The sequence below is a fragment of the Lampetra planeri genome, chromosome 41 (assembly GCF_965212315.1).
Source record: "Lampetra planeri chromosome 41, kcLamPlan1.2.h2, whole genome shotgun sequence".
NCBI classification, from domain to species: Eukaryota; Metazoa; Chordata; class Hyperoartia; order Petromyzontiformes; family Petromyzontidae; genus Lampetra; species Lampetra planeri.
The window spans coordinates 10,037,651-10,109,739 of NC_136147.1; the positions used below are offsets into that span (position 1 = coordinate 10,037,651).

Here is a 72,089-nt window from a genome sequence, read left to right on the forward strand (position 1 = left end):
GGAAAGACGGGAAAAAAAACGGCCATCACTTCTCAAATACCAAACCACGTTATTTTTCTGTAAACAATAACGGCAGCAGCAGTGTAAACAAGTGAACGCGAGCTGTCCGGAACGCACGCTTCGTGAAAATATCGGACGCAGGCAGGCCTCGAGATTTTTAGAAGCTCTACTTTCAAGCAAGGTCCCTTCCCACAGCTGCTACGAAGCGGCCACCTGCACAAGTCACCTACAAGCGTTCCAGATGGCCGCTCGTAAACACAAACACGCTCCACTCGTCTTTTTGGGGGGCCACGGCGATGACTTGAGGATTTTCCACACCCCAATTTATTTGGCGCCAGTTACAAGTTCCAGTGACCCCCCTCCCCACCCCCGCATGCCCCATTTTTGTCGCTGGGTCACCCCCGCTGACCCTAGCAAGGTCAATTGTAGTGCGAACGACTGCCAGAGTTTTTGTGTCCCCCAAGTGCGGCGAAGGTGGACGTTTCTTCGACAAAACAGGAAAGTGAAATGGGCAGACCATCCCCTTGTCCACAGCGGTTGCTCACAATCCCGGACAGTCTAAACAGTTTAACCGGGACAGAGGGGGAAGGATTTTTGGCATCCGCTGGGTGGCTTAGCGGTGGGCGTACTTCGCCACCGGGGACGGTAGCAGTGGCGCCGCCGGTTCCCGCATCCACACAGCGTGGTGAGGGATTAACGTTCCCAAAGTGCGCCGTCTGCCGTAAAGTGTGCAAGAGAGACCCTGTGACATCGTCCGCAAATTGTTGATCATTGTGTGCCGCAGCCCGATAACCGCGCTTTAAAAATTATCTACGAATATAGCATCAGGGAAAAGAGTGAGTTGGGTTTCTCAGGTCTCGCTTGCAAGAGGTCGCATCTCAAGGGGTTCTTGCCCAACTCCTCTGTATGGTTGGCATGCAGTACACAGAAGCACTGGGTTTCCAAAAACAATGATTCTCTACGGGAAGTTTAAACCTCGAGCGTGTTTTCTTCATACTGTCCCTTTGCGGGTTTTCCTAGTCTGACGGTTAGTGCTCAGATAGTGTACATTCAACGACTCACTCCACTGATTAGGCAAATAAAGCATTGAATTTTTGTTTTTCGCTGCTTAACACGATCACATTTACGTTCAACAGGTCAAACGGAATTACACGAATCACGCTGAGATGAAGAGCTAACACGCACAACGCTGCTCACAAACCACGCCACCTAATGTTTCACCGACGGACTATCACGTCTGTTAAAACAAAAAACCATGTACAAAAATGATTATGTTAGACATGCTTATTCGACAGCCAAAAGAGAAAATGAAAACAAAATCAAGCCACACACGTGTCACAGTGCAAGCAGCAAATAGGACGGTTGACGGGACGTGTTGGGGAACGCCCGAAGCAAGGCCTAGACAGTCAGGCTCCAGCCGGGCCGAACAATACAGGGGGCGGCACTAGGCCGCATCCTTGCTTGCCTAGAAGGAACCTGCTCGCGCTACAAGCAGGGGCGGTGGTGCTGACCGGTGCGAGCCGCTATAATCTACGCGGACGCTGCCACGAGACTTCGCCAGCCCCAAAACTAAACAGTTACGGTTCGAGAGCGGCCAAAGAAAATCACACGCGGATAACGGCGACAAAAAAATAAACAACGCAAAAGGAAAACGGTGAAAGATCGATCGCTAACCCACCGCACGCAACCTGGAAACTCCGAACCAAAACGTGGCGGCACCGCAGCCGCTGGTGAAGCCACTCCATTCCGGAAATCGGCGTTTTGGGAGCGGCAGCGGCGAGAGCGACGGGAGCGGTGGGAGTTGTGGTTGCGGTGGCCGGAGAAAGGGCCGTGCAGCTCGCCGGGGGCAGCTTCACTGCTGGGGCGGCGGGGGTGGCGGCGCCTGGCTGCTGCTGCTCGAGGTGTTGGGCGATGGCGGCGGAGTCGGGCGCTTGAAGCGGTCGGGGCTGCTCCCGCGTTTCGGAGACGGGCGCTGCGGTCCATCGAGTCACGAGGTCAAAGGGAGGGGGCGGATGGGTTCACAGGGGTCGAGGGTTATTGGTGGAAGGGTACAAAGAGGTGAGAGGGTAATGATCAGTGAACTGGCACTCATTAGTTGATACGATACTGAACGAGCTGTGATGAGAACTATTATTAATCTATTATTAATCATCATTATTGGCCATGATAAATCCACTGCTGGATGAAGGCCTCTCCGAGCCATCGCCATCTTTCAAGGTTTTGTGATGCAACATTTTGTTTGGCACCTGAACGAGCCAATTTCATCGCTCAATCTCTTTACAATAGCTGTAACAATGCTATTCCTCTTTCCAAGATACAGTCTCAATTTCAGGAGGGACCTCCCCTGGAATGCTTAGATAGCTCCTTTTCGAATAGCTTTTTGCGTGTGGGAGGAGTACCCTGAGCAACTCCACGCACAGGACTCACTCGGGTTCACAAACCTTTCCTGACCACCTCACAGCTTGGAGCGTATGGGAGTTTCGCAATTCTTGTGTTGCATCGCAAGCACGCACCACCACCAGGAGTTAAGGAGATGGTTTTCAAACAATGTGTTCGGGTTACGCAAAACATTTATAAACAAGTGTGTATATTATTGGGCATTTCTACACATTCACAACATCCTGGTAATATGTGCGTGATGTCAATTTAAAGATAATTATTTATAGATTCATGAGGTGTGGCTCTTGGGAGAGTAAGATCGATGGTTTTACGTGCAGACAAAACGGAATGCATCATCGCCACCACGTGGATGAAAAGTGAGGTCCGTCCGAGTACGTCTGACACCACCACCACGGTATTCTGTAAGACTTTCTCCTCCCTTATTAAGGATGAATGATGAACTGTCGCGTCTAAATCACAGCACTAATTGGGTGATGTATCACGTCCAAGGAAAAATACACCACCACTACAATGCAATTTTTTAATAGAGCATCCAAATGTACTTCTATTTTTGCTTTAGCCAATATGGTCAGGAGCTAAAGGCCAATGATGGCTTCAGGAGAGACTGTGTAGTTTTGCTATTCCTCCTCCTCCTTTAGTCCACAGTTTGTGTTGCATGGTCACAATCACAACAACTTGTCTTTAATTTTATATTCATGAAGGAGATGTACCGCAGATGCGGTGTAGAAAGTGGGCAGAGGAAAAAACCTCTGGGAGCCAATAGCACAGATGGCTGGGGGCAAGGAGCTCCACATCATGGGAGCAGAAGGCGCAACTTCATTGAATGAATGCTGACCCACATCCTTAAAGTGTCTGACACGTACATTGAACAACGTGCAACCGCCCTTGCTATAATGCACGTGCGTTTGTCTTTGTGCGTGTGGGAAGCGGTGGTTGGCATACTGCGCCTCTAACCCAGCAACCCGAGTTCGATTTCCGCTCACGGCCAAAGAATATTTGTGATGAATATTTGACTGGACCCGGGCACCCCCGAGGTCAACTCTGTCACTGTTGCGATGTGTAAACATCAGCACTCGGGAGACAATGCGCGGTGCTGGCCTTCATAGGTGCTCATTAGCAGGCACTTGGCCCAGCAGTCTGTGGAGGCTATATGGGGGGGTCTCTGTCTTGCTCTGTACATGCGCGATCGTGTGTGTGTGTTTACATACAGGCATGCCCTGGCCCGTTGGGCCGTGCAGGCCGGGTGGGAGGTGGTGGGCGGGCGGCGTGGAGCGGCTGAGCGTGGAGGGTGGAGTGAAGCCGGCCGGGTGGCTGCACAGCGAGATGCCTGCTCCACACGGCACCAGCACACAGACGCATACAGACACACACAGGTACGTACCGACACGTACAGACAGGCACACACAAGAGACACACACAGGCACGTACAGACACACACAGGTACGTACCGACACACACAAGCGACACACACAGGCACATACCGACACACACAGAGGCACGTACAAACACGTACACACAGGCACAAGCATGCACAGAGAAATAGTAGTTGTTATTGGGCAGTTCCATAAAACTTTCAAAAACATCCCAATGGCACGTACGTTTTTGCGAGAGTTTTAGAAACTGTTTAGCCAGAGGCAGCAGGTCATGAACACAACCTTGGGTGTGTCTCTACTTGTTTCGGCATTATTAAAGTCATAGATGCGTCAATGGGTTATATATTGGTGCTTGACATTTTGAAAGTGCTGTGTATAAAACAACAGGGATATTTCACGGCACATTGTCAACCTACTTCTGAATAAGGGCTTCCTTCCCACAATGCGGTGTCTGTTACGAGGATCACTTGCCCATGCTTCACCATGCTGGTCAGTGCAGGTTGGTGGAGGGGGCACCCAAGACCAGTTCAGATACCACTCACCACTGATGTTAGCCATGGCCGGGAATCAAACCCAAAGCCTCCGGATTTATAGCTCGGTGCACTAACCGCTGCATCACCGCTCCATTCCATGTCGTATACAGTCACGGGACGGTGTTTGACCCTTCCACCGCACATGTGAGCTGAAATGGTGTCAATGTGTACGCTTGAAATAATTTAATTGGTGACAAACAGCACTGGTTACACGAAACACAGTTGGTATTCCAATAATACTTTGCCAATTAGTTTGTTTGACGTTCATAAAACTATCTGCAAAAAGGAGAATGCATGTGAGAGGACACCCGCCGAGGAGATGGAGCAAGGAGATCAGCTCCTGTGCAGAGGCCTTCATCCATCAGTGGTTTGGCCATGTCTGATGATAATAAAACTAAACCGAGCTATGCAGCTCTTTTGCAGAAGCCACCTGGCCACAAATGAGAGGTCAACAAAGTTGCTCATCACATGGGAATTTATAGCGGCCAAATACTCTTAAAGAGTGTTTTTTCATGTGGAGGGGAAAACCGGAGGACCTGGACAAAAATCTACTTGACCACGGGGAGAACATGCAAACTACAAATAGACAGCAGGCATCAGGGTCGGGATCGAACCCACGACCTCCTGTATACCAGGCAAGGGAGTTATCATCTTACAGTTGCCGGGAACCACGGTGCGAGCGACTTCTGAGCGCGCGTTGACACACCGGGTGTGCGTTATCTATCGGTACGCCGCAGACGAAAGGGGGGCACCGAGCGAGCACGCGGGGACGAGCGCTTCTCACCGGGAGAGATGGGCCGGCTGTGGCTGGGCGACGACGCATAGGGCACAGGGCTGCTCACGGTGCGGGGGCGGATGCCCTGCGAGGCCAGCTCGTTGAAGTGTCTGTCAGACGTGGTCACGCGAGCACCGCCACCACCGCATTAAGCGGTAGTTAGTGGCAGCCGCGTAACGAACAAACGAGCAAGCGAGCAGGTGGCATCTCTCGGCAATGGCTTTGCCACTACTTCCCCAGTGCAGTGCCAGTTACGGGTCCCTGTGCGTGTGTGTGTCACATGTGGTGATGGCCACCCACCACTTTGTGTGCCATGCAGGCCTTTATAGGTGCTGCTCACTAACAGCACTTGCCTCAACAGTGTGTTGTGTCACTTGGCCAACACGTGGATCGCAATCCACGGGTGGATGATCGCTAAATATGTTTGTTAAACCCGGGACAGAATGAACACTGACATAAGCAGACAACAATTTTCGTCATGGCTGATGGCAACAAAAAAATCCCCAACGAAAACTTTACACATTCAAACAATGATAACTTCTATTTTTCGATTTAAAGCTTTCGTGACTGCAGGAATACATCTTCTTGGTTCTTTCGGTAAAGTCACGTAGAAGGGAAGTAATAAAATAATAAAAATAAAAACATAATAAAACAATTCTCACGACGTTTCGGCCACAACGCAAGCAGCCGTCCTCAGGCGAAGAATGAGAACATTATCAAGCTAGGAGCTTATATAGGTGTTGCGAGGAGGAGCGCCTTAACAAAAGAATGTGCATATGAAGAGGAATTTAGCATACCAATGGACAATGCGTAGGAGGTGGGCGGAGGGGTTTCAAAGTCCCATTATGCCCATGCCATTATGCAGGATCAACAGCACCACGGGGGGGCGCAAGGAACAGCGTTAATAAAGGAAAGGAATGTTAGTGATATGTAGCTGCATTTACCAAACAACCACGTAGAAAACCCAAGTAAAAACTACATAAAAAAAAACTAAAATATAAACTGAAACTTACTATACTCTACAATAAGCTGAGTTACTAACAACAAATAATAAATTACAATTCTACGTCGTAAGAAGTATATAATATACTTCCATCTAAACTTTATTCTCTTAGCATATACAGTACTATATACTGCCATAGATAAACCCAACATTAAATTATATACTGTATTCCTGTAAACCACCCTATACTTTATACATTTTAATATAACACTATGTATTATTCAACTCACCCTAATGTGTATCGAAATGGTTTATTACGTCCTTCCAATGATTGCTAAGCCTGAATCCATCTTCTCGGTTAAAATTGTCTCTGTGTTTGTATATGTGAATCGCCTCATGAACGAATCTCTCATGATAGCCAGATGGCTTGCAGAGAACCTCCGTCTTGGAGAAGTCAATGTCATGTGAGCCCACTGAGTTGTAACAGTGGTCTGCCACGGCTGAGGTGTTTGTCCTACCGTGTTTTAGATCAGCTTTATGTTCACGAATGCGGTCTGAGACGTGTCGTTTGGTTTCCCCAATGTAACTGCTACCACAGAGGCAACTTAGTTTGTAGACGCCAGGGTACTGTATGTCTGGAATCACATCTTTTACAGATGGTACCAGATCACGGATTTTATGTACTGTGTTGAATCGGACCTGGATCTTGTGTTTAATCAGGATTTTGGAGATCTTTTTTGTGACCCCAGCAATGTAGGGTAAGGTGATTGTCTTGAAAGGCTCCTCAACAGGATCTTTCTTGATGGTTGGAGTGATGGCTTTGCGGATTGTGTAGTCGGAGTAACCATTAGCCTTAAGAGCTTGGCGTACGTGTTTGAGTTCACTGGAAATGTGTTCATGGTCGGAGATGCATTGGGCTCTATGATATAGAGTCTTGATGAGGGAATTCTTCTGGGATGGATGGTGGTGGGAATCCGGTTTTAGATAAGCATCCGTGTGGGTGGCTTTCCTGTAGACAGAGTGGCTCATTGAACCATCAGGTCTCCTTTTGATTAGGACATCCAAAAAGGGTAGCTTGCCATCATTTTCGACTTCCATGGTGAATCTGATGGCTGGGTGTATGGAATTGATGTGGTCGAGAAATTGGTCTAGAGCAGGCCGGCCATGTGGCCAGATGACAAAAGTGTCGTCTACGTACCTCTTCCATAAGGTCGGGCGTAGAGTGGCAGTCTGGATGGCGTCCGTCTCAAATTTCTCCATGAAGATGTTGGCTACAACCGGAGATAGGGGGGAGCCCATTGGGGTGCCCTCAATTTGCTTGTAGAAGGTTCCATTCCAGGTGAAGTATGTATTGGTTAAGCAGTGTCTCACCAGGGGGGGTACCCCAGCATTTAGTCCTTGATGAACCAAGTCTTCAATGATTGCGATGGTGTCAGGCACAGGCACCTTGGTGAACAAGGAAACCACATCAAAACTGACAAGCAGGTCGTCTGGGGACAGGGCAATCCCCTTGATTGTCGATACCAGGTCAGTAGAGTTTAGTACTGCAGGTGGTTTTTCCAGTGAAAGGCCGTAAGATTTCGGACAAAAAACGAGCCAGTTTGTAAGTGGGGGAGTTGATAGTAGAGACAATGGGACGAAGAGGTGTATCTTCTTTATGTATCTTTGGCAAGCCGTACAATCTTGGTGGCCTGGCTGCAGAAGGTTTCAACGAGAACTGTTTGGTCTGATCAATTAATGCGGTTGAAGCAGAAATGATGTTGTTGGTTTTGGAGACGAGGCTGTTGGTGGGGTCTCTTTTTATTTTTGTATAGCTGCCATCGTTGAGTAGTTCTTGAATTTTGTTGTTGTATTCTATTTTGTCCATGATGACAGTGGCATTGCCTTTGTCGGCTGAGAGGATGACAATGTCATCCCTCTTTTTTAATTGAGCTAATTCAAAACGCTCATCTTTGCTGATGTTGCTAGCTGGCATCTTAGCGTTTTTGAGGGTTACAGAGATTTCAGATCTTGCTACGTCTGCAGCGATGTGACTCAAGCCCTTGAGAGCTACATCTACTCGAGCAATTATATCATTAACTGGTATGTGTCTAGGTGTGACTGCAAAGTTTAGTCCTTTAGCTAAAACGGATTTCAAACCTTCAGAAATAGGACTGTTACTGCGATTAATTACGACTTTGTTAACATCTAGCTTTTCAATGTGTGGGTCCGGTTTCTTGTTTGAGAGGCGGTTGAATTTGGAAATCAAGTTGTCCTTACATTTAGTCGACATAGCGGCAGCTGAAGAGGCAGTCATTTTTTCCACGTGTTCCCAATCCGATGTGGACATTGTTGCACTCAAAGATAAGTGTGATTTGTAGAGTGTCTTGTCTAACTGATCTAGTTCGGTGCGCGTAAGTCTGATTTTCTCTGAGATAAGAGCTAAGCTAGTTCTAGACAGAATTCGTTTCGCATTAGAAGAAGTTACAGCAGCAGATGTTAGTGTAAATGCGTTTGGTATTACCTTAGAGTCGCGGCATCTCTTCAGAAAGGTGAGAGACTCGATTAGCTGAGCCTTCTTATCCCGGAGCTTGTTGAAGGATCTCAAAGTTATGTGGAAACCCTCCCCGTAGAGGCGGTTAAATTTCGATTTAAAGCTTTCGTGACTGCAGGGATCCATCTTCTTGGTTCTTTCGGTAAAGTCACGTAGAAGGGAAGTAATAAAATAATAAAAATAAAAACATAATAAAATAAAACAATTCTCACGACGTTTCGGCCACAACGCAAGCAGCCGTCCTCAGGCGAAGAATGAGAACATTATCAAGCTAGGAGCTTATACAGGTGTTGCGAGGAGGAGCGCCTTAACAAAAGAATGTGCATATGAAGAGGAATTTAGCATACCAATGGACAATGCGTAGGAGGTGGGCGGAGGGGTTTCAAAGTCCCATTATGCCCATGCATTATGCAGGATCAACAGCACCACGGGGGGGCGCAAGGAACAGCGTTAATTATTTTATTACTTCCCTTCTACGTGACTTTACCGAAAGAACCAAGAAGATGGATCCCTGCAGTCACGAAAGCTTTAAATCGAAATTTAACCGCCTCTACGGGGAGGGTTTCCACATAACTTTGAGATCCTTCAACAAGCTCCGGGATAAGAAGGCTCAGCTAATCGAGTCTCTCACCTTTCTGAAGAGATGCCGCGACTCTAAGGTAATACCAAACGCATTTACACTAACATCTGCTGCTGTAACTTCTTCTAATGCGAAACGAATTCTGTCTAGAACTAGCTTAGCTCTTATCTCAGAGAAAATCAGACTTACGCGCACCGAACTAGATCAGTTAGACAAGACACTCTACAAATCACACTTATCTTTGAGTGCAACAATGTCCACATCGGATTGGGAACACGTGGAAAAAATGACTGCCTCTTCAGCTGCCGCTATGTCGACTAAATGTAAGGACAACTTGATTTCCAAATTCAACCGCCTCTCAAACAAGAAACCGGACCCACACATTGAAAAGCTAGATGTTAACAAAGTCGTAATTAATCGCAGTAACAGTCCTATTTCTGAAGGTTTGAAATCCGTTTTAGCTAAAGGACTAAACTTTGCAGTCACACCTAGACACATACCAGTTAATGATATAATTGCTCGAGTAGATGTAGCTCTCAAGGGCTTGAGTCACATCGCTGCAGACGTAGCAAGATCTGAAATCTCTGTAACCCTCAAAAACGCTAAGATGCCAGCTAGCAACATCAGCAAAGATGAGCGTTTTGAATTAGCTCAATTAAAAAAGAGGGATGACATTGTCATCCTCTCAGCCGACAAAGGCAATGCCACTGTCATCATGGACAAAATAGAATACAACAACAAAATTCAAGAACTACTCAACGATGGCAGCTATACAAAAATAAAAAGAGACCCCACCAACAGCCTCGTCTCCAAAACCAACAACATCATTTCTGCTTCAACCGCATTAATTGATCAGACCAAACAGTTCTCGTTGAAACCTTCTGCAGCCAGGCCACCAAGATTGTACGGCTTGCCAAAGATACATAAAGATACACCTCTTCGTCCCATTGTCTCTACTATCAACTCCCCCACTTACAAATTGGCTCGTTTTTTGTCCGAAATCCTACGGCCTTTCACTGGAAAAACCACCTCTGCAGTACTAAACTCTACTGACCTGGTATCGACAATCAAGGGGATTGCCCTGTCCCCAGACGACCTGCTTGTCAGTTTTGATGTGGTTTCCTTGTTCACCAAGGTGCCTGTGCCTGACACCATCGCAATCATTGAAGACTTGGTTCATCAAGGACTAAATGCTGGGGTACCCCCCCTGGTGAGACACTGCTTAACCAATACATACTTCACCTGGAATGGAACCTTCTACAAGCAAATTGAGGGCACCCCAATGGGCTCCCCCCTATCTCCGGTTGTAGCCAACATCTTCATGGAGAAATTTGAGACGGACGCCATCCAGACTGCCACTCTACGCCCGACCTTATGGAAGAGGTACGTAGACGACACTTTTGTCATCTGGCCACATGGCCGGCCTGCTCTAGACCAATTTCTCGACCACATCAATTCCATACACCCAGCCATCAGATTCACCATGGAAGTCGAAAATGATGGCAAGCTACCCTTTTTGGATGTCCTAATCAAAAGGAGACCTGATGGTTCAATGAGCCACTCTGTCTACAGGAAAGCCACCCACACGGATGCTTATCTAAAACCGGATTCCCACCACCATCCATCCCAGAAGAATTCCCTCATCAAGACTCTATATCATAGAGCCCAATGCATCTCCGACCATGAACACATTTCCAGTGAACTCAAACACGTACGCCAAGCTCTTAAGGCTAATGGTTACTCCGACTACACAATCCGCAAAGCCATCACTCCAACCATCAAGAAAGATCCTGTTGAGGAGCCTTTCAAGACCATCACCTTACCCTACATTGCTGGGGTCACAAAAAATATCTCCAAAATCCTGATTAAACACAAGATCCAGGTCCGATTCAACACAGTACATAAAATCCGTGATCTGGTACCATCTGTAAAAGATGTGATTCCAGACATACAGTACCCTGGCGTCTACAAACTAAGTTGCCTCTGTGGTAGCAGTTACATTGGGGAAACCAAACGACACGTCTCAGACCGCATTCGTGAACATAAAGCTGATCTAAAACACGGTAGGACAAACACCTCAGCCGTGGCAGACCACTGTTACAACTCAGTGGGCTCACATAACATTGACTTCTCCAAGACGGAGGTTCTCTGCAAGCCATCTGGCTATCATGAGAGATTCGTTCATGAGGCGATTCACATATACAAACACAGAGACAATTTTAACCGAGAAGATGGATTCAGGCTTAGCAATCATTGGAAGGACGTAATAAACCATTTCGATACACATTAGGGTGAGTTGAATAATACATAGTGTTATATTAAAATGTATAAAGTATAGGGTGGTTTACAGGAATACAGTATATAATTTAATGTTGGGTTTATCTATGGCAGTATATAGTACTGTATATGCTAAGAGAATAAAGTTTAGATGGAAGTATATTATATACTTCTTACGACGTAGAATTGTAATTTATTATTTGTTGTTAGTAACTCAGCTTATTGTAGAGTATAGTAAGTTTCAGTTTATATTTTAGTTTTTTTTTATGTAGTTTTTACTTTGGTTTTCTACGTGGTTGTTTGGTAAATGCAGCTACATATCACTAACATTCCTTTCCTTTATTAACGCTGTTCCTTGCGCCCCCCCGTGGTGCTGTTGATCCTGCATAATGCATGGGCATAATGGGACTTTGAAACCCCTCCGCCCACCTCCTACGCATTGTCCATTGGTATGCTAAATTCCTCTTCATATGCACATTCTTTTGTTAAGGCGCTCCTCCTCGCAACACCTATATAAGCTCCTAGCTTGATAATGTTCTCATTCTTCGCCTGAGGACGGCTGCTTGCGTTGTGGCCGAAACGTCGTGAGAATTGTTTTATTATGTTTTTATTTTTATTATTTTATTACTTCCCTTCTACGTGACTTTACCGAAAGAACCAAGAAAATGATAACTTCTACCAATAGATGGCACTAGTAATTTGTCCGCAGTATATTACAGGGTTACATCCGGGTAAATGTTGGTGCTCACTTCTTGGAGGATGGTGGAGCCCGTTGAAAGCCATTAGAATAGATTTTGGTTCTTTCGGTAAAGTCACGTAAATAGAAAAACAAAAAAGACTGCTTGTGTTGCGACTGAAACGTCGTGGGTTTTTTGCTTCTATTATTTTCTATTTATTATTACTATTTTATTTGTATTATTTTCATTTTATAAAAAAAACATTTTTTAGATTTTTTTGTTTTTCTATTTACGTGACTTTACCGAAAGAACCAAGAATACCATTAGAATATATTACAGTGCTCGGTGTAATTGGTGTATTGGCCACCACTGCTCAACTGCATTCAAGCCAGGGCTCACCAGACCAGCCTCATTGCTCAATCCACTGCTGTAGGAAGGTCTCCCTGAGCCATGTGGATCGTAAGGAGTTGTTTGACTATACATTGCCATGCTAATCAGTGTGGGTTGGTGATGATGGGGAGCATAGATGTGAAAGCATATAGCAGCAGTAGAATAATGGATGTGGCTACACTGACACGTAGCCCCACAGTAACCTGCATTACCTCATGCAGCTGCACAAAACCATTTAAATACTCAACAGCCTAAACCACAGCTTAGCTTCTGAGGTCTGATGTAATGGGGCACACATTCCAGGTGATGTGTGCGATGATTCATGATGGAGGGCGGAGCAAAGCCAGCCGGGTAACTGCATGGCGAGATGCCTGCTCTACATCGCACGAGCGCGGCACGTGCTGGGCACGAGCACGGCACGAGCGTGAACGAACGCGGAACGAGCGCGGAACACGCGCGGCACACGCGCGGCACACGCGCACATGGAGACATTTTATCTGTTGTTGGGCAAGGCAAAAAGTTAGCGAACCTCACACGAACAACACATTTGGGGGTGTATCAATTTGAAGGTGATGATTTAGAGTTGAAAACTGTTTAGCAGGGGTGGTGGCTCATCACACGACGCTCGCCCCCCTGCACCTCTCGTCGTCCATCTCCAGGCTGGACTCGCTCTCGGAGAGCTGGCGGCAGAGCGCCTCGCGCCGTTCCATCTCGCGCTGCAGCTTGCGCTGGAGACGCAGGTTTTCCTCTCGCATGTGGCGCTCTTCCTCCAGGTACTGCGCCATCTTCTCCGAGTCTGCATGCCGACGTACACACGGACGTACACGGGAACACGCACGTATGCACATGATGCACGCACACGTACGCACGTACTAAACAAAGGCAAAGATCCCCCGTATAACCTTAACAGACTGTTGGGGTAAGTGCTGTTAGCGAGCAGCTATGAAGGCCATCACGGTACGCGAGGGGTGGGTGGCCAGCACCACGCCCGGCGATGTTTACACACTGCACCAGGTACTCAATTGAGGCTCAATCATCACTGGTGTTGGCCGTGAGCAGGAAATGAACTCGGGGCCACGGGGTTCGGAGCGCTTAACCTCAAATATCTTTTTTGTCACTGGCATAGCGTGCCTGGCATCGTGTGGCTGGCATAGTGTGACTGGGATAGAATTGTAGTGACATCAGGGATGTCACTGTATGGTGCCGGCCCAGAAGGGCCGTGGCGTGCGATGCATTTCCATCGCGTACACCCCGTGGTGGGTGTAGTACCAGCCCTAGCGGGGCTTGGTGAGCGCTGGGATAGCGCAGGCACGACGCATAGCGTGCAGTGCGGTCTCCCACAAGGGAAAGCGGGAGAGTGTCAGCCCAAGGACAGGGTTGCCTCGGGCCATGGCACTCTGGTTGACCCTGCAAACATGTGATCCGGAGTGTCCACAGAGAAGCCCCCAGGTGGGGGGACTAGGGGGTGATCACGTGTCCGGGGAGAGCTCTCGAGAGGGATCGAGGGGGAGCTAGAAGGCTCAAGAAGGCGGACGGGGCCAGGGGCGGAGCGGTCCCAACCCGTGGGGGGATATAAGGCGGGTCCCTGAGAAGGACCTGGGTCGCTGCATTCTACAAGCTGGAAGTTCTACGTCTCAAGCTGGAAGCTCTACGTCCTACAAGGCATCAACACGTGGTCGCGGACCCGAGTGAGGGCCCCACCCTTCGTAGCAGTAACTCCTCTGTATAGGGTAGTTAGCTGGGTGGTCACCACCCTAGGCTGTATCTGGCGAAGGGGCAGTTGCCCCTTTGTGTTACAAATAAAAGTGTTGCCTCTAAAAGGAACAACGTCTGCGACTCAGTTGGACTCACTACAGAATGACTGGCATATTGCGTAGCTTACACACCATGACTGGCATATTAGCGTGGTTGGCATGGGCCCTGGAATGAAATGGGCAACCGCCCCCCGCCCCCCCCCCCCCCATCTGCCCACTTTGTGACCTGGCGCTTGGGCCCCTCCGGCCCATAGGCCCCGGTGCGATTGCACCGCCTGCACACTCAGCAGTTATGCACCATTTACTACGCTCCATGCGTCATTATATCTCGTGCGCGATAAGGTTTAAGGTGTCAACCAGACACCCAGAGATCGATATAAACTAAATGATTAAACTAAATTATTTTTAATTTTTCAAGATAAGGCCCACTGAGCTATATAGATTCTTTTTCAGAAATAACCTGGCCGCAAATGATAGCTCAAGGAAGTGGTTTAGCTTGTGGGAATTTATAGCAGCCAAATAATCTAAATGCATGTTTCTAAATGTGGAGCGAAAAAGCAGAGGACCTGGAGATTATGCAAACTCCAAATAAACACGCATCGTCAGGTTTGGGATAAAACCCCCGACCGGCTGCATATCAGGTGAGGGAGTCACCATCTCACCACCAATAACGTTACGAATAAACACACAAATGAGTACAATGCGGTTAAAGGGACGTGAGGTGACAGTAAACTAACTGCCACAAGCTGCATGGCGCGGAGAGGGGACTCTCAACCAGCAGTGGACTGACAAGAGGGCTGGGCGGGAAAACGTCTACCGTGGTGTTGTATCACTGGTCTGAACGTTTGGCGTCGGTGGTACGTACGTTGCACCTGGTTGGCCCTCAGCTGTTTCTTGAGGCGGTCCACCTCGTGCCGCAGGAAGCGGATGTGGCGCATCAGGTTCTCGGGGGTCTCCGACGTCTCCATGGAGACCTCCTGCGGGGACGGCGGAGCTGACACGGGCTGCTCCAGCTTCTCCTGCAGGATCCTGGGGGATTGCAGCGGGAGTCGCTAGCATCGCCACGAACATCGCCGCCGCGAGCATCGTCACGGCGAGCGCCGCGAGCATCGCCACGGCGAGCCCCGTCGCTCGCAGTGAGCGCCGTCACTCGCTGCGAGCGCTGCCACTGGGTTGTGAGCATTAACGAACGTAGGATTTATGACGAAGGTTAATGGAGTACAATGAAAAAAAGACCAATTTTTTTTTACAAACAAGGATCTTAACTTTAACGGAATCGCAGTCCCACATCGCGATGATCCATCGCATCGCTGGGTACGGTGACTCGCTGGACGATGTGATAACGACGACGCTGACCGCGTGACCACTCACCGCTTCTCAGCCTCCAAGCGATCCATGCGCTTCCACAGCCGGTTCACCAGGGCCTCCTGCTCCTGCTCCAACGTGTTCTCCAGATCGATCTTCTCGCGCCGCAACTTTTCCAGCCACACACGCACAGAGAGAGCAAACGCCGTCAAACCAACATGGCGGGGGGGGGGGGGCGCCTTGTGTGGTGTCTGCCGCAGAACTATTTAACTATTTTTATTTTACCAGGTAGAATCTTTATTTATCGTGGATAAATCCGATGAGCTATACCAGGAAGTGAGCTCGTTCCAAAAGTGAGGGGCGGCAACACGAGATGATTTTTCACCGTAGTCAAAATCTCACTCTGGGTGCATTCAGGAGACAAAGCCAGGAGCTGCCAAGGCAAAGCGATGAGGGCTGCAGTAAAAAGGCGCTCACGGAGGTGTTCACCAATCTTTTCCATTCGTAAATTAAGCCGGTGAACACTGCGTGCACCATGGTTGGTAACCACAGAAAGATGCTGCTGTATAAATGGGGCAGAGTCTCTGGTAGCGGGGGGGGGGGGGGGATGGAGAGGGTAGGGGGGATACAGGCGGGGAGTGGGGGGGTACCTGCTCCAGGGTCTGCTGCTTGGTGAGTGTCTCGCTCTCCAGCTTGCGGATCTTCTTCATCAGCTTGTTGATCTGGAACTCCTGCTCCTGCTCCAGGGTCTGCTCCAGTTCGGCCTTCTCCTGCCTCAACTGCGAGTGTGCAGCATGTTCACACACACATACAACAGGCAAAGATCCCCCGTATTGTCTTTGACAGACTATTAGGGCAAGTCCTGTTGGCGAGCACCCATTATGGCCGGCACGGCACACTGACAGGGTGGTGTGACACGTGCATATACACAGTGAAACATGGATACACACAGAGTAACACGTGCATATACACAGTGACATGTGGATACACACAGAGTAACACGTGCATATAGAGAGTGACAAATGGGCACACAGAGGGACGCATGCACCCATCGAGCTTTAGCTCCAGCGAAAAACGTCCGGCTCGCTCGAACCAATGCTGGCGAACCCCCAGATGCTTAAGGGCCAGGACCCTCCCTGTTAGATACGGGTGCTAGTTTGACGCGAACTCCTTGGTAAATTGCAAGCCGTGTCTCCACGGCGACGGAACGCAGCCGAGCGAAGGGGCGCCCCACCACACCTGCATGAGTTTGCGCGAGAGCTCGTTGGTCAGGAACTCCTCCTCCTGCTCGTAGTTCATGGCCAGCGTCTCCTTCTCCTTCTTGAGCGCTTGGATCTTCTTGAAGAGCGTATTGCTGATGAACTCCTCCTCCTGCTCGGCACGTGCTTGCTGCGGACACAGGAGGAGGAGGGGAGACAAACGGGAATGGGAGACTCAGAAAAACGGTGGTGATGGCCAGTGGGTGCCATCTCATTCACGGGGATATATCATCCGAAGGTTCCAGCAGAAGTAACAAGTAAACCCGTAAAAAGAAAGTTTTTCACTATAAATCCTTTATATGCGTGGCGGCTAGAGTCGTCTCGTCATCTGGCTTGAGATGGCTGCCACCTATGCGTCAGATGATTGTCTGCCACCATTAAGCAATTGGTAATTAAATATTTAATTTGTTTTCCCTAAACAGTGTAAAATTTTGGATTTTTTTTCCACGAAAATTTATTGTCACACACAACGAGTCTGTGTGGAAAATGTCAGCTCGATTGGATCACGGGAAGTGGGTTAAAAAACGAGCGAAAGATTTGCACAGTCCTAAGCAAGCAAGCAAACTTAATATAAAGGATTTACAAATATATTCGCCTGTGGAGGACGCGGGGATCGATCCCGCGACCTTTGGCATGGGAAGCGAGGGCGCTACCAACTGCGCTACTCCGCCACGGCCTGTGGAGGGGTTACGCTCTGGGCTCTTACACTCTGACGTTCAGCCAAAGAATGCGTTCTATTTGAATATATGTAAAATAAAATTTTTTTTGCCTAAAAAGTGTAAAATTTTGGGAATTTTTTTTCACGAACAATAATTGTCTGGCACAACGAGTCTGTGTAGAAAATGTCAGCTCGATTGGATCACGGGAAGTGGGTTAAAAAACGACCGAAAGATTTGCACGGTCCTAAGCAAGCAAGCAAGCACGCACGCGAACTTAATATAAAGGATTTCAAAACAAAACAACAGGGTCATGTGTTTCAGAATATTTATACCGAAGGAATCCGATGAGCTGTAAAGCTCTTTTTTAAAGCCGTCCAGTATGGGCGAATCATAACGTTACAACAACGAACAATACAAAAAAATATACAAATAATACTTAACTACTTTTACCTTACCAGGTAAAGCCCACTTTTTATCAATCAATCAAGTCTTTATTTCTATAGCACTATTTCGTGCAAAAGATGCAATTCAAAGTGCTGTACAGATAAAAGAAAACATTGTTAAAAGACTAAATCGCAAAAACAAAAGCAATTTCCGTACAAAACTAAATTGCATTATAATAAATTGCTATCGAAGGCATATGAAAAAAGTAACACTATAAAACAGGGGTCGGGAACCTTTTTGACTGGGAGAGCCATAAAAGCCAAATATTTCTAAATATATTTCATTGAGAGCCATATAGTATTTTTTAACATATAATAAATTAAATATGTCTTACTTTTAATGCGACTTCTGGTGCTGCATGGTTTTGCTGATGGCCTTGTAGTATGGTTCATACGTGGTGAGGTTGAGCTTCATGCAGGCGTTGAGGCTTCCATTAGTTAAACGTGAGCGTAGGTTGGTCTTAATGTTCCTCATATGCGAGAATGACTGCTCACATGCATATGTAGAGCCAAACATGGTCAATACGGCAATACTCACATGCTGCATTGTGTGGTATGTCACAGGAAGCTCGTTCCAAGTTTTAAGAATCAGCTGGTCTTCAGGTTGAAGATTTTTTATTTCTGTCCACTTGTGTTCCCTCGCCAGCTCTGCTCGCTGTCGCGCAAGACTTTCCAACTCTCGATTAAGTGACTTGAACTTACTCATCCACATGTCTGATGCCTTCAGGTCAGCAACTTCCAGCTCAAAATCTCAGATAGAGACCCCGGGGATGCATGTCAGGTCGACTTTGTCCACTGCACACTCATGTGGATGAGTGATGAACTTGAAAAGACCAGTGCGCGCACGAAATTCTCCAAAACGTGCTTTGAATGACTGCAGGAGATTGGACGTAAAGCCAGCTAGCTGCTGGAGATCCAGATTTTGAGTGGAGTCACTTGCTAAGCATGCATCTATAATTTGTCACAGTCTTTCAAAGTGCAGAAGACGACCTGTTTCAATGTCCCTGAGAAAGACTTCCAGCTTGCTTTCAAATGCAAACACTGCTTGTTGAAGGGATGATATTGTATTTCCAATACCTTGCATTTTCACATTGAGCTGGTTCAGATGGCCAATTATGTCCACGAGATAGTGAAACTGCAGGAGCCAGTCAGTGTTGTCTAGTTCAGGATGCTTGACGCCTTTCATTTCAAGAAAAGTCCGGATTTCACTCAGGCAAGCTGCAAAACGGCTGAGCACCTTCCCCCTTGACAACCAACGCACGTTGCTGTGTAAAAGCAGACAGGGATAATGATTCCCAACTTCTTCTAACAGAGCTTTAAACTGGCGATCATTTAAAGCTCGGGCAACAATAAAGTTGACCACTCGAATGACCAGCGACATCACCTCACCAAGCTCCTGGCCACACGTCTGAGCGCAAAGCGCATCCTGGTGCAGGATGCAATGAAAACTTAGGATGGCTCTCTTTTCATGTTCACGGAGAAGCGCTACAAATCCTTTGTTCTTCCCCAACATACAGGGTGCACCATCAGTACAGACAGAAATAAGTGTATCCATCGGTAGTTTTTTTTCTTTAGCAAACTCCATGAAAGACGTGAATAAATCCTCTCCTCTTGTTGTCCCTTTCATTGGCAAAACAGCCAAGCTTTCCTCACGCAGTGTGTCACCTGCAGCATACCTGGCAATTATACTGAACTGAGATAGATGGCTAACATCTGTTGACTCATCTAACGCGAGAGAAAAGTATGTCCCGGCGTTTATGTCCTTTATTTGTTTCCTCGACTTGATTTGCCATCATGATGCTACGATCGTGAACAGTTCTTGCTGACAGAGGCATGTCTTTTATTCGTTTGATTATCTTGTCTTTATTTGGGAAGTCATCAAACAGTTCATTGGCCACATCAAGCATGAATGTTTTGGCATACTCGCCATCTGTGAATGGCTTTCCATTCCTTACTATTGCCAAAGCACCTGCAAAGCTAGCGGAATTCCCGTCACCTTGCTTGGTCCACACACGTAGTTGCTGCTGACTCGTCTGCACTCTCCGCTGTAGCTCTTCGCATGTCTTTTTCCTGCTGTCCCCCGCTGGATATTTCGATGCAAATGAAGCATGGTGTGTATCGAAGTGCCGCTTTATATTTGACCGTTTCATCGATGCAATTTTATCATTGCATATTAGACATACCGCAGATCCTGCTCTCTCCACAAATGCAAATTCTTCTGTCCACGCAGCCTGGCTATCTGATCAAATGGATTTCTTCACCTTTACAATGACCCGTGACATGCTCGCGAGCCATTGGTTCCCGACCCGACCCACGGGTCACGGGACCCGTGAAATTTATCTTCAAAACTAATTTCTGTTTACTTTAAAATGACACAGTATTATTAAGCAATATCACAAGTATTTTAAAATCAGTTCCAAACTGATTTTTTTTTATTTATGAATTTTATTATTATTTTTTTCAACTCAAAATTGTCTGGGAGCCATATGCCGTCACCGGAAGAGCCATATATGGCTCGCGAGCCATAGGTTCCCGACCACTGCTATAAAAGTTTAAAAAGGTAAGTTTTTAGATTTAACTCAAAATTGCTTACTGATTGGCATCTACAGCATTAGCAGTGTCTGTCCCCAACGAATTAACATCAGCTTTGTCAATCCACTGCTGGACTAAGGCCTCTCCACGCCGAGCCTGGGATGGGGGTTGTTTGAGCATACTTCACCACGCTGGTCAGCGAGGGTCGGTGAAGGGGACGTTACAATCCGGTTCAGCTATCGCTCGCCACCAATGTCAGTTGTGGCTGGGAATTGAACTCGGATTGCATGAACCACTACGCCACCGCTCTGCCCCGGTGTGCAGCAGAAGTTATTCCAATTAATCGAGCCGTAATTTGTTCCCACGAAAGCCTCACCGAGCCCCAAGGATGATTGTTCAGAGGTGGACAGATGACTCTTGAGCTTAAACCAGGCTCCCAAGGTTAGCGAGTTAATGGTCTCGGCTACCTTAGAAATGATTGCACATTAATACATATTAAATGTAGTTTTTGGTTAATTTTGGAATACTTCTAGCTCTCAGGACTACAAGATACGTATTGCCGTGCGCATAAAACAGTCATAGCATGGAGATGTTTTTGTGTTGACGAGACATCAACAACAAGAGAAATATAACGGAGGAAGATTAAAATAATTCGTACTTAGTGTGGATGGAAACCAGGGTGCACGGAAAAAGCCCACACACACAATGGAGGAATGCACTAAAACTCTTAACAAGGCAGAAGATAAATCTATTTTTATTAATGTATTACCGGACAGACTTGACCATTCGCGAAATCTGCCACCAACAAATATCTGCGGAAACGATCAGCAAGATAATCCGCTGGGCTCAGATTAATACCGGTATGAACATGCCTTTGTAAACCAACAGCCAACCTGCCAGAGATCTATTTTTAAAGCGGCTTGCGCCGCGAGTCAGCGCACAATGCGCGCGGGTATCGATTCTGCACGCCGCCCGCTATCCCTTGTTAAGTAGATTTCAATGAAAAATCATCAGCCCGCTGCAGAGACGCGGTCTACAACCGTCAAACGGCCCCGAGGTCATTCCAGGCGAAGAGATGCCGCCCCCCCCCTTCTGCCGCTTCAGGGCTTCACAACACCTGCCTCTTACAAGGACTCCAGCAACTGCCGCAAGAATAATGAGTTGAGTTGGTGCTTCAGGTTGCCAGGTTTTGTGACCATACAATAATGGCTTGCCTTGGCAACAGGCTTAACGGTTGTTATCATGACCCCGACGACACTGGGTCACACAGATAATTCCATATAAATCACGGATGTAACGTTTCAGGGACTCTTTTGGCAGCGGTGAGCAAACACAGGCCGAAAATACAAATCTCTATCACCATTGGTAGTGATATGTTTCGGGCAACAGGCCTTGTGCAGAGCTGATATAGAGGAATTACGGATTTTTATTACACCATTTATATAGCCACTGGCTCGGGATGTAATGATGCAACAATCATTTATGATTTTATGCAAACAACATGCAAATGATAATCTCATGAAGCATTCTAATGGAGTGAACAAAACTAACTGTACAAATGAGACAGGACAAACAAGGAACATACACAAAAGACAAAAATAATTAATTATTGAATCCAAACCAGGACAATGATTTGTGAATCGCTGGGGACGAAGGGGAGCCTTTCTTAATAGCACATCAATGAGCTTCTTTACAGCACATCAATGTGCGATGAAGAAGACCCACTGACCGCAAGATCTGACCATGGACGGATCCAGTGCTCGCTGAGCTGCACGGGCTTCCGGTTGCCAAACGAATACTTTATAAGGTCGCACTCATGACACAAAGTGCTTGCAACAAATTAACAAACAATACCTTGCTGATCTCGTCAAGGAGCATAAACTGTCACGCGAGCCCCGGTCATCCTCGCAGCGGCTTTTGGCTAGCCATCAAAAATGATGGTCACTGGATCGGGCGCTTTCAGATGCACTTCTGTGGCCACCTGGAATTATGTTCCTTCCAAACTTAGGAAGCCACTGAGCCATGCATTTTTAAATCGAGATTGACAACTCATTTCTTTAGAACTGCTTTTTGTATATAGTTTGTCGTCCTTCCCCCACACCTCCAAATAGTGCGGTTGGCTACGTACAGTGCGAAAGAAGTTCAACATACACACATACATCATTCGATGTCTGATGCCGTATCAACCCGGCCATGCCGAAACTGATCCCAGAATCCGGTGCCTGGTCTCACTCCCTGATCCGTGCTGCAATTTCCGAGGTGCTCGCGAGAAACATTCCACCGTGCGACCTCAAGTTTAACTTCCCAGTGGCATTAAACGCACAGGCAGAGTTAACTTAGATAAATATGACTTCAACCGCAGGCTATGTTAACCTTTGTTAAAAAGTAACCTTCCTAGTGATCAACCTCATCCCCCTTTGCGAGGAGCAGTGGGTGATGGGAACCGACCTGCACAAACTCCGTGGCTCTTGCAGACAAAAACGTGGACCCTGGCATCGTCGGCCCAGGCCTAGCGCACTCGTGTTCTCTTTTTCCTTTTCCGCCCACACTCCCAATATTATGCTCATCAGAATCAGAATATTTATTGAGGCTGGAGGAATCCGATGAGCTACAGAGCTCTTTTTTCACAGATGTCCAGTATGGGCGGGTCAGAACGTTACAACGACAACCAATACAAAAACATGATGAGAGTACAAAGTATAGAAAAGTATATATCCTGACTTGGCTATCAGTGTCACGTCCAAAGAAGCCATTCATATTTCTCCCACAGCAGTGCGACCCTTTGTGTTGGAGAACGGCCCGTGGAGGCGGCTAGCACAGAGCCACCTCTGAGACCTCTGGTCCCAATCGCTCTGTACAAGAGAGCGAGGTACATAGCATGCCAGTCACACTGATATAGTTTTAGTTCTCAGTTGGAATTTATCCGAATTAAGCTCAGACCAGATTTACTGTGTTGGGGTTTTTTTGTGCATTTGGTGACTGGACGCTTGCTTAACGGCCACGCTGGTTTAAAGAGCAAAACCCTGGACCAGTTTTGATCTTGGGGGTCTTATCAGCATGTTCAACAAATATTGGACTGACAAAAAATATCCGTGAAGGGGTGGGAGTTTGTATTACATGATATTTGCACATGATCCTCCATCACGGTGCACACTGTGCAAATACTAATTATGATGGTCAAGTGCTGCAGGCATTTAAGCGCTGTGTAGAAATTAAAAGCTGGAAATCCTTATCATGCGGCCATCCGTAGGAAGATCTTCCAATAAAAAACATCGATAGTGAATTAGCAACCGCTTTAAATAACCCAGAATAGGGCAGCTTCCAAAAATTATCGATGTAAAAATGCAGGTTACAAATAACGAATCAATAACTCTAGTAAGAATCAATTTTCATATAGTCGCGTCAATCATGTAAATACATCACATGATGCTGCGCAATCCGTGACACATGGAGGCGCATAGATTAAGATGTTTTAAGCCAATTAATAACAAGTGTTTATACATGTGGGAGGAACCCAGAGCACCCAGAGAAAACCCACACGTGCGAGGGGGCAACAATCTATCAAATAGAGATGGGACAGATTGAGATTAGTCTGCACTTGATCCACCAACCTCGCCTCCAGCGCCGAATTACAGGCATGTGCCACGCACCAAGTTCACTGGCTGTGCTACCGAGGAATATCCATGTGTCCTGCTAACAATGCCTCCCAGCTGTGTGGGGAGGAACACTCTTCAAAATGTTTGGTGTTCATGCGCTCTCTCTAGCCTTAACTCACCCCAACTTATTTCACGTTAAAGACAAGACAAAGATCCCCCCCATGGCCTCAATAGACTTTTGGGGCAAGTGCTGTTAACGAGCACCTATGAAGGCCAGCATGGCACACCAGGGGGTGGGTGGCCAGTACCATGCCCGATTGCAGTCGCTGCAGTGGCAATATTTACAAAGCGCAACAGTTAGTCATTTGAAGGTAAGTCGACCTAGGCGAGGCCCAGGACCGGTTCAGATAATCGTCACTGGTGTTGGTGGCCTTGGGTGGGAATTGAACTCGGGTCACCGGGTTCGTTGCGCAGCGTGCTGACAGCTACACTTCCGCACAATGTCATACACGCACCAAACACGTTTCCTCACTAATCATTTGGAAGTTGCTAAAGTTCCACAAATCCATCAGCGGCACTCTCGATTTTTTACACTGAGATTTTGCCAGCGGTTGATTATTTTTCACGAGTACATTGCCAGTTTTAATTCAGCACCGGTGTAAATATGTCGACACGAGTTATTACCGCCGGGGCTCCACCAGAATTTACGACATTTATGATGAGTCGGCAGCGAGCCAGACGGCTGGCTCCGCTCGCACGAGCAGAGAAAAGATCAGGGCGAGATGAGCTCGCAATGACCCACTCCACTACACGCCGCTCACCACAGCCACCGCTGGCACAACGACAGAGAAAAAAACGGGCACATGCTCGTTCCGACATGCATCGTAAAGCCGGCACGGGGGCATCCAATCACGGGCCGGGATAAATCCAGTGTGTAAATCGGACAGACAGTCGTGCCTGTCTGTTGGTTTTACACACTGGCACGGCTGCAACTTGCCCGAATCCCGGTCCGGCTATTCACTTTGCACGCGCAGCTCCGAGCGCGATAACGTTTGTGCGAAGCGCGACGAGGGCTTCCGCACTGTCAATTTTTTTACTCTGAGAGGAGTCTTACCGGTGGTTAATTTAGGGCAGGGAAATGCTGTCACGTGGGGAAGGGGGAGGGAGGGTGGGGCATGTGATGGATCTCTGTGCTCTAATTGAGTTGAATAATTTTCGATGGAAACTGATCCACCGAGCCGGGTCTTCTTCTACGTACCGAAAACGGGGAGCGTCGGCTGAGCCCTGTCGAGCGAAACCACTTGTGTGGGCGAGCGAGGCCCAGTGTCGATGATGAGTCAGATTCGTGGCACGCTTGAAAATGCATGGAGCGGGCAGGCGGCAGACCGTGGCGAGCATTTGTTTAAAACCTATAAACATTTCTGCGCAACACATGGTGGCCACGGACAGATTTTGCGCTTCACAAGGGAGAGTCACGCGCCGAGCTGCTTGCTCCTTGCTGGGAGGCAGGCTGCGGGTGGGATGGACGTCTGTGCGAGGTGCTGACCACTCTGCCAGGCCACCCTCTCTCAGTCGGGCCATAATAACACCTGGGGTCTCGCCCCGTGACCTCCTGTGGTTTCGTGGAACACCAGCGGTTGTTGTCTTTGTGCGTGGTGCACAATGTGCAGGGAGGAGGGGAACCAGGTGGAAGCAGGTTGACAAGGCCCCAGGCACCAACATCGAACCACAACGTGTGGGTGTTCACATGTGATAGAACTAGAGCTTTGGAGTGTGTGAAAAAACCCAACAAGTTGTGACCTTAGCAAGAGGCAAAGGGCAGCGAAACGTCTGCAGACAAATGTTTATATTATGCTGACCTACTCAGGGCGAGTATATGAACACAGCCAAGCAGGCAATGGAGTCCATAGCCATTCATTAACGCATAATTGGCTTACCGGTTAGTGTGCCAACATTCATACCGCTAGATAAATCGTAATCATTATCTCATCTGTATGAAAGCAGGCAAGCAAGCGTACACTGGAGCCATCTTACGGAGCGAGAACTGTGAGCTCGAGGCATAACCGTCCGAAGGCCAGGGTAACGGTGATGACTGAGTCACATTGAGATGTGATGACGATGATAATCAGGGGTAGGGCCCAGTTCTGCTCTTTCCTTTTGCTCACTTCAACCTCTTTTCTCTTCTGCCTCCTCTCAGTTATCCGAGATGTTAACTACCTCGCCTGGTATACATCTGACGCCTGCTGTTTTCCCCCCCTCCACATTTAGAAACATGCGTTTAGAGTATTTGGCTGCTAGAAACTTCCACGTGATAATCCACGCCATTGGGTTATCATTTGTGGCCAGGTCGCTTCTGAAAAAACGCTCAAAAGCTTAGTGGGCCTTACCCAGTAAAATACAAATATAAAATAGTAAATAGGATCTCACTTATCCATCTCCCCACTTTTCCTTCCACTCCTCCAATCTCTCCACTCTTCCTACCTCTCCCTTCCATGTCTCGACTCTCCCCCTTTCTGAACATCCTCACCTCCCTTCTCTCCCATCCCACGTCTCCATTGTCTCTCTCACACCCCCCCGTTATCACCACCACCATCACCACCACCATCATCACCTTACCATCACCACCACCATCACCACCACCACCTTACCATCACCACCACCACCTTACCATCACCACCACCACCTTACCATCACCACCACCACCATCATTACCACCACCATCATCATCACCTTACCATCACCACCACCATCACCTTACCATCACCACCACCACCTTACCATCACCACCACCATCATCATCTTCCCTTCCTCCGTCATGCTTCTATCATCTCCACCTCATCCCCTCCCACCCCGGTCCCCACCATCTCCCGTCGTCTCCTGCCGCCACCGCCGCCACCACCACCGCCGCCACCCGTGCCCGCGACTCACGATGGTCACGCTGGCCCTGCGCAGCTCCTTGTTCTCCTCCTGCAGCGCCTTGCACTTGAGCTTGTACGTCTCCAGCTCAATCTTCAGCACCTTGTTCTCCTGCTGCAGGGACGCGATGCGGTTGCCGAGCTCCTCGAGGCGCTGGAGGAGGGCGCCCTTCCCTCCTCCTCCTCCACCACCTCCTACACCACCTCCGCCGCCGCCTGCTCCTCCTCCTCCACCTCCTCCGACTCCTCCAACGCCGCCGCCACCGCCGCCGTCCGTGTCGCTCTCGCTCGCGCTGTCCGCCATGTCGTCTCCGAGCCGCCGCGTGACGTCACCTCCGGATCGATCCGACCAACGCCGCAGACTTAGCCGCGTTGTGCGAACAATCCCGTGAATCGATTCTTCCGGGGGGGTGGGCGCCACCGTCGAGGCTGCGTTGACGGGGGCGAGAATCGATCCGCTGTGCGATTTTAGGTGTCGAAGTGCCAGGAATCGGTGCCCGCGATTCGCGCGGGAGAGGGCGCGTGCCTTGTGACGCGAATAACGAAGCGTTGGGTGTCGAGACGATCGATTTTTTTTTATCGATTTGATTTAGGCGATTACTGCTGGACGATCGGTGATCGAGCGACACAGCGATTATCGATTGAAAGCAATCGATTAATCCATCACCGTGTGTCAATTACGTAACGATGTGTCAATCACAGTCATACTGCGTCAATAATCACAATGTATCTATAATCAATGGTGTGTATGAATAATCACACTGTATCTATAATCAATGGTGTGTATGAATAATCACAATGTATCTATAGTCAATGGTGTGTATGAATAATCACAATGTATCTATAATCAATGGTGTGTATGAATAATCACACTATAATAAATGGTGTGTATGAATAATCACAATGTATCTATAATCAATGGTGTGTATGAATAATCACAATGTATCTATAATCAATGGTGTGTGTGAATAATCACACTGCCAATAATCACACCGTGTGTCAATCATAATTGCGTCAAACACACCATGGGTGTCAATAATCACAATGTATCGATAATAAATTATGTACTCTCTGGTTCTTTCGGTAAAGTCACGTAGGCAGAACAATAATAAATACAACCCACGACGTTTCGCTCGCAACACAAGCGGCCGCCTCCCGTGCCGAACCCCTACAGACAAACTCACCTGAAGACGGCCGCTTGTGTTGCGACCGAAACGTCGTGTTTTCTTTAATTTTGTCTACCCACGTGACTTTACCGAAAGAACCAAAGAGTATGGATTCCTGCAGTCACGAAAGCTTCAAATCAATAAATTGTGTGTGTACAATCACGGTGAATAATCACACCGTGTGTCAATAATCACTATCAATTGTGTGTATAATCACACTGCCAATAAATGGCAATAATCACACCGTGTGTCAATCACACCGCGTGTGTGTCAAAAATCTCTGTCCGTCTGCTACAGAAGACGTGTAAGTAATGTCAACGGGACCTCCGTCTCTGCTTTATTTACCTGGTCACAGCCTATGATACGATCATAAGCCTCTTTAATCTGTTATTTTGCTTACCTTTATTTAATTTGAACTCCTATTGCCTTGTTGTATTGTTCGTTGTTGTAACCTGACCCGCCCCTCCTGGACGTCTGTAAAACAAGCTTTATAGCTCATCAGATTCCTCCAGTATATATATAAATATTATTATTCAGTAGGCCAGGGCTGTTCTTCGTGTTTTTGGGATTCCTGACTCTGCTCACAACCATTAAGGACCTTCGTGGTGGTGGGCAGGCCCGGGTAAAAAGCTACGTGGCCGGGAATCCCCGTTCACCTTGGGGTGCGACAGGGATGACCTCTGGCTCCCTATTATTTAACGTCTTTTTCGACCACGTAGTTCGTAAAGCTTCCCATGGCTGTACCAGAGGAACTGGTATCTGCTACATATACAATTGGACGCTGATCGATACACGAGTTCGATTAAGAGATTGCTACCTATTGGTCAACGATATTATGCACCGTATGCTGATCATCTGGTGACTGCTGATCTTTGAGGAGTTGGAGTTTCTGCTGCTGAACCTGGAGCGTGCCACGAAGAGGGAAGTAGGGCCTTACTATAATTCCCACCAAAACTAATCGCCTGCCTGGGAAATATTGCGTCATAAAAAAAATTCCACCCCATCACTGATGGGGCAGTTGTGTAGAGAGTGGATAAGTTTCCGTACCAGGGTAGGGTGCTTATGACTAGCTCTGGTTTGTCGCGTGGCATCGTTTGATCAGCAGCGTAACGCTGTGTAGCAGCTACCTGGCCTGTCGCTCCACATGAAACTTCGGGTCTTTTTCTGCCACATTTATGACCTCCATTATCTACGCTTGCGCAACGTGGAATAATGACAGTGTGTGTGTCAATAATCACTATCAATAATCGCAGTCTCAATAATCACACCCTGTATCAATCATTACAATGTGTCAACTACACCCTATGTTTGTGTGCCAATAATAACACTGTGTGTGTGGCCTTAAAGTGAAATACATCACAGGTGACGTTTCGGGCCTCGGCTCTTCTTCACAACATGTGTGTTGGAATGATCAACAAATCGATAGCCAAAGCTAAAGTCGAGTTCAATTAACGCATACACTGGGTTTCATGACGGCTTCGCCTGTTACTGAAGGAATTGTAATACAGGTGGGTACCTAAATGCGATCGATTGAGATTGTATTTTATTTGCATTGATGGGAATATTTCACCCCGCATAATCCATTGGGTTGGTACAGTCCTATGTGCTCGGGTGGGTCTGGTGGCGGAAGGCTTGGGGAGGCCCTCATCCGGCAGTGGATTGATCATGCCTGATTTATGGCGATGATGGGATGAACTACCCAGTTAGTTTGAACTGTGGTTGGAATAAAGTGTTCACATCATATTTGTCCCGTACTTCATAAATAAGCAGACAGACACCTCCACAGATCTGTCCCTCCAAATAACAACTGAAGAATAACAGTAATATTCTGTATTTATTTGTCATTATTCCCATCAGGCACTAAAGTGTTTTACCACGAGAGGTCAGGCAAGTACCATCCAACAAACTCGTGTCCTTGAGAGAACGCGTGGACCGTCGAGACGACCCGAGGCCCTCATCCAGCAGTGGGCTGATCATGGCGAACAATGAACCGCAGCCGAAGACCAAATGTCTCATTCACAAGCACGGCGAGGTCAATTCACGTGACGCAGCGAGATGGTGGTTTCAGCAGCGTACCCCGAGGGATGGCAACGTCGTCGAGAGGCCTTCATCCAGCAGTGGATAGACATTTGCTGATGACATTACTGTCATGATGAGGCCCTGCAAGTGTCAAAGTAGCCTCTTGTCGTGGTATGAGCGACTGAGATGTATGTACGTGTAGTGTCGTGCATCTCTTCTTCGTTCTCGCTCGAGGCTTGTGTGTGCGTGCGGTTGGCGTGCGTCGCACACACACTCAGTCGGAGACGAGGTAGTCGCAGGAGGCACCGTCCTCCCCTTTTAGTATCGGGTTCACGCCACCAATTCGGGCCTCCTCTCTCTCACGACCACGCTGCAGTACGACCCGTCCCAGACACGACCCTGTCCGCGTTGCACCAATGGCGTCGACCGGGACAGCCAACAACTGTCCGGTCACGCAATGATCGGGCGAAGGCGGCAGCGACGACGAGACGAGTCCACTCCCAGAACCGGCAGCCCAGAGCTCTCGCTCTCTGCTGCTTTTATTCCCCTCGGCGGGGCTTGGCTCCGCCCTCGCCACGCCTCTCTTCTGGAACCCACCAGAGGGTTCCAGGGGCTTCCCCACGAGGTCTACCGTGACTCTTGCCCCAGTTCCTCCGCCCTGTCGGCATACACACCGTGTATCTCCTCAACGGTGTGTACGCTAAGTGCCCAGCTGCAGTTGCAGCTGCTGTACAACAATCAGCGCTATGTCACAACATCCAAGTGAGTGTTCCAGTGAGCTCCTCCGGCAGGCAAGGATGCATTGGCTGGGTCACGTAGCCCACATTCTCAGCCACCGCATGCCCAATCAGCTTCTGTTAGAGGGGGCAAAACGGGCGCGGCATGAGCTAGAGAAGAGATTAACTGATGTGGTACAGAAGTATGTGGAGCTGAGTGGACTTGCCGAAGACTGGTTGGTATCAGTGGTGTGAAGATCACCCTCTGTTGAGGAGGAGGAGGAGGCTCGTGAAGGACGCTACTGAGCAGTTGGAGGCAGTCGCCCCCCGGCAACAACGGAGGGCAAGAGGAGCGAGGCTAAAAAAAACGATCAGAGTACCGGGCGGCTAAAACGTAGCAAGGTGATATAGTGGGGAGCGCAGGTGCTGCATCTGCCAGTCATCTCAGTCAACGTGTGACACCTTGGTCTGTTGCGTGACCTGCCAGCAGTGAGCCTTCGACACTTCATGTGATCGCCTCAAGGTGCACCGAGCCTGGTACAAGTGCAGTGGTGACTTGTGTGTTGTTGTGGTGTGTGGTTGCTCGCCAAAAGTTGTTTAAAAGTCCTATTCGGTGGTGGAGACGGTTCTCCAGCTCTGTCCGTAGCGAACTCGTCCCTTTCATTTGACTCGGATAAGAGTTAAAGCTGTGTTCAGAGTTCACGTTTGAGGTCAAGTTTTCTTTGTTTAACCGTTTGCAAGAGTGCCCTGTATGTGTGTTGAACTTATTTTGCACCGTACGTAGCCAACCGTGCTAAGCGGAGATGCGGGGGAAGGAGAACACACTAAACACAAAATGCAGTTCTATCTAGATTATTTAAAAGTGCATAGCTCCAGTGGCTTCCGAATATCAGAAGGAAGCGCGTTCCAGACGACCACAGAAGCGCATCTGAGTGCGATGCAGTGACCGACCTAGAGTCACCAAAGTGACCAAAATTACAACAAAATAAAGTTGCAGCAATTAAGTGAATATAAATCAGGACACAAACCACCGTGTCATAATTACATGAGAAATGGAAAATATTGCACGAACATTAATCAATGTAAAATCATTAACTCCCCGTAGCGTGAGTCGGCTCAGGCAGATTATTTTTGGACTGATCACAGGGCAATTACAATATAGGTTACAGAAAGATTGAACAGCACTTTGAAGGTGAGGGTTGGTGGATCACACAGATGTTGTGAAATCTCTTCCCGTGGGTGTTGTGGACGACATCACTGATCTCGTCTCGGAGCATAAACCATCACGCGACCTCTGGTCATCCTCGCAGCCGGTTTTGGCTAGCATTTGCACAAAGACGGTCACTGCATCGCTCACGTTCAGATGCGCTTCTGCGGCCGTCTGGAACGCTCTTCCTTCCGACATTAGGAACTATGCACTTTTAAATATAGATTTTTTTTTTAGAATTGCCTTTTGTGTTTAGTTTGTTGTCCTTCCCCCGTACCTCCGATTCGCACGGTTGGCTACGTATGGTGTGAAAGAGGTTCAACATACACACATACATACAAGGCAGTATAGCAAGTGGACTTACCGTCATCTGCTACCAACTGTACAGCTGTAGTAACATCGCGGGATGTCACTGTGCAGTGCCGGCCCTAGGGAGGCACGGCGTGCGGTGTAATGACATCGCGGACACCACGATGGGGCGGGTGCAGTACCGGCCCTAGAGGGGCTTAGTGAGTGCTGATTGATAGCGCTGGATGGCACCACGCCTGGCGTGCATTGCCAATCCTACAGAATAGGGTGTGGGAGTGCCGGCCGTAGGAATGAGGTTACTAAAGGCCATGGCACTCTGGTTGACCCGAGTGGACACGTGACCAGTTAAGTCTACAAAGGGGCCCCAGGTGGGGGCTAGGGGGGTCACGTGGTTGTGATCCAGATCCTTCCCGAGAAATCTGGAAGGTGGTCGTGGCTAAGCGCGGAGCCAGCCAGGCCGCAAGAGAATATAAGCCGTGTCCCGGGAGGGACCAGGGTTGTTGTTGTTCATCCTGAAAGAAACCTTCGTCTACGTTCTACGTATAACAAGTCTCCAACACGTGGACCTGGACCCGAGCTGTTGATCCCGGTCCGTAGTAGCTAGTTACGTTATAATTAGTGTAGTTAGCCTGGTGGTCACCACCACAGGTTGCTATTCTGTTAAGGGGAAGTTACCCGTGTGTTGAAGTTAAATAAATGTGTTGCCTCCAAGTCTACGTCTGCGGCTCAGTTGAACTCACTACACAGGGATAGTGTTGCTTCCTCGCACGCGTGGGTTTTCTGCGAGTGTTTCCATTTCCTCCCACACGCATAATAAACAATCATCAATAATTAAAATGGTTGAATAAATAAACTAAACCATTTAAAACTAAACATTTTTTATTTTACCATGTAAAGCTCTCTGAGCTGCATAGTTCTTATTCAGAAGTGACCTTTCTACAAATGATAACCCAATGAAGTGGCTTATATGGAAATGTATAGCAGCCAAATACTCTAAACGCATGTTTCTAAATGTGGAGGGATAAACCGGAGGATCTGGAGAAAACTCCACGTGACCACGGGGAGAGAGACACGCAAACTCCAAATATACAGCAAGCGTCAGGGAACCCACAACCTCCTGTATGCCAGGCGAGGTAGTTAACATCTCGCCACCGTGACCTTTCAAATAATGTTTATTGTATTGTTCGGTGACTTTCTGGTTCATTGTCAACCTTAAGCTTGTAAATTAACAGTGTATGTTTTAAGCATACTCTACATAGCAGTGCTCTGTCTGTAACAGGGCAACTGTGCTCATGAATGTTGTCAACATGAACGACCACATCGACGGCACAGTTATGGGATCTATTCAGATGAAAGCAATGGACGTTGGGCCACAATGTGGAAGCCCGTGTCGATAACATCTCTCCCACATTTCCTCGACAACATGAACTTGTCTTTAGAGTATAATTATATACCCTACTGGTGTTGTAAAGAGAACGTTGTGTTTCACATGGCCTCGGTCTGCACAAAGACAACGACCCCCATATAGGCATTAGAATGAGGGCCGTCCATAGGGGGTGCGGGGCCCGGGGCAAATGCCACCGTGTGGGCCCCTCGACCTCTTCAAGCTAAACGGGAAGTATTACATCTGACACCGTGACGTTGAAGCGCCCCCCCCCCAAAAAAACCACGGGGCCCGGGGCAGTCGCCCAGATTCGCCGTGTCCTAGAGAGGACAGCTCTGGCCTTAACAGACTTTTGGGGCAAGTGCTGTTCGCGGACATCCAATGAAGGCCTACATGGCACACGAGGGGCTGGGTGGTCATCACCACGTCCGGTCACCTTTGTCTCCCCAGTGGCGATGTTGACACACCGCAGCAGGTACAGTACTCATTTGAGGCTGAGTCGACCTAGCGGAGATCCATGACCGGTTTAGATGATCGGTCTGCGCACATACGCGCTCATACGTGCCGCAGCAGTCAGCATAACAAGGCCACATACAATATTTTTTTTCCTTGTGAAATTAAAGAGCGTGCGTTTGCAGCTTTGGTGAAACACAAAACCCATCAATAATACACGAAAGGAGACAAGATAATCGCAGGACAAACGTTAATTCAGGTGCTGTTGCCTGCCACCACCGTCCAATTCTCGCGTTTTGCCAACCCAGCTTAGCTCTGAGACAATGGGAAAACCGCCAACAAACCACCCAGGCAGAGGCGAACGCCGCCCCATCTCGGTCTGCCAACGTCGGCACAGAGGCAGGGTGGGGGTTACCACAGCCGACAGAGAAACAGCGACGGCGCGCGGCCTCGCCTGAACGTGACCCCTGGACAGCGGCTGCTGATAGAAAGAAAAATGGCAGCTGACAGCCGCAGCCAGACTGGCCCCGGGCACAAACGGAATGCCATCGATTCGATTTTCCCAAGGGGAGCAGAAGGAACAGGTCAAGTTGAGTGGAGGTGACCGCTCCTGAGCAGAAACACCGAGCGCAGCGGCGTGTGGCCACTGTGCAGACTCGAAGTGGACAGGCGGCCACAAGGGGCGAGACCTTTGACCTCTCTCGATGCTTGGACCGGGCCCTCTCTGGGCGCGAGCAATAACCGCGCGTCTCGCGGTGGGCATCACTCCGAGAGGTCGTGAAAGATCGTGAACCACCCGTGCCTTCTTCCTATTGGGTCTCAGCGTCTGCGACAGGTTATTATTTTTGTTGTTGATGCTGCTGTTGTTATATTTTAGTTTGGTTTGATTCTCATATCCGACGTGAAAATTGACACCAGATTCAGAACCGGGAGATCGAGTTGAATAAACCCGGGTTGTTTTTGAACCGTGCCGTGTGCGGTTATTAATAGTAATAATAATGTGGTGAGCAGCTTCGTGATGACATTTGGTGAAAATACGGCTCACGTTTGGGAGGAAACATGTGCCCCGAGTCTTACTTACTCCTCTTCATCCCCGATGGACATATGGCTACAATGAGCTCTCTCCATCTGTGCCTGTCCTTGGCTCCATGCTGTGCCTCACCCCACGTGAGGTTAACCTAACTAAGATCTTCGGCGACGGTTCTTCGGCAGGTGCTTTTTTGCCCGAAGTCGTCCATCTCAGGGCAATGCTAGGGACGCGGTTCTGTTAAATTCTTAGAAGATGGGCTCTATAGCCATTGCAGTCTTCGCTGTTTAATCTCCTTGGTGATGTTTCCAGGTTTTGTGTCCTCAAGTACAATTCATGATTGTACATTTTGTTTGCGCCCCGAATCTGGGATCGGGTGACTCTCCAGAGCAGAGAATCGGCAATTTTTAAAAAAAGAAGAGACACTTTTTTGTGTTTTGTGTTTGACCAAAATAGTTCGAGCCGCATCGCACGCACAGCTGATTGTACACAAACACAGCCGTTGGTATACACACAGATGACAAACACATTCTGACTTAAATAAACAAAATATGTGATGGAATAAACTGCGTCTGTTTAGTTTTTTGTCTCCCGTAGTTATTCTTTAACAACACAGTTTTACTGTTGTACACGTTGTTACCACGACATTCCCTGCCACATTTCATCAATTATCTTTACGATCAATCATGTTTAAGATTTACTTTTTTTTTAAATGGCTGCCTGCATGGGGGCAGCCAAAGAGTCGCAAGGGAGAAGCCACTCCGACAGTCATTGGAGCCTGGGAGGAAAAGTGTTCAGCATCCACCACTTGTTGAATAAAGGAAGATTATGTTACCACCCTTACACATCAACCTGGGTCTGATGAAGAACCTTGTCAAAGCCATGGACAAAACACAAGCAGCTTTCAAGTACCTCCGTGGAAAATGTCCAAGGTTAAGTGAAGCTAAGATGAAGGAAGGTGTCTTTGTTGGTCCTCAAATTCGTGAACTTCTTCGAGATGATGCATTTTACAGTGCACTGCATGGCAGGGAAAAGACGGCATGGAAAGTCTTCCAGTTAAGTGTCAACACATTTTCTCGGAAACAACAAAGCAGACAACTACAGGGAGTTGGTGTAAAACCTCAAGGCATCTCATCTCGATTTATCCCACCAAACTGCAGAGCAGCGAGCGACGAGCATGGCGAGCGATGTCACCAGGACATTGCGACAATGGGGAAACGCTATCAGGGCAAATGGAGTTCATCAATGCTTGCAGACTATTGCTGGACAGTGACACGAGATGCTCCATGTAATGAATACAAGAGACAAGCCAAGAAGCGCCGAGTAGACACTGAATAAAGACTAAACTATGTACTTATATATATATACATAATCGTTTGTTGCCTTTTGTTTCATAATACATTTTATTTATATAACCCTTTTGCTGATTTTAAAGTGTTACATGAACAGGACAGGTGACATGTTATCATGTAAAGCAACCATAAACACGTGAAAAGGTTTACAATTTATGCGTAAAACACTATCTACACAATATACAAGACGTAAAATGTAAAAACATAAATATCCTGTGAGCAGTAGCCAATCAATTGTTTTAATTGTCATATTTGAATTCAGCACATCAAAATCCATAATAAACAACATATTTCATTTGTGAAGCAGACGACGTCTAAACAATTGCAGACGAGTGAATTCTATTATGTGTGGCCAGGTCGCTTCTGAAAAAGAGCTATATAGCTCAGTGGGCCTTACTTGGTAAAATAATAAGTGTCGTAGTTTAGTGCCGGGGGATTTTTGTCTTATCTGCGTGTCAGTGTGTTTGTGCATCTATGTGTGTGTCTTTTTTCTGCTTTTATGTGTCAGTGTGTGCGTGCGTATCGGCGTGCGCTCATCGATGTGTGTGACAGTGTGTGTGTGTATAATTAGTTTCACTTAATCGCCACAAACAAACCCCGGCAGTATTGATGCGCAGAGGAAATCGTTCCTCTGTTTAAATGACGTTTTGAGCGTTCAGTGTGCAAGCCAATTGATGCGGCCGGGCTAAGGCTCTGCGCGCAACAACACTCGGCCGATGCGATTCTTAAATAATGCAGCAAATATGAATAATGAATAGACCACACAGACAGTTTTAAAATATATACTGCATACAAAGCAATACAATGTGTTTACATTACGTGTGCATATAAAAAAAAACACAAAGAACGAATTTGTGGAGGGGACAACGAAGGCCGGGGTAAGGGAAGTGTAAAAGGCGATTGTTAGCGACTTCCAGCAACGCAAATAAAACACCCCTACAGACATAATGGTTCGACCCAACGCCAAGCGAGCGAACGTCGGTGCTCAACACGGGACTCGGGACACCTTGCGGAGTTGTGGTCCGTTCCATTGTCATGGAGGGTACATTTTTTTCAACTCTCCGGTCGTGTGCCTCGGCGTATCTCTTCTCTACCGACAGCGAGGGGCCGAGCGAGCCCCGAGCCGTCGTTCATCCATGAGCACCCGCCCCAGCCGGCTGGCTCGCTCACTGGTAGTACATCTTGTGTGTCCTGCGGGCACAAAGGTGAGCAGAGCACGCAGTGAAGGAAGAGTCGCACGGAATGGCACCAGGCTTGTCCCTGTGTTTTAAAGCAAAAGTCGGGGGTGCGTCTTACAATCCGGTGATAAGATTGGTTATCTAGCAGTGGCCGATATCATGCCTGGCTCACGCGATTGATACGATCGGTTATCGAGCAGTGGCCAATATAAAAGCTCGGTCCACACGATTGACACGATCGTCCCTGCACAGATTCGATTCAACTGTCCCATCGCTCCCGCGGCGAATAGCGGCTCTGCCACTCCGTGGTCAAGTCTCGACCACCCATCGTGACGACGCGTTCTGCTCGACCGCGCTCTTTCCCTGCGAGTGCACGGAAGTTTTCAAGCGTATCGCCATGAAAGCATTTCACACGCGAAACCACGACCGCTGAACGCATCCTGGGTTGGGCGGGGAGGTACAAAGTTTCCGCGCAAGAGCGCTATTCACGATAGGCGCCGCGCCAATCCCGCATCATCGCCAGCTGTCGGCCACACACAAATGCGCAGTCCTCGAGTTTCTCGGGCAGGGAGGTGAATTGTTTGTGCCGGCAGTGAGGGACGGACGACGGACGACGTCCAGCGTCGATGCGCACCACCGAGGGCACGTGGCGCGAAATTGCCACCACCGGTTCAGGGCTGTGAACGGGAGGTGGGACACCGATGTCTCGATGCTCCATTCGATTTGAAACTTTTGTTGGGCCCGATGGGCACATCCACTGCGTCACAAACCGGTCCGACTCCCCCTAACCTCCCGAGACAGACTACCTGCTCGTTACGAGCCGAGGCATTGCGAGCGCGACCTTTACGATCGCACGAGCACGGAGACGCCCAGGAAAGCGTTTACCCGCCGTAGAGCAAAAACAAATAAACAAACGCACAACAACAACAAACGACATTCGCCACTAAGTGGCGGTGACATCACCACGGCCCTTGTGTGCCAGGCTATGTGCACGTTCAGGCGACGTGAATTATCGAACGACCGCTGGCAGGAGGTCATGAGGCAGACCCAGATGCCACGGGTCGACCGAAGAGATGACTTGCCAATGCACCACCTGTGCCCCCTACTGTGTCAAACATACAAACACATACGCACGGCTGGTGGGTACTGACGACGCGACCGCCTGGAGAGGCAGCGATCGTACAAGAGACCGGTGACTGAACTGGTTGCCAAATGACGCAACGGGTTCCTTCGTTGTTTCGTGCGACGGAGTAATCGTCCCAACGTGATGCGTCTCGTTTGGCAATCCGCTCAGTGGCTTCCTAAGATGCCGAGTGTAGGATTGAATCGCCTCGCGCAACAGACCTCAGTGGGCGGGTTGATTGTGGTACACGCTCCGCGGTCTGGAAGCCTGCGGCCACAGTCACACCCTGGGGGGTCAGGTCCCTCGTGATCTCATGCAACGTGGGCAGCAGCGTCTCCCCGCAGAGTTACGGACGGGTGGCCGCGCGAGGCTTGGAGCACGGCGAGAGTAGAGACGCAGGGGGTCAGTGGCGTAGTGACGACATTATCAGTGGCGTAGTGATGACATTATCAGTGGCGTAGTGATGACATTATCAGTGGCGTGGTGACGACATTATCAGTGGCGTAGTGACGACATTATCAGTGGCGTGGTGACCATGTGGTGCCACGGCCGTGGAGCAACTCTGCCAGTGCCGCGACTCCCCCTGGCCCCACGCCGAGCACACACACGGAGCACCCAACATGCAGCGCACACACGCAGCACACACACCGAGCACCCAACATGCAGCGCACACACGGAGTGTCCTGTTGGGGCATCGCCTGGTGCAACGGGTTTTCATCGAAAGGGTCCCTAGGAGGAAAGTCCCATGGTTTCCCGGTGCCAGGAAATTGGCCGACCCTCGCAGGACAAGTCACATTGCGGTGCCCCTAAATTGGCTTAAAATTGTATGGGCGCAGAAAGAAAAGGTTCACTGGGCCAACCACAATAAGTTATTCACGACATTGGGGGAAGAACTGAGGGTGGAACATTAAGCAAGAAGAGCATGAGGTCAGGAGAATCGCAGCGCCACTGCCGCCCCCATACCGAATACACACTCGCAGGGTGTGTTCGCCAGCCAGACGCTCTTCCAGACAACGGGCAATGAGAGACACGGTAACATGAGGACGGCGCAGGTAAGCGCACAATTGGCTGCGCGGTATGACGTCACCCTGGGCCTTTGAAGATAGAATAGGCCAGGCAGGAAAAGATGCAAGTGCAAGAACGATCACAGGTAAGCGCACAATTGGCCGCGCGGTACGACGTCACCCTGGGCCTTTGAAGTTAAGGGAATAAACAGAGTAGCCGGGGCCATTTTCGGACTCTGGGACGCCAAGGCCCACTCCCTGCCGTCCTGCCTCCTCGCGCCGCTCGCAGCATCCGTGTGATGCCAGCGAGTGCTGCTACGAGGCAGTGATAGGTAAAGTTTTCTCTCGTCCTTCTCCCTCCGAAGGACGAGCTTAGAGGTACGTGGTAGGACGTGTGAGTGACTGGGCACTTAGGCAGCGTTAGGCTAGGCTCTTCTCGTGAAATATTCCGCCAGCGAGTGTGTATATGTGCCGCGAATAAAAGTTAGCACAGAGCATCGGTGTGGTGTCTGTCATTCCTGTGTGGAGCGGCTGTGTGGGCGGATGTGCGGCGAGAGTGAGGGCGGAGCCGCAGCACGAGCGCGCATTGAGATAATCGCTCGCAGGTGCAGGCGCTAGCGTGCCGCTGTCCACCGCGTTAGCGCGAGTGGCGGTGTGCGCGGGAGAGTGAACGCGGAGCCGCAGCGTGCGCGCGCACGCGTGCGTTAGAAGATAATCGCCCGCAGGTGCGAGCGCGGCCCTGCGTTAGCGTTGGCTGTGGTGTACACGGGTGAGTGTGGGTTAACTCCATGCAGCGGTGAGCCAGCAGTGTAGCGATGTCCCTCAGAGAGGGCGCTGGCACGGGGGGGCCGATCACCCGGTCGGCGGGGGCCCGGCGGGAGCCGATCAATGCGGTGGAGGAGGGAGTGTAAGGGGCGGACGTCACGCCCCACCTGCCCAGCGAGGGCGGTGGGGTGGACGGCGGCCTCCACAACCACAGTATCAGTGGCGTAGTAGCTACATCATCACCTCAGGGGGTGTGGAAATCGGTCAGGTGGGGCCCCCCAGTATTTAAGTATCTCACACGGTCCCAATGACGTCGTTACGTTCACGGTGTTGGATATTTAACGCTGTAGGGGTGCTCCGTCTTCGCAACTACAGCTCCTTAGTACCTCTTTGCAATGTTATGTTAATTAATTAAATGAAAATAAAACGTGGAACGTAAATGAAAGCATTTTCATAACAAATATAAACCGCGTTTTAAATAAGCGTTTTGTTCTTTTACACTGTTGTTGAAAACATATCTCATGGTGGCTGTCAAAGGGGGCCCCAACTCGTAGCGAGAGCCGCCAGGCGGGGCCAAGGCACCCCCTGCCCGCCAACGCTCTTTAGGCAGCACAGCTGCTGCTGCGGCTGCTTCCAGTGCGGCCTCGTTTCGCGCTCCTCTTCAGATTCTCAGACAGTGACGAAGCCACTCGGTTTGTTTGTATTAGGGGTTTTTTCTTCCATTGGCTGAAACGAGACGGCTGAGACTACGAGCCGGATCAGTGAGGCTGCCAATGCACTGCACATTTCACCCCGCTCGCTCCACTCATCTCACTCCACTCCTCATCTCATTCCACTCACATTCCTCATCTCATTCCACTCATCTCACTCCACTTCTTATCTCACTACACTCATCTCACTCCACTCCTTATCTCACTCCACTCACCTCACCCCGTTTCTCATCTCACTCCACTCATCTCACTCCACTCATCTCACTCCACTCATCTCACTCCACTCATCTCACTCCACTCATCTCACTCCACTCATCTCACTCCACTCATCTCACTCCACTCATCTCACTCCACTCATCTCACTCCACTCATCTCACTCCACTCATCTCACTCCACTCCTCATATTATTCCACTCATCGCGCTCAACTCATCTCCATGCATTGAAAATTGGGTTCTTAAGTGGAGAGAGAGTTGATGGTCTCAGGTATCAAACCGGTCGACAGTGAGTGCACATGCAATGTTGCATCGCCAAGCCGCGAGGATGAATGCCTAAACAGCCAGACTCGTTAGGAAGTCAGATGGCTTTGGGTGGGCCGGCGACGCAGTGGTTAGCACACTGCACTACACAAACACGAGTTTGATTCCTGCACATGACCAATATCAACATTGGGCCTTATCTTAACCGGTTCCGGGTCCCCTCATTCACCAATCCACACTGACTGGCACGGGAGACAGAGCAGAGCCTCACCATTCTGGCGAATTGCCCGATGATGCTGGATGCAATTACCAGCGAAACGTCGTACTCAAAAATTGTAAATGTTGTGGTTTCACACTTCAACACACCGGTGGGTTAAAGCAGTGAACTATTTGTCTTTTGTCAACGTGACACTTTTTTACTGATTGGCCGTGTCAGGTGGTGGAGGGTTACGACACATTTATAAATAACGCGATCTAAACCCAAAAACGTTGATTATGAATAATATTAGTCGCGAAAGCCTACGTGTTAAACTGCCATGGTGAGGTATGGTCCAACTCTCCATATGACCGACACCGCATTAGGATAGGAGGGGGGGAGGGTAAAGGTTTCATCCAGCAGTGGATTATAAAGGGATGGCAGAGCACACGAGAGTGTGAATTAGAGAGTGTGATTTGGATGAGAGACGGTTATTGAAGTGAGGGGGGAAGGAAAGATCTCAGTGGCATTTTCATCATCATCACCATCATCTCCTCTATCCTCTTTGGTTCTTTCGGTAAAGTCACGTAGGTAGAAAAATAAAATAAAACCAAAAATAACATCACGACGTTTCGATCGCAACACAAGCGGTCGTCTTCAGGTGGAAAAAACAATCCAGCAGTAGAACTGCTGAACCAGCGAGAGAGCAGTAACAACAAGTTTATATATGCGGCGATGGGCAAGCAAGCGGGGTCTCAGCTGGAATGGAATTCCATCCCCGGACACAAGCACGTCAGTTGTGTTAATGGGGGAGATTAGGGAGAGAGAGATTAGGGAGATGGATTCGCATGAAATGAGCTTCTGTCGCTGCGTAAGAGTATCATCCCCGCATAAGCGTACAACAGCAGTGTTCATGAGAGATTAGCACTATGTTGATGGGAGAAATTAGGCAGGGAGATTAGGGGGATTAGTAAGTTAATGTCATGTCTATGTGTAACACAAGCTGCGGCGCTGTCAACTGCGCTGTGAGGCAAGTGCGTCCACGCAAGAGAACCACCGCAACGGTGATTGCGCCAGTGAGACACAAAGCCCATCACACAGCCAGAACCATCGATACATCGAGGCTAAGGGAGCAGAGATGGCCATGTTAGTGAGACCCCAGCCCGTTAATGCAGAGGCACCTAACAGGGCAATGCAACTCAGAGAGTCGGAGATAACAGCCAAACGGCAGGGAAGAATGGAAGCACCACAGCAAGTTACGACTTTGCTTGGTTAATAACGTCCTTCCAATGATTGCTCAGCTTATTCCCATCTTCTTGGTTAAAATTTTCTGTTTATATATCTGGATGGCTTCATGGACAAATCTTTGATGGTAGCCCGAAGGTTTGCATAGTAACTTGGTCTCGGAAAAAACAATATTGTGCGAGCCCACTGCGTTATAACAATGATCAGCCACTGCAGAGGTATTGGTTCTGCCGTGTTTCAAATCTGCCTTGTGTTCGCGAACACAGTCCGAGACATGTCGTTTCGTTTCCCCAATGTAACTACTGCCGCAGCCACAACTTAGTTTGTAGACACTAGGGTATTGCATGTCAGGAATGAAATCCTTCACAAAAGGGATCAAATCACGGATTTTGTGTACTGTATTGAATCGGACCTAGATCTTGTATTTCTTTAAGATTTTGGAAATCTTTTTGGTAGCACCTGCTATGTATGGCAAGGTGATGGTTTTGATTGGTTCCTCAGATGGTTGTCTCCCCATGGCTGGGGAGACAGCTTTGCAGATTGTGCGGTCTGAGTATCCATTCATCTTGAGGGCTTGGTGTACGTGCTCAAGTTCACTGGCTAGGTGGCGCTGGTCGGAAATGCAGCGGGTCCTATGGTGTAGTGTTTTGATAAGGGAGTTCTTTTGGGCCGAATGGTGGTGGAAGTCAGGCTTTAGATAGGCATCCGTGTGGGTGGCTTTCCTGTAAAGTGTCCCAACGAGCCATCAGGCCTCTTCTCGATCAAAACATCCAGGAATGGTAGCTTTCCATCATTTTCCACTTCCATGGTGAATTTGATGGATGGGTTTATGGAATTGATGTGGTTGAAAAACTGGTTCAGTGCTGGCTGGCCATGTGGCCAGATGATGAAAGTGTCATCTACGTATCTCTTCCACAGGAAAGGACGTAGGGTGGATGTCAGGATGGCATTTGTTTCAAATTTATCTGATAAGGGAAAACCCCATAGGGGTACCTTCATTTTGTTTGTAGAATGTACCATTCCAGATGAAGTGTTGATAAGGCAGTGACTCACCAAAGTTGGTACATCAGGATGCAGTCCCTGTTGGACCAAGACTTCAATGGTTGCTATGGTGTCAGGTACCTTGGTGAACAGAGAGACTACATCGAATCTGACAAGCAAATCATCTGGAGTGAAATGTCCTTGGTTAGAGAAACCAAGTGAGCTGAATTAAGTACTGCTGAGGTGGTCTTGCCCGTGAATGGAAGCAGGATCTCAGACAGAAATCGGGCCAGTTTGTAGGTAGGCGAGTTGAAGGTAGAAACGATAGGACGGAGTGGAGTACCTTCTTTATGGATTTTTTGGAAGATCATAAAATCTGGGTGGTCTAGCAGCCGAAGGTTTAAGAAAGAGCTGCTTGGTCGATTCGATTATAGAAGTCGAATTTTCCACCTGAGGATGACCGCTTATGTTGCGATTGAAACGTCGTGATATATTATTTTTTGTTCTATTTAATTTTTCTACCTACGTGACTTTACCAAAAGAACCAAAGAGTTCCTGCAGTCACGAAAGCTTCAAATCAAGATCTCCTCTATCGTCCAGGGCCGTTCCCGAGCACGACTGGAGAAGTCACTTGAGGACGAATCATCAGCCTCTGGACGCCACTCCCGATGGGACGGCTAAAGTAATAAATAAATAACCGGCGACAGAGGACAAAAAGTGTAATGGTCCTGCACGTTCACCACATGGCATCTTCAACGCCTCACAGCATCTTCAACTCCACATGCCATCTTCACCACCACACGGTGCGACCCACCCGGCAAACCGACGAAAGCCAAACATCCATTAAGAGCAAAGTGGAAGCGATGTGGGCGATAGAAGGAGGATCTGGTCAAACCACGGGGGCGGGGGTGGGTTGGTAGATTTGGAGATGAAGGCGGCCGTGAAAGTCACACATGGCGAGATCCTAACTGCGCGAGTGCTTCTTTGGCGGTTGAAATGAAAAAAAAACGTGTGGCGGCTTCAACTTGTCGCTGGAGCAATGTGAGCGTCATTAGGACCGCGTGCCGCGGAGGCCATAAAACAATAAAACACAAAACCATCGCGAAAATGTTGGCAGCAGCAGCGGCGGTGGCGGTGCGATGTGCTTTGAGCATCGTGCAGTAAATCACAAGACGTCGTCTCCCACTTCCCAGGCACGCCAAGAAAAGACTCGATTGGATTGAGCGTCTGTTTTCATACTCTTGCTGGGGCGGGGTGGGGGGCAGTGGTAGTGTAGTGGTTAGCGCGCTGCGCTATGAACCCCGGCGACCCGTTTTCGATTCCCGCAACTTGGCCAACGCCGGTGACGATTATATCTGAACCGGTCGTGAGCCTCACCTAGATCGACTCAGCCTCAAGTGAGTACTTGGTGCGGTGTGTAAACATCACCACTCGGGAGACAAAGGTAGCCCGGGGTGGTGATGGCCACCCCACCGCCTCAAACGCCGTGCCGACCTTAGTCAGTGCTCGCTCACACTATGTGCGACAACAGCGTGAAACCGAATCCAGGGCGTGGGAAACTTTACACTCGGCTTCGTGTTTTGTGAACAGATGCCAATCAGAAAACTTGGGGACAGTTATCTGCCTATTCTCCTATGCACCTCCCCCCCACCCACCTACCTATCCATCTAGCCAACCACCTACCTAGCGACCTACGCACTCACCTATCCTCCCACGTACGTACCCACCTACCCATCTATCTATCTATCTACTTACCCAACTATCCACCAATCCACCAACCAAGGTAACACCTACCTATCCATTTGCCTACCCACCTATTCGTTAATTTAAAACTGCTTTTTGTCTCTTAGATTGTTGTCCTTTCCCGAACCTCCGATTAGCAAGGTTGGCTACATACTGTATCAAAGAACTTCAACATACATATATCCACATATATAGCTATCTATCTAACTATAGAACATACCTTACCAACCACCCACCTATCCACTTACCTATCCACGTATTTGCCTACCTACCAACCCACCTAACTACACATCTGCCTACCCACCAATACTCCCACCTACCCACACGAAGATCAAACAATCAATTGATCTTTATTTTACGTGTCAATATCGCCCTCAATTATGAGGCATCGGTGTGCACGTTACCGCAGAAAACGAGCGGTGCCGGAGGCATAGAGCAGCAAACGAGGCGAACGCCGACTGAGCGAATGAAATTGCAGTCCTGCGTGCAGAAGTGCAACCATTGCGCAACGAATCGCATGAACGAAATACATAGAAAAAGAAAACAAATAATAACTAAAGAAACACATTAAAAATTACATTTTAAATTTTATGGGAAGACAAGTCTGAATAGGTGCGTCTTACACAGACAATTGAACTGGGAGACCCTGGGCACGTTTCGAATGTCTGATTTTTGGGGCTGCATTCGAGAAAGCTTCGGGTGAACAATCCCTGGGGTGGGCAAGTGTCGCCTTTCCAGTGGATCGGAGTGTGCAGAATGTGCCTGAGGATTAGAGGGAGATGCGGTTGTGCAGGTAGCTAAAGGAGCCATGCGGTGCTTCGTTAGGTGAGAAGAGCGGCAACCTTGAGTTGGATGACCGGTGCCAAAGGGGCATTGAGAGGCTGCGCTGTAGAGCCCAGCATCTGCTCAGCCACGAGACCGTTTGGAACGGAGTAGAGGGAGCATCTACCGCACGACAATGGAGATCTGTGAGCATGTTGGATGTCACGTGTGGACATGGTTGAGAACGTCTTGATGGCCTCGCTGCCATGCTACTCGACAAAGCAACTGGCAGCTGCACCTCGTCGTCATCATACGATGCACAGTGTTGATTCTTGCTACGGTCAGCGGCGCTTACAGTGGGACACCCTGAGATGCACCAGAACGTCACAAACGGATGCTTTCTCTCTCTGCGGTTTTGCAGGTAGAAAGGGGCCATGCCATGCAACAACTGCTCCGTGGCAAACACGGCACACGAGGGTTGGGTGGTCAACACCACGCTGGGCCACCTTTCTCTCCCTACTGCTGATGTAGTTACACACCGCAGCGTGTCCTCGTGTACCCCGCACTAACCCCTCGTGGCAACAGAGAAACCCAACACCGGAGTCTCTCCTCCTCCTCCACCTTCAAAGAGCCTCGCAAGGCGGCAGGTCATCTCGATGCCGCCGTCCACGAGGCCCCACCGAGGCCGTTCACGCAGAGCGCAGTGACCGCGGGCGAGGAGGCAACCGCACAGTGGAACTCGGGGCGACGGGCCATGGCGAGAGGGAGACATTGGACAGCCCCCCCCCCCGCTCCATTTCTCACACCGCAAGGGCCCCCTACCCAACCACACCGTGCCACTGCACAGGCGCTCACGCGGCCTGGCTCGATATGGGGGGGGGGGGGGGGGGTGCTGCCGGGGTCGTCAGTTGCTGCGTTTCCACTACCGCTGGGTAAGCGAGCTCGGCAGGCCCCAATAAATGACCCCTGGGACATTCCTGCCCAGCTCATATTTTGTCAACTCCCCCACACCACTCTAAGCTGCACGGGTAGCTTACCCACCGACTCGCTCATCCATCGATCCACATGCCCACTTGCCTACCCATCTATCCACCAAGGTACCTAGCTATCCATCAGCTTAAGAGTGGGGGGAAAATCCAGATAATCCCAACCCTACCCCCGAACCCAACCCCTAACTCTTGAACCCAACCCCTAAACCCTGAACCCAACTCCGAACGCCTGAACCCAACCACTGAACGCAACCCAAATGTTCGGTAGTTTGGAACAAATATCTGTTCCCCCGGGAGAACAGATACTTCCGTGGGAACCACCAAGGGTTGACACCGGGCGGAGTCAGGGTTGCCACGTGGATGGGAGCCCGCCGAACCGGCACGCTCCCCCGCTGGCCGTGAGACCTCAGCGAGGGTTCGCCGGAGGCCACCGTGAACCCAGAAGACCAGTGCTGGGATCGGGCCAGACTGCGATCACGCTCCGCGGACAACAAAGACAACCCCCCCCCGTCACTCCGTGTTGCCAACACGGGGCTGTTGGGGCAAATGTTTGTGGTTAGGAAGTGGCAAAAAACTGTTAAGGCCAGCACGGCGCACGAATGGGGGGGTGGGTGGCCAGCATCACCCCTTTCTCAGCCACCTTTGTCTCCCGAGTCCACTTAGGGAAGGCCATGATCATTTCACAAATTCGTTGCTGGGTGTTGGCTCTGGGCTGGACTCGAACTCGGGGTCGCCGGGTTCTCAACGCAGTGTGCTAACCGTTGCGCCACCGCTCCCCACACGCACAGCCGATAAATCAGCCGCTCGTAAATCGCGTGGTGACACGGCGCAGTGAGGGGGTGAGCCGCGGCGCGTGTGCATTCACACAAAAATGCACTCACACACAGAGCCAAAGATCTCCCGTGCAGCCTTAACAGACTGGAGGGGCAAGTGCTGTTAGCGAGCACCCACGGCACAGCACACGAAGGGATGGGTGGCCAGCACCACGCCCGGCCGCCTTTGTCTCCATCGTGACGATGGTTTGAGGCCCCAGACTTGTTCAGATAATCGTCACGGGTGTTGACCTTGAGCAGGAATAGAACTCGGATCGCCGGGTTCGTAGCGCAGCGGCGCGCTAACCACTACACTACCGCCCCGAGTTACACGCGCGCACTCCCACTCACACACGCGAGCACACAACAGCAACCTCCGTTCGCCACTAAGTAGCGGCAACGTCAACCACGGCGCTTGTGCCAAGCTAGGTGCACCTTGAGGCCACGTGAAGTGTCGAAGGCTCGCTGCTGATAGGAGACCACGGAACAAGACCCAGGTACCACGAGTTGACCGACTGAGATGACTGGCAGATGCACCACCTGTGCTGCCCACTGTGCCACCTCGCTGCGTTTTAGCCGCCCGGCACTCCGCCCATTATTGTGAGCGTCACTCCTCCACCCTCCGTTGTTGCTGGAGGGCGACTACCTGCAACTGTCTAGGGGGATCCTTCCCGAACCTCCCATACAGAAGCAACACTCCATCCCATACAGATGCAACACTCCATCCCATACAGATGCAACACTCCATCCCATACAGTTGCAACACTCCATCCCCATACAGATGCAACACTCCACCCCCATACAGAAGCAACACTCCATCCCATACAGAAGCAACACTCAATCCCATACAGATGCAACGCTCCATCCCATACAGATGCAACGCTCCATCCCATACAGATGCAACACTCCATCCTATACAGATTCAACACTCCATCCCATACAGAAGCAACACTCAATCCCATACAGATGCAACGCTCCATCCCATACAGATGCAACGCTCCATCCCATACAGAATCAACACTCCACCCCCATACAGATGCAACACTCCATCCCATACAGAAGCAACACTCCACCCCCATACAGATGCAACACTCCATCCCATACAGATGCAACGCTCCATCCCATACAGATGCAACACTCCATCCCATACAGAATCAACACTCCACCCCCATACAGATGCAACACTCCATCCCATACAGAAGCAACACTCCACCCCCATACAGATGCAACACTCCATCCCATACAGATGCAACACTCCATCCCATACAGATGCAACACTCCATCCCCATAAAGATGCAACACTCCATCCCATACAGATGCAACACTCCATCCCATACAGATGCAACACTCCATCCCATGCAGAAGCAACACTCCATCCCCATACAGAAGCAACACTCCATCCCCATACAGAAGCAACACTCCATCCCATACAGATGCAACACTCCATTCCCATACAAATGCAACACTCCATCCGATACAGATGCAACACTCCATCCCATACAGATGCAACACTCCATCCCATACAGAAGCAACACTCCATTCCATACAGAAGCAACACTCCATCCCATACAGATGCAACACTTCATCCCCATGCAGATGCAACACTCCATCCCCATACAGATGCAACACTCCATCCTATACAGAAGCAACACTCCATCCCAGACAGATGCAACACTCCATCCCATACAGATGCAACACTCCATCCCCATACAGATGCAACACTCCATCCCATGCAGAAGCAACACTTCATCCCCATACAGATGCAACACTCCATCCCATACAGATGCAACACTCCATCCCTATGCAGATGCAACACTCCATCCCCATACAGAAGCAACACTCCATCCCATGCAGAAGCAACACTTCATCCCCATACAGAAGCAACACTCCATCCCATACAGATGCAACACTCCATCCCATACAGAAGCAACACTCCACCCCCATACAGATGCAACACTCCATCCCATACAGATGCAACACTCCATCCCCATAAAGATGCAACACTCCATCCCCATACAGATGCAACACTCCATCCCATACAGATGCAACGCTCCATCCCATACAGATGCAACGCTCCATCCCATACAGATGCAACGCTCCATCCCATACAGATGCAACACTCCATCCCATACAGATGCAACACTCCATCCCATACAGATGCAACGCTCCATCCCATACAGATGCAACGCTCCATCCCATACAGATGCAACACTCCATCCCATACAGATGCAACACTCCATCCCCATACAGATGCAACACTCCATCCCCATAAAGATGCAACACTCCATCCCATACAGAAGCAACACTCCACCCCCATACAGAAGCAACACTCCATCCCATACAGATGCAACACTCCATCCCCATACAGATGCAACACTCCATCCCCATACAGAAGCAACACTCCATCCCATACAGATGCAACACTCCATCCCCATACAGATGCAACACTCCATCCCATACAGATGCAACACTCCATCCCATACAGAAGCAACACTCCACCCCCATACAGATGCAACACTCCATCCCATACAGAAGCAACACTCCATCCCCATACAGATGCAACACTCCATCCCATACAGAAGCAACACTCCATCCCCATACAGAAGCAACACTCCATCCCCATACAGAAGCAACACTCCATCCCATACAGATGCAACACTCCATCCCATACAGAAGCAACACTCCATTCCATACAGAAGCAACACTCCATCCCATACAGATGCAACACTCCATCCCCATGCAGATGCAACACTCCATCCCCATGCAGATGCAACACTCCATCCCCATACAGAAGCAACACTCCATCCTATACAGATTCAACACTCCATCCCATACAGATGCAACACTCCATCCCCATACAGAAGCAACACTCCATCCCCATGCAGATCCAAGACTCCATCCCATATAGAAGCAACACTCCATCCCATACAGAAGCAACACTCCATCCCAGACAGATGCAACACTCCATCCCAGACAGATGCGACACTCCATCCCAGACAGATGCAACACTCCATCCCATACAGAAGCAACACTCCATCCCATACAGATGGCAATTAGACCGATTGCTGTGCTGCCTTCTCCTGACAAGCCAGAGTATGGAATTTTCTTCACAATATTTGTGTGTGACCCATCAATCCTCACCTCCACAGTGCTGGACTAGAGCCCACGTGCATCACCACGTCCGCCTGGCTAAATGATAGCCAATGCTGCGATCCATATTTGTTTATAGGTTCGGCCACGTGATGGTGGTGGCTGTACATCTAATCGGAGTTATTGGACGTGGGTGTCACGGGGGCGAGATGTTAACTACCTCACCTGGTGTGCGGGAGGTTGTGGGTTCGATCCCGACCCTGACGCCTGCTGCTGCTGTATATTTGGAGTTTGCGTGTCTCCCTCCCTCCCCGTGGCCGCGTGGATTTTTCGCCTCCGGTTTTCCCCCCAGCACATTTAGAATCAACGTCACACGGTTGGAGTATTTGTGCTGCCGCTATACATTTCCACACAATATAAGCCACTTCGTTTGAGCTCTCATTTGCGCTTCTGAAAAAGGGCTAACAACATAGCTCAGTGGGCCGGCCTTACCTGGTAAAATAAAAAAAAGGCAATCGCGTTGTTTGGTTCATGGTGTAGTTTAGCACGCACCGCCTCCATCGCGCCTGCCAGCGGGCGTGGCGCGCGCGCCGCTCCTCCTGCACGCGGCCCCATGCCTTGAGCAGCGCCCGCGTCGACGCAAGCGCCGGCTGGAGGCAAAACGTGTGGCCCTTGAAGCGTGACACCACGGTGGTGCTCACCCTGGGGGGCGGGGGAGGGGGGAGATGGGGGGGCACGCACGCACGCACAGACACCCACAGACACACACACAGACCCGCAAACATACAGACAAGCACACAGACACACACAGACACGCAAACATACAGACAAGCACACAGACACAGATACACACAAACACAGACAAACACACAGACACGCAAACGCACAGACATTACACAGACACGACAAAGACACAAACACAAAGTGTTGTTATTGAGCACCTATGAAGGCCGGCACGGCACTTGAAGTGGTGAGTTGCCAGCATCACGCCAAGCCGCCTTTGTCTCTCCAGTGGCGATGTTTACACATCGTACAAGGGACTCATTTGGGGAGGCCCACGACCGGTTCAGATAATCGTCAATGGTGTTGGCAGTGAGCGGGAATCGAACTCAGGTGGCCGGGTTCATCGCGCAGCACGCTAACCGCTGCACCACCACTCCCCACGCACACAGACAACACACAGCCTCTTTCTAATGCAGCACTTTCAGTCGGGAGCTCGGCTCCCTAGCAATGCGGAAGAATTGCGGTGCAGCGACAGAAAAATGGTGCGAGATTGAGATGCCGAGCCGAGTGAGGGGAGAGAGAGAGAGGGGAGAGAGAGGGGTGATGGAGGAGGCAGGGAACGGAAGGATGAGGCTGCAGGAGAGATGAGGACGATGCAGCGCATGTGGAGGCAGTGCACAGGGGGAGCGGTGGTGCAGCGGTTAGCACGCCGCGTATATGAACCTGGCGACCCGAGTTCGATTCCCGCTCACGGCCAACACCAGTGACGATATCTGAAATAGTCCTGGGCCTCCCCTAGGTCGACTCAGCCTCGAATGAGTATCTGGTGCGCTGTGTGAATATCGCTATGAGGGAGACAAAGGCGGCCCGGCGTGGTGCTAGCTACAAACCGTTTCGTGTGCAGTGCCAGCCTTCATAGGCGTTTGCAAACAGCACTTGCCCCAAAAGTGTTTGTATTTGTCTTTGCACGTGTGGGGAGCGGTGGTGCCGTGGTTAGCGCGCTGCCCTTTGAAACCCGGTCACGAGAGTTCGATTTCCGCTCACGAGTGACAGCGATTATTTGAAACGGCCCTTAGGTCGACTCAGTCTTAAATGAGTACCCTCATTTGTGAAAAAAAACATCAGCACTCTGGATACAAAGGCGGTCGGGCGGGAGGCGTGGTTCTGGCTACACTATGTATGTATGTATGCACGTTGAACTTCTTTCACACCGTACGCAGTCAACCGTGCCAATAGTGTGCCGTTCCGGAATTCGAAGGTTTGCTACTCGCTGACAGAAACGTGCCCCCCGCCAGCCCCAACAGTCTGTGAAGGAGGCTATACGGGGCACCTTTGTTTGTGTTTACACGTGCGTGCGCGCGTGCGTGCTGCTCACTCACATGACCTCGAGGTCGCAGTGCGGCGCGAGGCGTCTGCGCTCAACCAAGCGCAGCTCGTTGGGGAACACGGCCCTCGGGGCGCGCTGGCAGCGGCAGGCCCCGCGGCGGATCACTGCGCGGTCACGGAGGGGAGACGATAAGACAAAGATCCTCCGTGTAGCCTGTAATGGACTGTTGGGGCAAGTGCTGTTTCCCGTGCATCTATGAGGCCGGCACGGCACCTGAGGGGGTGGGTGGCCAGCACCACGCCCGGCCGCCTTTGTCTCACATCGCACCAGGTACTCATTTGAGGCTGGGTCGACCTAAGGGAGGCCCAGGACCAGTTCAGTTAATCGTCACTGGTGTTGGCCTGAGCGGGAATTGAACTCGAGTGGACGGGTTCGCAGCACAGCAGGCAAACCACTACACACCCACTCCCCATGCTCACACACACACGCGTCACACAGGGATACACAGGCACACGTGCTGTGGGGTGCCCCGGTGGCTAGGAGATGTTAACTACCTCGCCTGGTATACAGGGGGTCGTGGGTTCGATCCTGGCCCTGCCCCCTGCTGTATATTTGGAGTTTGTGTGTCTCTCTCCCCGTGGTCGCGTTTCCCCCTCTACATTTAGAAACACGCGTTCAGAGTATGTGGCCGCTATACATTTCTACATGATAAGTCACTTCGTTGAGCTATGATTTAGTGAGGGTCGCCTTGTGGATGTATATCATTGCAATGTATATGACTACATAAACGCTCCCTCTGGTCTTCGCAGCTGATAGGCTCACCATGACGACATCGCCTTTACTGCTCTATTTAAGACCGAAACAGGAAGACTTCGTCACAATTCTGTCAAATCGCCTGATGAAACTGGTTGTAATCACCAGCGAAACGTCGGACTCGTAAATCTTGTGGGTTTGCTCTCCAACACACCGGTGTGCTGAACTCGCAACTCATCGGCACGTTTGGTTTGCGTCACGAACCTTACTAACTGGCTGTGTCTCGGGTGGCGGCGGGTTTAACGACACATTTATATTCACGCGATCGAACCCATTTATTTTATTATGGATAGTATTAGTCGCGAAAGGCAACTTCTACGTGTTAAACTGGCGTATCGTGGAGGCCACAAACGCCACCCCGCGTATTCGAGTCTCGGGATGATGACTCGTGGAGGAGGCCTCATTGAGACCATGGAATGCGGTGGGAGTTGTTTCTCACTCAAAGACCCATAGACTCACACAGACACCCACAGATATACACAGAAACCCATAGACTCACACAGACACCCACAGATATACACAGAAACCCATAGACTCACACAGACACCCACAGATATACACAGAAACCCATAGACTCACACAGACACCCACATATATACACAGAACCCCATAGACTCACACAGACACCCACAGATATACACAGAAACCCATAGATTCACACAGACACCCACAGATATACACAGAAACCAATAGACTCACACAGACACCCACAGATATACACAGAAACCCATAGACTCACACAGACACCCACAGCTATACACATAAACCTATAGACTCGCACAGAGACCCGCAGATATACACAGAAACCCATAGACTCACACAGACACCCACAGATATACACAGAAACCTATAGACTCACAGACACCCACAGATATACACAGAAACCCATAGACTCACACAGACACCCACAGATATACACAGAAACCCATAGACTCACACAGACACCCACAGCTATACACAGAAACCTATAGACTCACACAGAGACCCATAGACTCACGCAAAGATTGAGTGCCTCACATAGACACCCATTGATTTTGCATAGAAACCCACGGGCGCATGCTGCTCGTGCAGCTTCCCAGGAGAACCGATCTGGTGCAAGCTCCGCACCGATTCAGCACCAATTACCACCACTAGCACACCCATCACTAGCACCTACACCACTAACACCATCACTAGCACCACCATCATCACCAGCACCATCACCACCATCACCAGCACCACCATCACTAGCACCACCATCACTAGCACCATCATCCCCAGCACCACCATCACTAGCACCATCATCCCCAGCACCACCATCACTAGCACCAACACCACTAGCACCACCATCACTAGCACCATCACTAGCACCACCATCACCATCATCACCATCACCATCACCACCATCACTAGCACCACCATCACTAGCACCATCATCACTAGCACCACCATCACTAGCACCACCACCACTAGCACCACCATCACCAGCACCACCACCACTATCACCATCATCATTAGCACCACCACCATCACCACCATCACTAAAACCACCATCACTAGCACCATCATCACCAGCACCACCATCACTAGCACCACCACCACTAGCACCACCACCACTAGCACCACCATCACCAGCACCACCACCACCAGCACCACCACCACCATCACCAGCACCACCATCACCACCATCACCAGCACCACCATCACCAGCACCACCATCACCAGCACCACCATCACCAGCACCACCATCACCATCACCACCACCATCACTAGCACCACCATCACCACCATCACTAGCACCACCATCACCATCATCACTAACACCATCATCACTAGCACCACCATCACCATTACCACCAGCACCACCATCACCAGTACCACCAGCACCACCATCACCAGCACCACCATCACCACCATCACCATCACCACCATCACCACCATCACCAGCACCACCATCACCAGCACCACGAGCACCATCATCACCATCACCATCACCATCATCACCAGCACCATCATCACTAGCACCACCATCGCCACCATCACCACTATCACCACCATCATTAGCACCACCATCACTAGCACCACCATCACCACCATGACTAGCACCACCATCACCATCATCACTAGCACCATCATCACCATCACTAGCACCACCATCACTAGCACCACCATCGTCTAGCACCACCATCACTAGCACCACCATCACCAGCACCACCATCACCAGCACCACCATCGTCTGGCAACACCATCGTCTAGCACCACCATCGTCTAGCACCACCATCACTAGCATCACCATCACCAGCACCACCATCACCATCACCACCATCACCACCATCACCACCATTACCACCATCACCACCATTACCACCATCACCACCACCATCACCAGCACCACCATCACCAACACCACCATCACCAGCACCACCATCACCAGCACCACCATCACCACCATCACTAGCACCACCATCATCATCATCACTAGCACCATCATCATCATCATCACTAGCACCATCATCACCATCACTAGCACCACCATCACCAGCACCACCATCGTCTAGCACCACCATCACTAGCACCACCATCACTAGCACCACCATCACCAGCACCACCATCACTAGCACCACCATCACCAGCATCACCACCATCACCATCACCAGCACCACCATCACCATCACCACCATCACCAGCACCACCATCACCACCATCGTCCAGCACCACCATCACCACCATCACTAGCACCACCATCACCAGCACCACCATCACCATCACCACCATCACCAGCACCACCATCACCACCATCACTAGCACCACCATCACCAGCACCACCATCACCAACACCACCATCACCAGCACCACCATCACTAGCACCACCATCACTAGCACCACCATCACTAGCACCACCATCACCAGCACTACCACCATCACCACCATCACGAACACCACCATCGCTACCACCACCATCACCAGCACCACTATCAATAGCACCACCACCACCATCATCACCAGCACCACCATCACCAGGACCACACGCTTGCCTTCACATTCCAATCATCACTCCCACTGACATAAACGTATCTTTGATTTATAGGTCAAAGCCAAAATCGGTAATTAATATCTGAACGGGTCCTGGGCCTCCCCTAGGTCGATTCAGCCTCAAATTAGTACCTGGTGTAGTGTATAAAAATATCGCCACTCGGGAGACAAAGGCGGTCGGGCACGGTGCTGGTCACCCACCCCCTCGTGTGCGGTCCAGGCCTTCATAGGTGCTACTCTATAACAGCACTTGCCCTAACAGTCTGTTGAAGGCTATAAGGGGGGTCTTTGTCTTTGCTGCGAGAGTAGCGGTTGGCGAATTTGCCGAAACCGCAGAATGCGTGAGACTTGAAACCTCACAGAGTTGTGAGGTTCACAGAGAGTGGTGAGAGTCACAGAGAGTTGTGAGGTTCACAGAGAGTTGTGAGGTTCACAGAGAGTTGTGAGGTTCACAGAGAGTGGTGAGAGTCACAGAGAGTTGTGAGAGTCACAGAGAGTTGTGAGAGTCACAGAGAGTTGTGAGAGTCACAGAGAGTTGTGAGAGTCACAGAGAGTTGTGAGATTCACAGAGAGTTGTGAGATTCACAGAGAGTGGTGAGAGTCACAGAGAGTTGTGAGGTTCACAGAGAGTGGTGAGAGTCACAGAAAGTTGTGAGAGTCACAGAGAGTTGTGAGGTTCACAGAGAGTGGTGAGAGTCACAGAGAGTTGTGAGGTTCACATAGAGTGGTGAGAGTCACAGACAGTTGTGATAGTCACAGAGAGTTGTGAGGTTCACAGAGAGTGGTGAGAGTCACAGAGAGTTGTGAGGTTCACAGATAGTTGTGAGAGTCACAGAGAGTTGTGAGGTTCACAGAGAGTGGTGAGAGTCACAGAGAGTTGTGAGAGTCACAGAGAGTTGTGAGATTCACAGAGAGTTGTGAGATTCACATAGAGTTGTGAAAGTCACAGAGAGTTGCGAGATTCACAGAGAGTTGTGAGATTCACATAGAGTTGTGAGTCACAGAGAGTTGTGAGAGTCACAGAGAGTGGTGAGAGTCACAGAGAGTTGTGAGAGTCACAGAGAATTGTGAGTCACAGAGAGTTGTGAGAGTCACAGAGAGTGGTGAGAGTCACAGAGAATTGTGAGTAACAGAGAGTTGTGAGAGTCACAGAGAGTGGTGAGAGTCAGAGAGTTGTGAGAGTCACAGAGAGTTGTGAGAGTCACAGAGAATTGTGAGTCACAGAGAGTTGTGAGAGTCACAGAGAGTGGTGAGAGTCACAGAGAGTTGTGAGAGTCACAGAGAGTTGTGAGAGTCACAGAGAGTTGTGAGAGTCACAGAGAGTTGTGAGAGTCACAGAGAGTGGTGAGAGTCACAGAGAGTTGTGAGAGTCACAGAGATTGTGAGGTTCACAGAGAGTTGTGAGAGTCACAGAGAATTGTGAGATTCACAGAGAGTTGTGAGATTCACAGAGAGTTGTGAGAGTCACAGAAAGTTGTGAGAGTCACAGAGAGTTGTGAGGTTCACAGAGAGTGGTGAGAGTCACAGAGAGTTGTGAGAGTCACAGAGAGTTGTGAGGTTCACAGAGAGTGGTGAGAGTCACAGAGAGTTGTGAGGTTCACAGATAGTTGTGAGAGTCACAGAGAGTTGTGAGGTTCACAGAGAGTGGTGAGAGTCACAGAGAGTTGTGAGAGTCACAGAGAGTTGTGAGATTCACAGAGAGTTGTGAGATTCACATAGAGTTGTGAGAGTCACAGAGAGTTGTGAGATTCACAGAGAGTTGTGAGATTCACAGAGTTGTGAGATTCACAGAGAGTTGTGAGAGTCACAGAGAGTTGTGAGAGTCACAGAGAGTTGTGAGAGTCACAGAGAGTTGTGAGATTCACAGAGAGTTGTGAGAGTCACAAAGAGTTGTGAGGTTCACAGAGAGTGGTGAGAGTCACAGAGAGTTGTGAGAGTCACAGAGAGTTGTGAGAGTCACAGAGCGTTGTGAGAGTCACAGAGAGTGGTGAGAGTCACAAAGAGTTGTGAGAGTCACAGAGAATTGTGAGTCACAGAGAGTTGTGAGAGTCACAGAGAGTGGTGAGAGTCACAGAGAGTTGTGAGAGTCACAGAGAATTGTGAGTCACAGAGAGTTGTGAGAGTCACAGAGAGTTGTGAGATTCACAGAGAGTTGTGAGATTCACAGAGTTGTGAGATTCACAGAGAGTTGTGAGAGTCACAGAGAGTTGTGAGAGTCACAGAGAGTTGTGAGAGTCACAGAGAGTTGTGAGATTCACAGAGAGTTGTGAGAGTCACAGAGAGTTGTGAGGTTCACAGAGAGTTGTGAGAGTCACAGAGAGTTGTGAGAGTCACAGAGAGTTGTGAGAGTCACAGAGCGTTGTGAGAGTCACAGAGAGTGGTGAGAGTCACAAAGAGTTGTGAGAGTCACAGAGAATTGTGAGTCACAGAGAGTTGTGAGAGTCACAGAGAGTTGTGAGAGTCACAGAGAATTGTGAGTCACAGAGAGTTGTGAGAGTCACAGAGAGTGGTGAGAGTCACAGAGAGTTGTGAGAGTCACAGAGAATTGTGAGTAACAGAGATTTGTGAGAGTCACAGAGAGTGGTGAGAGTCACAGAGAGTTGTGAGAGTCACAGAGAGTTGTGAGAGTCACAGAGAATTGTGAGTCACAGAGAGTTGTGAGAGTCACAGAGAGTGGTGAGAGTCACAGAGAGTTGCGAGATTCACAGAGAGTTGTGAGATTCACAGAGAGTTGTGAGATTCACAGAGAGTTGTGAGAGTCACAGAGAGTTGTGAGAGTCACAGAGAGTTGTGTGATTCACAGAGAGTTGTGAGAGTCAGAGAGTTGTGAGAGTCACAGAGAGTGGTGAGAGTCACAGAGAGTTGTGAGAGTCACAGAGATTGTGAGGTTCACAGAGAGTTGTGAGAGTCACAGAGAGTGGTGAGAGTCACAGAGAATTGTGAGTAACAGAGAGTTGTGAGAGTCACAGAGAGTGGTGAGAGTCACAGAGAGTTGTGAGAGTCACAGAGAGTTGTGAGAGTCACAGAGTTGTGAGAGTCACAGAGAGTGGTGAGAGTCACAGAGAGTTGTGAGAGTCACAGAGAGTTGTGAGAGTCACAGAGAGTTGTGAGGTTCACAGAGAGTTGTGAGAGTCACAGAGAGTTGTGAGAGTCACAGAGAGTTGTGAGAGTCACAGAGAGTTGTGAGAGTCACAGAGAGTTGTGATTCACAGAGAGTTGTGAGAGTCACAGAGAGTTGTGAGAGTCACAGAGAGTGGTGAGAGTCACAGAGAGTTGTGAGAGTCACAGAGATTGTGAGGTTCACAGAGAGTTGTGAGAGTCACAGAGAATTGTGAGATTCACAGAGAGTTGTGAGATTCACAGAGAGTTGTGAGAGTCACAGAAAGTTGTGAGAGTCACAGAGAGTTGTGAGGTTCACAGAGAGTTGTGAGGTTCACAGAGAGTTGTGAGAGTCACAGAGATTGTGAGGTTCACAGAGAGTTGTGAGAGTCACAGAGAATTGTGAGATTCACAGAGAGTTGTGAGATTCACAGAGAGTTGTGAGAGTCACAGAAAGTTGTGAGAGTCACAGAGAGTTGTGAGAGTCACAGAGAGTTGTGAGGTTCACAGAGAGTGGTGAGAGTCACAGAGAGTTGTGAGGTTCACAGAGAGTGGTGAGAGTCACAGAGAGTTGTGAGAGTCACAGAGAGTTGTGAGATTCACAGAGAGTTGTGAGATTCACAGAGTTGTGAGATTCACAGAGAGTTGTGAGAGTCACAGAGAGTTGTGAGAGTCACAGAGAGTTGTGAGAGTCACAGAGAGTTGTGAGATTCACAGAGAGTTGTGAGGTTCACAGAGAGTTGTGAGAGTCACAGAGAGTTGTGAGATTCACAGAGAGTTGTGAGATTCACAGAGTTGTGAGATTCACAGAGAGTTGTGGGAGTCACAGAGAATTGTGAGTCACAGAGAGTTGTGAGAGTCACAGAGAGTGGTGAGAGTCACAGAGAGTTGTGAGAGTCACAGAGAATTGTGAGTCACAGAGAGTTGTGAGAGTCACAGAGAGTTGTGAGATTCACAGAGAGTTGTGAGATTCACAGAGTTGTGAGATTCACAGAGAGTTGTGAGAGTCACAGAGAGTTGTGAGAGTCACAGAGAGTTGTGAGAGTCACAGAGAGTTGTGAGATTCACAGAGAGTTGTGAGAGTCACAGAGAGTTGTGAGGTTCACAGAGAGTTGTGAGAGTCACAGAGAGTTGTGAGAGTCACAGAGAGTTGTGAGAGTCACAGAGCGTTGTGAGAGTCACAGAGAGTGGTGAGAGTCACAAAGAGTTGTGAGAGTCACAGAGAATTGTGAGTCACAGAGAGTTGTGAGAGTCACAGAGAGTGGTGAGAGTCACAGAGAGTGGTGAGAGTCACAGAAAGTTGTGAGAGTCACAGAGAATTGTGAGTCACAGAGAGTTGTGAGAGTCACAGAGAGTGGTGAGAGTCACAGAGAGTTGTGAGAGTCACAGAGAGTTGTGATTCACAGAGAGTTGTGAGAGTCACAGAGAGTTGTGAGAGTCACAGAGAGTTGTGATTCACAGAGAGTTGTGAGAGTCAGAGAGTTGTGAGAGTCACAGAGAGTGGTGAGAGTCACAGAGAGTTGTGAGAGTCACAGAGATTGTGAGGTTCACAGAGAGTTGTGAGAGTCACAGAGAGTTGTGAGGTTCACAGAGAGTTGTGAGAGTCACAGAGAGTTGTGAGGTTCACAGAGAGTTGTGAGAGTCACAGAGAGTTGTGAGAGTCACAGAGAGTTGTGATTCACAGAGAGTTGAGAGTCAGAGAGTTGTGAGAGTCACAGAGAGTGGTGAGAGTCACAGAGAGTTGTGAGGTTCACAGAGAGTTGTGAGAGTCACAGAGAGTTGTGAGAGTCACAGAGAGTTGTGAGAGTCACAGAGAGTTGTGAGGTTCACAGAGAGTTGTGAGGTTCACAGAGAGTTGTGAGAGTCACAGAGAATTGTGAGAGTCACAGAGAGTTGTGAGGTTCACAGATAGTTGTGAGGTTCACAGAGAGTTGTGAGAGTCAGAGAGTTGTGAGGTTCACAGAGAGTTGTGAGAGTCACAGAGAGTTGCGAGAGTCACAGAGAGTTGTGAGTCACAGAGAGTTGTGAGAGTCACAGAGAGTTGTGAGGTTCACAGAGAGTTGTGAGAGTCACAGAGAGTTGTGAGGTTCACAAAGAGTTGTGAGAGTCACAGAGAGTTGTGATTCACAGAGAGTTGTGAGAGTCACAGAGAGTTGTGAGAGTCACATAGAGTGGTGAGAGTCACAGAGAGTTGTGAGAGTCACAGAGAGTTGTGAGAGTCACAGAGAGTTGTGAGGTTCACAGAGAGTTGTGAGGTTCACAGAGAGTTGTGAGAGTCACAGAGAATTGTGAGAGTCACAGGGAGTTGTGAGGTTCACAGAGAGTTGTGAGAGTCACAGAGAGTTGTGAGGTTCACAGAGAGTTGTGAGAGTCACAGAGAGTTGTGAGAGTCACAGAGAGTTGTGAGAGTCACAGATAGTTGTGAGAGTCACAGAGAGTTGTGAGTCACAGAGAGTTGTGAGAGTCACAGAGAGTTGTGAGAGTCACAGAGAGTTGTGAGAGTCACAGAGAGTTGTGAGAGTCACAGAGAGTTGTGAGGTTCACAGAGAGTTGTGAGAGTCACAGAGAGTTGTGAGAGTCACAGAGAATTGTGAGAGTCACAGAGAGTTGTGAGGTTCACAGAGAGTTGTGAGAGTCACAGAGAGTTGTGAGAGTCACAGAGAGTTGTGGGAGTCAGAGAGTTGTGAGGTTCACAGAGAGTTGTGAGAGTCACAGAGAGTTGTGAGAGTCACAGAGAGTTGTGAGAGTCACAGAGAGTTGTGAGGTTCACAGATAGTTGTGAGAGTCACAGAGAGTTGTGAGAGTCACAGAGAGTTGTGAGGTTCACAGAGAGTTGTGAGGTTCACAGAGAGTTGTGAGAGTCACAGAAAATTGTGAGGTTCACAGAGAGTTGTGAGAGTCAGAGAGTTGTGAGAGTCACAAAGAGTTGTGAGGTTCACAGAGAGTTGTGAGAGTCACAGAAAGTTGTGAGGTTCACAGAGAGTTGTGAGAGTCACAGAGAGTTGTGAGAGTCACAGAAAGTTGTGAGGTTCACAGAGAGTTGTGAGAGTCACAGAGAGTTGTGAGCACAGAGAGTTGTGAGAGTCACAGAGAGTTGTGAGAGTCACATAGAGTGGTGAGAGTCACAGAGAGTTGTGAGAGTCACAGAGAGTTGTGAGAGTCACAGAGAGTTGTGAGGTTCACAGAGAGTTGTGAGGTTCACAGAGAGTTGTGAGAGTCACAGAGAATTGTGAGAGTCACAGGAGTTATAAGGTTCACAGAGAGTTGTGAGGTCACAGAGAGTTGTGAGAGTCACAGAGAGTTGTGAGGTTCACAGAGAGTTGTGAGAGTCACAGAGAGTTGTGAGAGTCACAGATAGTTGTGAGAGTCACAGAGAGTTGTGAGTCACAGAGAGTTGTGAGAGTCACAGAGAGTTGTGAGAGTCACAGAGAGTTGTGAGAGTCACAGAGAGTTGTGAGAGTCACAGAGAGTTGTGAGGTTCACAGAGAGTTGTGAGAGTCACAGAGAGTTGTGAGAGTCACAGAGAGTTGTGAGAGTCACAGAGAGTTGTGAGGTTCACAGAGAGTTGTGAGAGTCACAGAGAGTTGTGAGAGTCACAGAGAGTTGTGAGAGTCACAGAGAGTTGTGAGGTTCACAGAGAGTTGTGAGAGTCACAGAGAGTTGTGAGAGTCACAGAGAGTTGTGAGAGTCACAGAGAGTTGTGAGGTTCACAGATAGTTGTGAGAGTCACAGAGAGTTGTGAGAGTCACAGAGAGTTGTGAGGTTCACAGAGAGTTGTGAGGTTCACAGAGAGTTGTGAGAGTCACCGAAATTGTGAGGTTCACAGAGAGTTGTGAGAGTCCAGAGAGTTGTGAGAGTCACAAAGAGTTGTGAGGTTCACAGAGAGTTGTGAGAGTCACAGAAAGTTGTGAGGTTCACAGAGAGTTGTGAGAGTCACAGAGAGTTGTGAGAGTCACAGAAAGTTGTGAGGTTCACAGAGAGTTGTGAGAGTCACAGAGAGTTGTGAGTCACAGAGAGTTGTGAGAGTCACAGAGAGTTGTGAGTCACAGAGAGTTGTGAGAGTCACAGAGAGTTGTGAGTCACATAGAGTTGTGAGAGTCACAGAGAGTTGTGAGTCACAGAGAGTTGTGAGAGTCACAGAGAGTTGTGAGGTTCACAGAGAGTTGTGAGAGTCACAGAGAGTTGTGAGAGTCACAGAGAGTTGTGAGAGTCACAGAGAGTTGTGAGTTCACAGAGAGTTGTGAGAGTCACAGAGAGTTGTGAGAGTCACAGAGAGTTGTGAGAGTCACAGAGAGTTGTGAGAGTCACAGAGAGTTGTGAGAGTCACAGAGAGTTGTGAGGTTCACAGAGAGTTGTGAGTCACAGAGAGTTGTGAGAGTCACAGAGAGTTGTGAGTCACAGAGAGTTGTGTGAGTCACAGAGAGTTGTGAGTCACAGAGAGTTGTGAGAGTCACAGAGAGTTGTGAGTCACAGAGAGTTGTGAGAGTCACAGAGAGTTGTGAGTCACAGAGAGTTGTGAGAGTCACAGAGAGTTGTGAGTCACAGAGAGTTGTGAGAGTCACAGAGAGTTGTGAGTCACAGAGAGTTGTGAGAGTCACAGAGAGTTGTGAGGTCACAGAGAGTTGTGAGAGTCACAGAGAGTTGTGAGGTTCACAGAGAGTTGTGAGAGTCACAGAGAGTTGTGAGGTTCACAGAGAGTTGTGAGAGTCACAGAGAGTTGTGAGTCACAGAGAGTTGTGAGAGTCACAGAGAGTTGTGAGTCCATAGAGTGGTGAGTCACAGAGAGTTGTGAGAGTCACAGAGAGTTGTGAGAGTCACATAGAGTGGTGAGAGTCACAGAGAGTTGTGAGAGTCACAGAGAGTTGTGAGAGTCACAGAGAGTTGTGAGGTTCACAGAGAGTTGTGAGGTTCACAGAGAGTTGTGAGAGTCACAGAGAATTGTGAAGTCACAGAGAGTTGTGAGAGTCACAGAGAGTTGTGAGGTTCACAGAGAGTTGTGAGAGTCACAGAGAGTTGTGAGGTCACAGAGAGTTGTGAGAGTCACAGAGAGTTGTGAGAGTCACAGAGAGTTGTGAGGTCACAGAGAGTTGTGAGAGTCACAGAGAGTTGTGAGAGTCACAGAGAGTTGTGAGAGTCACAGAGAGTTGTGAGAGTCACAGAGAGTTGTGAGAGTTACAGAGAGTTGTGAGTCACAGAGAGTGGTGAGAGTCCAGAGAGTGTGATTCACAGAGAGTTGTGAGAGTCACAGAGAGTTGTGAGAGTCACAGAGAGTTGTGAGAGTCACAGAGAGTTGTGAGAGTCACAGAGAGTTGTGAGAGTCACAGAGAGTTGTGAGGTTCACAGAGAGTTGTGAGAGTCACAGAGAGGTTGTGAGAGTCACAGAGAGTTGTGAGGTTCACAGAGAGTTGTGAGGTTCACAGAGAGTTGTGAGAGTTACAGAGAGTTGTGAGGTCACAGAGAGTTGTGAGAGTCACAGAGAGTTGTGAGAGTCACAGAGAGTTGTGAGGTTCACAGAGAGTTGTGAGAGTCACAGAGAGTTGTGAGAGTCACAGAGAGTTGTGAGAGTCACAGAGAGTTGTGAGAGTCACAGAGAGTTTGTGAGTCACAGAGAGTTGTGAGAGTCACAGAGAGTTGTGAGAGTCACAGAGAGTTGTGAGAGTCACAGAGAGTTGTGAGAGTCACAGAGAGTTGTGAGAGTCACAGAGAGTTGTGAGAGTCACAGAGAGTTGTGAGGAGTCACAGAGAGTTGTGAGAGTCACAGAGAGTTGTGAGAGTTCACAGAGAGTTGTGAGAGTCACAGAGAGTTGTGAGAGTCACAGAGAGTTGTGAGAGTCACAGAGAGTTGTGAGGTCACAGAGAGTTGTGAGAGTCACAGAGAGTTGTGAGAGTCACAGAGAGTTGTGAGAGTCACAGAGAGTTGTGAGGTTCACAGAGAGTTGTGAGAGTCACAGAGAGTTGTGAGAGTCACAGAGAGTTGTGAGGTTCACAGAGAGTTGTGAGAGTCACAGAGAGTTGTGAGGTTCACAGAGAGTTGTGAGAGTCACAGAGAGTTGTGAGGTCACAGAGAGTTGTGAGAGTCACAGAGAGTTGTGAGGTCACAGAGAGTTGTGAGAGTCACAGAGAGTTGTGAGGTTCACAGAGAGTTGTGAGGTTCACAGAGAGTTGTGAGAGTCACAGAGAGTTGTGAGAGTCACAGAGAGTTGTGAGGTCACAGAGAGTTGTGAGAGTCACAGAGAGTTGTGAGTTCACAGAGAGTTGTGAGTCACAGAGAGTTGTGAGAGTCACAGAGAGTTGTGAGTTCACAGAGAGTTGTGAGAGTCACAGAGAGTTGTGAGGTTCACAGAGAGTTGTGAGGTCACAGAGAGTTGTGAGAGTCACAGAGAGTTGTGAGAGTCACAGAGAGTTGTGAGTTCACAGAGAGTTGTGAGAGTCACAGAGAGTTGTGAGGTCACAGAGAGTTGTGAGAGTCACAGAGAGTTGTGAGTCACAGAGAGTTGTGAGAGTCACAGAGAGTTGTGAGAGTCACAGAGAGTTGTGAGGTTCACAGAGAGTTGTGAGTCACAGAGAGTTGTGAGAGTCACAGAGAGTTGTGAGAGTCACAGAGAGTTGTGAGGTCACAGAGAGTTGTGAGAGTCACAGAGTTGTGAGGTCACAGAGAGTTGTGAGAGTCACAGAGAGTTGTGAGAGTCACAGAGAGTTGTGAGAGTCACAGAGAGTTGTGAGTTCACAGAGAGTTGTGAGAGTCACAGAGAGTTGTGAGAGTCACAGAGAGTTGTGAGAGTCACAGAGAGTTGTGAGAGTCACAGAGAGTTGTGAGAGTCACAGAGAGTTGTGAGGTTCACAGAGAGTTGTGAGGTCACAGAGAGTTGTGAGAGTCACAGAGAGTTGTGAGAGTCACAGAGAGTTGTGAGGTTCACAGAGAGTTGTGAGGTCACAGAGAGTTGTGAGAGTCACAGAGAGTTGTGAGGTTCACAGAGAGTTGTGAGAGTCACAGAGAGTTGTGAGAGTCACAGAGAGTTGTGAGAGTCACAGAGAGTTGTGAGAGTCACAGAGAGTTGTGAGTCACAGAGAGTTGTGAGAGTCACAGAGAGTTGTGAGAGTCACAGAGAGTTGTGAGAGTCACAGAGAGTTGTGAGAGTCACAGAGAGTTGTGAGGTTCACAGAGAGTTGTGAGAGTCACAGAGAGTTGTGAGAGTCACAGAGAGTTGTGAGAGTCACAGAGAGTTGTGAGGTTCACAGAGAGTTGTGAGAGTCACAGAGAGTTGTGAGAGTCACAGAGAGTTGTGAGAGTCACAGAGAGTTGTGAGAGTCACAGAGAGTTGTGAGAGTCACAGAGAGTTGTGAGAGTCACAGAGAGTTGTGAGAGTCACAGAGAGTTGTGAGGTTCACAGAGAGTTGTGAGAGTCACAGAGAGTTGTGAGAGTCACAGAGAGTTGTGAGAGTCACAGAGAGTTGTGAGAGTTCACAGAGAGTTGTGAGAGTCACAGAGAGTTGTGAGAGTCACAGAGAGTTGTGAGGTCACAGAGAGTTGTGAGAGTCACAGAGTGTTGTGAGAGTCACAGAGAGTTGTGAGGTTCACAGAGAGTTGTGAGAGTCACAGAGAGTTGTGAGAGTCACAGAGAGTTGTGAGAGTCACAGAGAGTTGTGAGAGTCACAGAGAGTTGTGAGGTTCACAGAGAGTTGTGAGAGTCACAGAGAGTTGTGAGAGTCACAGAGAGTTGTGAGGTTCACAGAGAGTTGTGAGAGTCACAGAGAGTTGTGAGGTTCACAGAGAGTTGTGAGAGTCACAGAGAGTTGTGAGAGTCACAGAGAGTTGTGAGAGTCACAGAGAGTTGTGAGGTTCACAGAGAGTTGTGAGAGTCACAGAGAGTTGTGAGAGTCACAGAGAGTTGTGAGAGTCACAGAGAGTTGTGAGAGTCACAGAGAGTTGTGAGAGTCACAGAGAGTTGTGAGAGTCACAGAGAGTTGTGAGGTCACAGAGAGTTGTGAGAGTCACAGAGAGTTGTGAGAGTCACAGAGAGTTGTGAGGTTCACAGAGAGTTGTGAGGTTCACAGAGAGTTGTGAGAGTCACAGAGAGTTGTGAGGTTCACAGAGAGTTGTGAGGTTCACAGAGAGTTGTGAGAGTCACAGAGAGTTGTGAGGTTCACAGAGAGTTGTGAGAGTCACAGAGAGTTGTGAGAGTCACAGAGAGTTGTGAGAGTCACAGAGAGTTGTGAGAGTCACAGAGAGTTGTGAGTCACAGAGAGTTGTGAGAGTCACAGAGAGTTGTGAGAGTCACAGAGAGTTGTGAGAGTCACAGAGAGTTGTGAGAGTCACAGAGAGTTGTGAGGTTCACAGAGAGTTGTGAGAGTCACAGAGAGTTGTGAGAGTCACAGAGAATTGTGAGAGTCACAGAGAGTTGTGAGGTCACAGAGAGTTGTGAGAGTCACAGAGAGTTGTGAGAGTCACAGAGAGTTGTGAGAGTCACAGAGAGTTGTGAGGTTCACAGAGAGTTGTGAGAGTCACAGAGAGTTGTGAGAGTCACAGAGAGTTGTGAGAGTCACAGAGAGTTGTGAGAGTCACAGAGAGTTGTGAGAGTCACAGAGAGTTGTGAGTCACAGAGAGTTGTGAGGTTCACAGAGAGTTGTGAGAGTCACAGAGAGTTGTGAGGTCACAGAGAGTTGTGAGAGTCACAGAGAGTTGTGAGAGTCACAAGAGTTGTGAGGTTCACAGAGAGTTGTGAGAGTCACAGAGAGTTGTGAGGTTCACAGAGAGTTGTGAGAGTCACAGAGAGTTGTGAGAGTCACAGAGAGTTGTGAGGTTCACAGAGAGTTGTGAGAGTCACAGAGAGTTGTGAGAGTCACAGAGAGTTGTGAGGTTCACAGAGAGTTGTGAGAGTCACAGAGAGTTGTGAGAGTCACAGAGAGTTGTGAGGTTCACAGAGAGTTGTGAGAGTCACAGAGAGTTGTGAGTCACAGAGAGTTGTGAGAGTCACAGAGAGTTGTGAGTCACAGAGTTGTGAGAGTCACAGAGAGTTGTGAGTCACAGAGAGTTGTGAGAGTCACAGAGAGTTGTGAGGTTCACAGAGAGTTGTGAGGTTCACAGAGAGTTGTGAGAGTCACAGAGAGTTGTGAGAGTCACAGAGAGTTGTGAGGTTCACAGAGAGTTGTAGAGTCACAGAGAGTTGTGAGAGTCACAGAGAGTTGTGAGAGTCACAGAGAGTTGTGAGAGTCACAGAGAGTTGTGAGAGTCACAGAGAGTTGTGAGGTTCACAGAGAGTTGTGAGTCACAGAGAGTTGTGAGAGTCACAGAGAGTTGTGAGTCACAGAGAGTTGTGTGAGTCACAGAGAGTTGTGAGTCACAGAGAGTTGTGAGAGTCACAGAGAGTTGTGAGTTCACAGAGAGTTGTGAGAGTCACAGAGAGTTGTGAGTCACAGAGAGTTGTGAGAGTCACAGAGAGTTGTGAGTCACAGAGAGTTGTGAGAGTCACAGAGAGTTGTGAGAGTCACAGAGAGTTGTGAGAGTCACAGAGAGTTGTGAGAGTCACAGAGAGTTGTGAGGTTCACAGAGAGTTGTGAGGTTCACAGAGAGTTGTGAGTCACAGAGAGTTGTGAGAGTCACAGAGAGTTGTGAGAGTCACAGAGAGTTGTGAGGTCACAGAGAGTTGTGAGAGTCACAGAGAGTTGTGAGGTTCACAGAGAGTTGTGAGAGTCACAGAGAGTTGTGAGGTTCACAGAGAGTTGTGAGAGTCACAGAGAGTTGTGAGTCACAGAGAGTTGTGAGAGTCACAGAGAGTTGTGAGTCACAGAGAGTTGTGAGAGTCACAGAGAGTTGTGAGGTTCACAGAGAGTTGTGAGGTTCACAGAGAGTTGTGAGTCACAGAGAGTTGTGAGAGTCACAGAGAGTTGTGAGAGTCACAGAGAGTTGTGAGGTCACAGAGAGTTGTGAGAGTCACAGAGAGTTGTGAGAGTCACAGAGAGTTGTGAGAGTCACAGAGAGTTGTGAGGTTCACAGAGAGTTGTGAGAGTCACAGAGAGTTGTGAGTCACAGAGAGTTGTGAGAGTCACAGAGAGTTGTGAGAGTCACAGAGAGTTGTGAGAGTCACAGAGAGTTGTGAGAGTCACAGAGAGTTGTGAGAGTCACAGAGAGTTGTGAGGTCACAGAGAGTTGTGAGGTCACAGAGAGTTGTGAGAGTCACAGAGAGTTGTGAGAGTCACAGAGAGTTGTGAGGTTCACAGAGAGTTGTGAGGTCACAGAGAGTTGTGAGAGTCACAGAGAGTTGTGAGTCACAGAGAGTTGTGAGAGTCACAGAGAGTTGTGAGAGTCACAGAGAGTTGTGAGAGTCACAGAGAGTTGTGAGAGTCACAGAGAGTTGTGAGGTCACAGAGAGTTGTGAGGTTCACAGAGAGTTGTGAGAGTCACAGAGAGTTGTGAGAGTCACAGAGAGTTGTGAGAGTCACAGAGAGTTGTGAGTTTCACAGAGAGTTGTGAGAGTCACAGAGAGTTGTGAGAGTCACAGAGAGTTGTGAGAGTCACAGAGAGTTGTGAGGTTCACAGAGAGTTGTGAGAGTCACAGAGAGTTGTGAGAGTCACAGAGAGTTGTGAGAGTCACAGAGAGTTGTGAGGTTCACAGAGAGTTGTGAGAGTCACAAGAGTTGTGAGAGTCACAGAGAGTTGTGAGGTTCACAGAGAGTTGTGAGAGTCACAGAGAGTTGTGAGAGTCACAGAGAGTTGTGAGAGTCACAGAGAGTTGTGAGGTTCACAGAGAGTTGTGAGAGTCACAGAGAGTTGTGAGAGTCACAGAGAGTTGTGAGGTTCACAGAGAGTTGTGAGAGTCACAGAGAGTTGTGAGAGTCACAGAGAGTTGTGAGAGTTCACAGAGAGTTGTGAGAGTCACAGAGAGTTGTGAGGTCACAGAGAGTTGTGAGAGTCACAGAGAGTTGTGAGAGTCACAGAGAGTTGTGAGGTCACAGAGAGTTGTGAGAGTCACAGAGAGTTGTGAGAGTCACAGAGAGTTGTGAGGTCACAGAGAGTTGTGAGAGTCACAGAGAGTTGTGAGGTTCACAGAGAGTTGTGAGAGTCACAGAGAGTTGTGAGAGTCACAGAGAGTTGTGAGAGTCACAGAGAGTTGTGAGGTCACAGAGAGTTGTGAGAGTCACAGAGAGTTGTGAGAGTCACAGAGAGTTGTGAGAGTCACAGAGAGTTGTGAGAGTCACAGAGAGTTGTGAGAGTCACAGAGAGTTGTGAGAGCACAGAGAGTTGTGAGGTCACAGAGAGTTGTGAGAGTCACAGAGAAGTTGTGAGAGTCACAGAGAGTTGTGAGAGTCACAGAGAGTTGTGAGGTCACAGAGAGTTGTGAGGTCACAGAGAGTTGTGAGGTTCACAGAGAGTTGTGAGAGTCACAGAGAGTTGTGAGGTCACAGAGAGTTGTGAGAGTCACAGAGAGTTGTGAGAGTCACAGAGAGTTGTGAGGTTCACAGAGA

General features: G+C 49.2%; 2 protein-coding genes across 3 annotated transcripts in view; both read right to left on the minus strand.

Moving 5' to 3' along the window:
* Positions 1-277: 277 nt before the first annotated feature.
* On the minus strand, positions 278-27,274 carry CCDC6 (coiled-coil domain containing 6). 2 transcript variants are annotated; one of them, XM_078613570.1, is made up of 9 exons: positions 26,958-27,272; positions 16,780-16,929; positions 16,191-16,319; positions 15,607-15,710; positions 15,101-15,264; positions 13,121-13,277; positions 5,091-5,191; positions 3,609-3,727; positions 278-1,972 (listed from the first exon to the last, which is right to left on the minus strand). In XM_078613570.1, exons 1-9 carry the CDS (start codon positions 27,246-27,248, stop codon positions 1,853-1,855), a joined length of 1,335 nt encoding a protein of 444 aa, XP_078469696.1. In that variant the 5' UTR covers positions 27,249-27,272; the 3' UTR covers positions 278-1,852. The 2 variants fall into 2 exon arrangements, with proteins under 2 accessions (XP_078469696.1, XP_078469695.1); XM_078613569.1 differs by having other exon boundaries at positions 1,080-1,972; positions 3,609-3,730; positions 26,958-27,274.
* A 9,335-nt stretch (positions 27,275-36,609) lies between these two features.
* The window catches only part of CXCL14 (C-X-C motif chemokine ligand 14), a 50,477-nt gene continuing 14,997 nt past the window's right edge, over positions 36,610-72,089 (minus strand). Inside the window, exons 2-4 of the mRNA XM_078613571.1 lie at positions 53,755-53,866; positions 52,205-52,354; positions 36,610-37,768 (exon numbers count right to left, since the gene is read on the minus strand). Coding sequence (XP_078469697.1) covers positions 37,744-37,768; positions 52,205-52,354; positions 53,755-53,866 — 287 coding nt within the window. The 3' untranslated portion in view covers positions 36,610-37,743. The remainder of the gene's footprint in view (positions 37,769-52,204; positions 52,355-53,754; positions 53,867-72,089) is intronic.

Bases quoted from the DNA above. Each gene is read 5' to 3' on its own strand.
- CCDC6 (XM_078613569.1), bottom strand. From the start codon at position 27,248: ATGGCGGACAGCGCGAGCGAGAGCGACACGGACGGCGGCGGTGGCGGC. The intron at 16,930-26,957 runs GTGAGTCGCGGG...CTGTGTCCGCAG, and splicing joins GCAGGGCCAGCGTGACCATC to CAAGCACGTGCCGAGCAGGA. The intron at 16,320-16,779 runs GTGTGGTGGGGC...GCACACTCGCAG, and splicing joins TCTCGCGCAAACTCATGCAG to TTGAGGCAGGAGAAGGCCGA.